General features: G+C 37.4%; 4 protein-coding genes across 7 annotated transcripts; 3 read left to right on the forward strand and 1 right to left on the reverse strand.

Annotated features, from left to right (window-relative positions):
• Positions 1 to 1,304: 1,304 nt before the first annotated feature.
• Positions 1,305 to 25,456, forward strand: LOC308114379 (uncharacterized protein). Of its 2 annotated transcripts, XM_080471226.1 has the most exons (60): positions 1,305 to 1,344; positions 1,464 to 1,542; positions 2,098 to 2,116; positions 2,433 to 2,471; positions 2,580 to 2,605; positions 2,714 to 2,792; positions 3,509 to 3,626; positions 4,050 to 4,228; positions 4,697 to 4,915; positions 5,440 to 5,601; positions 5,764 to 5,994; positions 6,121 to 6,573; positions 7,028 to 7,201; positions 7,290 to 7,392; positions 7,615 to 7,662; positions 7,994 to 8,041; positions 8,410 to 8,457; positions 8,788 to 8,835; positions 9,104 to 9,151; positions 9,500 to 9,547; positions 9,719 to 9,766; positions 10,019 to 10,066; positions 10,400 to 10,447; positions 10,619 to 10,666; positions 11,036 to 11,083; positions 11,414 to 11,461; positions 11,730 to 11,777; positions 12,126 to 12,173; positions 12,345 to 12,392; positions 12,645 to 12,692; positions 13,044 to 13,091; positions 13,422 to 13,469; positions 13,838 to 13,885; positions 14,138 to 14,185; positions 14,537 to 14,584; positions 14,953 to 15,000; positions 15,331 to 15,378; positions 15,647 to 15,694; positions 16,043 to 16,090; positions 16,400 to 16,447; positions 16,821 to 16,868; positions 17,237 to 17,284; positions 17,615 to 17,662; positions 17,931 to 17,978; positions 18,327 to 18,374; positions 18,684 to 18,731; positions 19,392 to 19,439; positions 19,791 to 19,838; positions 20,207 to 20,254; positions 20,588 to 20,635; positions 20,904 to 20,951; positions 21,300 to 21,347; positions 21,717 to 21,764; positions 22,095 to 22,142; positions 22,493 to 22,540; positions 22,873 to 22,920; positions 23,092 to 23,139; positions 23,488 to 23,535; positions 23,868 to 23,915; positions 24,511 to 25,456. In XM_080471226.1, the coding sequence occupies exons 2-60, from the start codon at positions 1,483 to 1,485 to the stop codon at positions 24,572 to 24,574; spliced, it is 4,086 nt and encodes a 1,361-aa protein (XP_080327352.1). In that variant the 5' UTR covers positions 1,305 to 1,344; positions 1,464 to 1,482; the 3' UTR covers positions 24,575 to 25,456. The 2 variants fall into 2 exon arrangements, with proteins under 2 accessions (XP_080327352.1, XP_080327353.1); XM_080471227.1 differs by lacking the exon at positions 9,719 to 9,766 and having other exon boundaries at positions 1,307 to 1,344.
• Positions 25,457 to 31,174: 5,718 nt separating this feature from the next.
• LOC308114382 (meprin A subunit beta-like) lies at positions 31,175 to 36,878 on the forward strand. The gene is made up of 14 exons (XM_080471231.1): positions 31,175 to 31,547; positions 31,640 to 31,661; positions 31,780 to 31,821; positions 32,118 to 32,149; positions 32,243 to 32,339; positions 32,463 to 32,580; positions 32,686 to 32,864; positions 33,879 to 34,097; positions 34,331 to 34,486; positions 34,735 to 34,953; positions 35,520 to 35,960; positions 36,089 to 36,256; positions 36,445 to 36,553; positions 36,674 to 36,878. Exons 1-14 carry the CDS (start codon positions 31,500 to 31,502, stop codon positions 36,684 to 36,686), a joined length of 1,863 nt encoding a protein of 620 aa, XP_080327357.1. The 5' UTR covers positions 31,175 to 31,499; the 3' UTR covers positions 36,687 to 36,878.
• Positions 36,879 to 39,738: 2,860 nt separating this feature from the next.
• Positions 39,739 to 50,623, forward strand: LOC308114380 (meprin A subunit beta-like). 2 transcript variants are annotated; one of them, XM_080471228.1, is made up of 21 exons: positions 39,739 to 39,833; positions 39,953 to 40,031; positions 40,451 to 40,469; positions 40,809 to 40,847; positions 40,967 to 40,992; positions 41,101 to 41,179; positions 41,708 to 41,825; positions 42,148 to 42,326; positions 43,422 to 43,640; positions 44,708 to 44,869; positions 45,032 to 45,262; positions 45,388 to 45,840; positions 46,567 to 46,740; positions 46,835 to 46,937; positions 47,666 to 47,713; positions 48,041 to 48,088; positions 48,346 to 48,393; positions 48,768 to 48,815; positions 48,987 to 49,034; positions 49,172 to 49,219; positions 49,883 to 50,623. In XM_080471228.1, the coding sequence occupies exons 2-21, from the start codon at positions 39,972 to 39,974 to the stop codon at positions 49,959 to 49,961; spliced, it is 2,229 nt and encodes a 742-aa protein (XP_080327354.1). In that variant the 5' UTR covers positions 39,739 to 39,833; positions 39,953 to 39,971; the 3' UTR covers positions 49,962 to 50,623. The 2 variants fall into 2 exon arrangements, with proteins under 2 accessions (XP_080327354.1, XP_080327355.1); XM_080471229.1 differs by having other exon boundaries at positions 39,750 to 39,833; positions 49,201 to 49,219; positions 49,883 to 50,556.
• Positions 50,624 to 51,258: 635 nt separating this feature from the next.
• tomm40 (translocase of outer mitochondrial membrane 40 homolog (yeast)) lies at positions 51,259 to 57,629 on the reverse strand. 2 transcript variants are annotated; one of them, XM_080471232.1, is made up of 9 exons: positions 57,547 to 57,629; positions 56,523 to 56,759; positions 56,253 to 56,413; positions 55,908 to 56,009; positions 55,697 to 55,802; positions 53,318 to 53,440; positions 53,101 to 53,177; positions 52,604 to 52,706; positions 51,259 to 51,768 (listed from the first exon to the last, which is right to left on the reverse strand). In XM_080471232.1, the coding sequence occupies exons 2-9, from the start codon at positions 56,737 to 56,739 to the stop codon at positions 51,629 to 51,631; spliced, it is 1,029 nt and encodes a 342-aa protein (XP_080327358.1). In that variant the 5' UTR covers positions 56,740 to 56,759; positions 57,547 to 57,629; the 3' UTR covers positions 51,259 to 51,628. The 2 variants fall into 2 exon arrangements, with proteins under 2 accessions (XP_080327358.1, XP_080327359.1); XM_080471233.1 differs by having other exon boundaries at positions 56,523 to 56,762; positions 57,547 to 57,610.
• Between the last annotated feature and the right edge of the window lie 3,308 nt (positions 57,630 to 60,937).

A 60,937-nucleotide genomic window follows, 5' to 3' on the forward strand; every position in this document is an offset into this window, starting at 1 on the left:
ATCTTTAATGGGGCTCCCACACTCTTTCCTGTCGTGTGTGTGATTCAGTGCAGAATAATCGACTCATTTTATAAAGCACCTGTTAGGATTTATAGAGTTACGGACGTCCAAATGAAACCCTGTTCCTGTGTTCCTCTCTAGACTCCTCTTCATCTTGCAGTGATAACCAAGCAGCCAAACGTGGTGGAGATTCTGCTGAGAGCAGGGGCTGAACCCTCGGCCTTGGACCGCAGGAAATACTTGAAAAATGCAGGTAAATTGGGTGAACGGAACTCGTCTACAAAACTGCAAACCCGGACAACTCGTCCAGGACTATTTTTTTCAGCAATATTGATTTGAAGGATTGGATTTCAAAGTCTATTTGACACATTTGGAATGATTAATAAGTGTATTTGACAGAAAAACATAAGATATTAAGTAGACGACTTGTCCGCTTAGGGTGCTGTCTGTGGACGAGTTGTCCTACTATCGGTAAATTGTCTGTCTGTCTGTCTGTCTGTCTGTCTGTCTGTCTGTCTGTCTGTCTGTCTGTCTGTCTGTCTGTCTGTCTGTCTCTCATTTCTATTTGTGTTTGAGAATTTTAATCTCATGCAGAGACTGCCCGAGGCTAGGGAGCCTGTTACTGTGCATGCACAGATCTCTCCACCCCCCCACCTTCCTTCTGCTCATGCACTTGTAAACAAACATGGCGGACCTGTAGTGGTATTGCTCTCGGTCCGTATTCTAGTTTTATCGTCCATATCAGTAGTTTTATTGTGGAGAGTCACCCCTGATAGCATCCGATGCGTCATCCAGTGCTCTCCATTTTCTTCACGTTCATAGCGTATTGTTCCCCGCGCATGTGTCTGTGTCGTTTCATTACAAAATCAGTTTCAGCCTTTGATTTGAGCTCCCAGTGTTTGTACAAAGTTCGGACAATCGGCTCAAGTTCTATTTACCATGACAGGCAAAATAAAACAAAGTTAGTGTAAACACATGAATGGATCAGGTAAATAGCTCATAAACATGTAGTTTGATGATCATTTATTTTGAAGGGGAATCGTCCTGACCTGATGATGGCCTGTTCAACCTGTGTAGGTTGATGTGAACATTTTTGTATTTATCTGTGCATCACGTCTTGTCTAATAAGACTTTCATTTTATTCTATTCATCTCTCTATTCTTAAAAACTCAAGGTCACAGAGCCTGGAGCCAATTACAGCGAACAATGGCTGAAGTTCATGGTACAACTTGATCAGCAAGTCCATCAAGGACTTGTTTTGATTTACCAGGAGCTTATAATGCTCCCTCCACGGCCGAGGCTTCTCATGTGCAGCTGAGGAACAGACCATAGAGGTGGCTGAAGGTAGGAACCTCTGATATTTTCATCAACACTCAATCTGAATTTTCTAAATTAGTCCCCATCAGCTGACTGCATTTCATGACAACGCTCTCTAATGTTTCTTCAATGTTTCTTATTTTCAGTCCTGAATACAGCGTCAGAATGAAAGGCTACATTTTTCTAATGTACCTGGCAGTTACGCCTGTCATCTCCTTACAGCCGGTAATAATATCATGGTTTTTCATTCCCTTCCTGTAAACTCTCCATTCTACTGTGTGTCATTATTGAAAATAAACCAAAAAAGACTAGAATTTTTTTAATCCAATCACATTTTTAAGAGCATTTTGTTATGATCCAAATTCTACTGAAAAAATGGACTCCATTACCAGAGGGGCATTGATTGATTGATTGATTGATTGATTGATTGATTGATTGATTGATTGATTGATTGATTGATTGATTGATTGATTGATTGATTGATTGATTGATTGATTGATTGATTGATTGATTGATTGATTGATTGATTGATTGATTGATTGATTGATTGATTGATTTTAGTTTGATTTTCGAATCAGAGTAACAAGAGAATGTGCAACTGCAAATCAGCTAAAAACAGTGACAGAGTTGATTCTAACTCTTCACTGAGGTCCAATATGAGCACGTTTGTTTTAATACACAAACAGATGGAAACCAAGTGAAAGTTTCTGTTTCACATTTTCCAATACATAGTTTTCAAATGTCTGTTTAAGCTGAAATGTCCTTTTTTTTTTCTTCCAGGCTGAACCAGAGATAGTGGGTAAGTTCCGTTAGGTTTTCTTAATCTTATCCAAGTCAAGCTCCGGTACTGTCCATTAATCTTAGGACCCATTTTTATTCACTGGCTTATAACCCAGCTTGAGACTCTGCACCTGTTGTATTTTGTTGTTTGTTTGTTTTTATATTGTATTTTACTGATCGCACCTCATGTTTTAAGATTTTTATGTCTATTTATGCACACCACTTTGGGTCAGCTGTGGTGGTTTTAAAGTGAGAAAGTAGAAATAAAGTTGAATTATCCAATATATTTGATCAGACAATTTTAATCATTATATGTGCATGGTTTTTTTTAATAGATATTGATGAAGACAAGGACATTGCTGACATTAACCAGGGTAAAGTTGCATATATTCTCTTTAATGGATCAGAGAGTTTTGTCAATGCTTTTAATTCACTAATGATATTTGAATTAATGAACACAATATTTTTATGCTTCACCTTAGAGTCACTGAAAGATGACATCATGGAGGTAAGTTTAGCTCAGTCTTCAGGGATGAATATCTTATGAAATCATACATGAACTAGACTGTGTGTGTTGCATGTGAAAATGTGCCACTAAATTTCATTTATATATCAGACAAACAAGGGAAGGAGTGCCACTACTAGGGATACACTGTGGACGCTTCCAGTGCCCTACGACTTGAACAACACCTTGGGTAAACATCATTCTTCTTTCTCAATAGTACAGATATTTTGTATTTGGTTGGACCCTGTCTTTGAGAGTTTTTGTTTTATACCTCCGTGGGAAAATTTGAGAAAATTAGAAAATAAACCAGAAACTCCAGTTCAAAAAATATCAATTACCTAAAGATAGGCGCTTCACTGGAGCCACATAATGAAAAGAGGAAGCAGAAGTAAGTCACTAAACTATCTTAGTATCAAAGAGCAGCATGTCATTCACATCAGGTTTAGTGACAATAGTGATTCATTTTATTGTGAAAAGAGATATTAAAACATGCACTAAAGTTCAAGTAACTACTATAATAGTGGTACTCTCATAGTAACACTATTGTTACATAAGCTTTTTTTCCCCCCCTAAAAATGACTCAGTATCAGTCACTTAAAACCATTTTTATTACCTTGCTTATATAAAAAGTCTACACTCTCATCTTTGACAATCAATGACTTTTATGATTTACATAAAAACTGGCTGTATGTTGTCAACAAATGTAGATATGATGCAGATATTTTCAGTTTCAAAGGAATTCACTTAGCTGCAAAAATCATAAATATACTGAAAAAGGCTCTGAAAATTGCAGTAACATTACTATTTGTGATTTGTAACTTTGGTACAATTTGCACGAGCAAGAACAACAGTTGCATTTACTTTTCTAATGTTTCTGTCTTTATGTCACGTTTTGATCCACTGAAGACATCAACGCTAAAGGAGTCATCCTGAAAGCCTTTGAACAGTTCAGGTTGAAGTCATGCATCGATTTCAAACCAAAGGACTCTGAGGAATATTACATCTCTGCTAAAAAGTTAGACGGGTATGTATTATAATGTATGTATGGTATGGTATGGTGTGGTGTGGTGTGGTGTGGTGTGGTGTGGTGTGGTGTGGTGTGGTGTGGTGTGGTGTGGTGTGGTGTGGTGTGGTGTGGTGTGGTGTGGTATGGTATGGTATTGTTCATTCTCAATTTTTTGGGGTTATTTGGATACTTCAGTATAAGTTTACAATTGGTATTATCAAATAAAGCTTTTAAAATGTATTCACAAGATAATAATCTGAGAATGAGCTCTGAGCTGTTTTAGTCATTTGATTGATTAATTTGATGAATTAATCTGTTTCTCTTGTGGGCTTGCATGGTTGTGTGAAACAAGATGATTAAATTAGGCTTTTGGTAAGATAAAGTGAATAATGAAAATAAGGGATAAATGTGATTTTCTGATGACTGTTATTTCCATTACAGATGTTTTTCATTCATTGGAAGAGTAATAAGAGACGGGCAGAACCTCTCCATTGGGCAAAACTGTGACGAGCTATCTATTGTTGAACACGAGTTTCTCCACGCGCTCGGATTCTTCCATGAACAGTCCAGATACGATCGAGATGATTATGTGAGAATCGTAACAGAAAACATCTTGGAAGGTTTGAAAAAATCCATCAGATATTTATGTTTTCCTTAAATTGAGATGTGTGAATGAAAAGTGTTGGAAATGACATAATATAATGAAATCAAGTGATTAATTATAAATGTACTATGCTTATCCATACAAAGGAAGCATTATTTTGTCATTTTTTCATTATAGAGAATCTGTAGTTCTTTTTCTATTCAGTCCATTATAAAGCCACACCTGGATATAATTATCGTACAACCGCACAACAAATGTGTATTACAAATAATGTGTCACAACAATGCAGCTATATGCACACTATTAAGACATTTTAAATAAGAGAGAAGGTTAAAGGTAATGATCAAGTGACTATTTCAAAGATGTAATAAGTAAGTGTATCTGTTTACTACATTTTAGTCAGTGTATTTGAAGTATACATGGAAGTTTCAAACTGTGTAGCAGTTGCTCATTTATACTGAAACAAATTGGATGCTTGTTTCAGGCAAAGAAAGAAACTTCAGAATAGTAAGCAGGGACAGCAGCACCACCAACGGAGTCGACTACGACTATATATCCGTGATGCACTACTCCAAAGATCTTTTCAGCAATGGCAACGGATCCACAATCGAGACGTTGGACCCAAAGTTCCAGGACGTGATTGGGCAGACGTTAGAAATGAGCCCAAGTGATGTTCTTGAGTTGAACCTCCTCTACGGATGCAGTAAGAATGAATTCACAATGTGTCTTTTTACAAGGAAGAGTCACAGCTTTTATCTTGCAATGATAATGATAACTGCCACCAAACCAGACAGAAAAGACATACACAACTCTGGCCCACACAGAGTCCTGATTATTTTGTGACATCCACACTATCACCACAAGCCCCCACAAGGATATTTAGTGAAATAATCGGCTGTTGTTGGATTTGCTGAAAATTCAGACCAGAAAATGTTGCAATCCAATGAAGCTGGTAAATACAGGATTAAGGTAACTGCATTGTAAAAAATAAATATATATAGGAATGGAGTGTATTAGCATGCCAAAAGATATTAGTGTCATACTACAGGTGTTAATATAATTGGACACCAATCAACTTTTAGCTACACTAAAAAAGGCAATATATCTTTACTTTGACGCTGTCAGTGCAACACAAGTTGTATGTTGCTGTTCATGCGTTGACATTTCAAGCTGAAATTCACAATCGGTTCTAAAGACAAACGGTGTTTTCATCTCTCACCTCTGCAGACTCCACCGTTGCCTTACACGTGTTCTGTGGCTTTTCTAATGAGACCATGTGTCAAATGAACCGCTGTTCACGTGGTGGGATCAGCTGGGAAGCGGTGACAAAGGCTGAAGGTGGTCCCAGCTCTGACCACACCAATCTACCTGCTGGAAGTGACGAGCGCAGTAAGATTCTATTTCCATTCTCTTTTCCCTCCATTCCTTGCCAGGTTTCAATCATGAAATATGATATGAGAAAACTAAAAACAACAAAAAGGACATCTATGTGTCCATTAAAAACCAATCTATGAATGTGCCACAACATTAGTTTGCTCTACAACCATTTAGGTGAGGGGGAGAGTCACTTCATGCATGTCAGCACAGCGTCAGGTGAGGAGGGCGACTCAGCCTGGCTCGAGACGGAAAGGATGAGTCCTAAAAGGGATTGCAACGTCCAGTGTCTCCAGTTTTACTATTACCACAGTGGGAACGAGTCAGACACACTCAACATCTGGATCAGAGAGTTTAAAGATGAAGAGGACTCCGTAGGAACCATTCGCCTGATGGGACAGATTACAGGTAATGTCAGACTGTGTTTTTACCAGGTGTCGTCTGCATCAGATACTATTTGATTCCTTTTAAGAATTCAATGTGCCGTTCACATAGAACGGCATAGTCATCTCAATAAAAAAATCCTTCTTTTAGGTTCAACAACGTCTCACTGGAAGCTCCACCATGTGTCTCTGACTGCAACCAAGCACTTCCAGGTGGAGTTCGAGATCCTTAAAGGAGCAGGAAGCTCTGCAGGCGGCTTCTCAATTGACGACATCAACCTGTCTGAGCTGCAGTGCCCACATGTAACCATTCAGATTGACGATTTTACAGAGGTACTGGAAACTAGTTCATTTGGAAGCATTATATACAGTCCACGGCAGTACTCTGCAGGAGGCTATGCTTACCGGGCAGCAGTGAGGCTCGCCCGGTCATTTGTCGGACTGTTTGTGCAACTGGTGTCTGGCGACAACGACGACAGGTTGGAGTGGCCGTGCCCGTACAGACAAGCCAATCTAGAAATGCTGGATCAGAACCCAAACCTCCAGATGCAGATGTCAAAACAGCGGAGTATCACCACTGATCCTGAAAGGATCAGCGCCAACGGTGAGTTTACTACAACATGATGTAATAAAAACAAATATGTGATGCCACTTTTGTGCAACAGGAGGCAGTAGCGTGGTCACTAAGCCTGGTTTCAGTCCAGCTTTGCTCCATAAATCTGGATTTACTGGGTCTGCTTCAACCTTTTTTTGTACCGAGGACAAATTTCACGCCACAACAAAGTATTTGCTTGTTTGATTTAAGAATACAGTCAGCCAAAATGGTAGTTCTCCATGTGCTGCGGTAGTTTAGTGGGTATTATATCGGAATTAGCTTGCCAGTCTTCGATTTACAGCACAGGACAGCGAGTACATGATAACTTTAGCGTGCGCACCTTGAGCACAACATGTAGACATCAATAAAATGGAATCGTTATTATTCTTTTTATTTGATCATTTTATAAAAGTTTGTTTTCAAAAGCTAAACTTCACTTCTTTCTCTTCTGTCCTGCAAACAGGCCTCTTTCTTTGGGACAATCCTCGTAACAACGGAACTAAATATACAGACGAGGACGGTGAGGAGGGCTACGCTGGAACTTTGGTTGGCCGAACCTTTTTTTCCTCTTTGGAACAAATGCAATTCAGAGAGTTCCTCAAAGGAGAAACGGCCGTTTTCACCTTCAGCTTCGAAGGCAAGCCAACTAGACCACTTCTTTTTGTTCACTGCAGGAATTACCTTTGTACAAACATTTCAACTTAAATTGTCTTTTTTGTGGACAGATATCAATCCTCTTTTTGAAGATAACGTACTGCCATGTGCCGCTGAGCGAACTGTGACGATTAAGAATCCTCCCAAACGTGAGAATGAAGGCCCATGCTCCAGGTAGGACTTTGTGCAAGTTTTCATTTATTACCATGAAAACCATGTTTCTATAGACATAGATATGATCACATGTTTACAGATGAGAGCTGGAATTTTCCTGTTGTGGCAATTTAATTGAGAAATATCTACCAAATTTTCTTGTTTGTTAGATTATAATTAGGAAATATCTAATCTCATTCTGATTCTTATATTTAAATTGAATAATGCCTTGACTTTCTGCAGCACCCTGCAACCTGCCACAATGACACCTTCAAAGACAACAGATAAGAGGTATTTTTACTTTCACTGGGGTAGTGGGTAGAGAAGTTTCTTTTCAAACTGATCACGTCCATGTCAGGAATCCAGTTTAAACATGGGGGATGACTGGAAACTTTTCAGATCTTATGCACTGTTTTTATTAGATTTTTACAAAATTCTGTGGTATCATGAAAAAGTGAGCTTGAAAAGTATCAGTTCTCACCATGTTTTTATAGACATAGACATGATCACATGTTTACAGGGGGGAGCTGGAATTTTCATGTTATGAGACAATAATTACAAAATATTTACAGTAATCTAATTCTGATTTCTATATATAATATAAGGCCTTGACTTTCTGCAGCACCCTGCAACCTGCCACAATGACACCTTCAAAGACAACAGATAGGAGGTATTTTTATTTTCACTGGGGTAGTGGGTAGAGCACTTTCTTTTCAAACTGATCACGTCCATGTCAGGAATCCAGTTTAAACATGGGCTGTTGTGATTTTGTGCACTATGGTTTCATTGGATTTTTCCTTAATTCTGTGGCATCATGCTGGGACTATTACACTAGTAGAAATATATTGTTGTCAGAGTGGTATAAAAAAAGTGAGCTTGAAAAGTGTCAGTTATCACCATGTTGTTATAGACATAGACATGATCACATGTTTACAGACAAGAGCTGGAATTGTCTTGTTATGAGAATATAATTAAGAAATATCTACAATAATCTAATTCTGATTTTTATATATAATATAATGCCTTGACTTTCTGCAGCACCCTGCAACCTACCACAATGACACCTTCAAAGACAACAGATAAGAGGTATTTTTATTTTCACTGGGGTAGAGGGTAGAGTACTTGCTTTTCAAACTGATCACGTCCATGTCAGGAATCCAGTTTAAACATGGGGGATGACTGGAAATTTTCAGATCTTATGCACTGTTTTTATTAGATTTTTACAAAATTCTGTGGTATCATGAAAAAGTGAGCTTGAAAAGTATCAGTTCTCACCATGTTTTTATAGACATAGACATGCTCACATGTTTACAGGGGAGAGCTGGAATTTTCATGTTTTGAGACAATAATTACAAAATATCTACAGTAATCTAATTCTGATTTCTATATATAATATATTGCCTTGACTTTCTGCAGCACCCTGCAACCTACCACAATGACACCTTCAAAGACAACAGATAAGAGGTATTTTTTTATTTGCACTGGGGTAGTGGGTGGAATCATGCTTGGACTATTACGCTTGTAGAAATATATTGTTGTCAGAGTGGTATAAAAAAAAAAGCGAGCTTGAAAAGTGTCAGTTATTACCATGTTGTTATAGACATAGATATGATCACATGTTTACAGATGAGAGCTGGAATTTTCATGTTATGACAATTTAATTAAGAAATATCTATATTAATTGAACTCTGATTCTTATATTTACATTGACTAATGCCTTGACTTTCTGCAGCACCCTGCAACCTACCACAATGACACCTTCAAAGAACACAGATAAGAGGTATTTTTATTTTCACAGGGGTAGTGGGTAGAGTACTTTCTTATCAAACTGATCACGTCCATGTCAGGAATCCAGTTTGAACATGGGGGATGACTATTGTGATTTTTCCTTAATTCTGTGGAATCATGCTGGGACTATTACACTAGTAGAAATATATTGTCACAAGTGGTAAAAAAAAATGTGAGCTTGAAAAGTATCAGTTCTCACCATGTTTTTATAGACATAGACATGCTCACATGTTTACATTTGAGTGCTGGAATTTTCATGTTATGAGAATATAATTAAGAAATATTTACAGTAATCTAATTCTGATTTCTATATATAATATAATGCCTTGACTTTCTGCAGCACCCTGCAACCTGCCACAATGACACCTTCAAAGACAACAGATAAGAGGTATTTTGAAAAGTGTCAGTTATTACCATGTTTTTATAGACATAGACATGATCACATGCTTACATTTGAGAGCTGGAATTTTCCTGTTGTGACAATTTAATTAAGAAATGTCTGTGGTAATCTAATTCTGATTTTGATTTTTACATTGAATAATGCCTTGACTTTCTGCAGCACCCTGCAACCTACCACAATGACACCTTCAAAGACAACAGATAAGAGGTATTTTTTATTTGCACTGGGGTAGTGGGTGGAATTCTGCTGGGACTATTACGCTTGTAGAATATATTGTTGTCAGAGTGGTATAAAAAAAAGTGAGCTTGAAAAGTGTCAGTTATTACCATGTTTTTATAGACATAGACATGATCACGTTTACAGACAAGAGCTGGAATTGGAATTGATTATAATTAAGAAATATCGACAGTAATCTATTTCTGATTTTTATATATAATATAATGCCTTGACTTTCTGCAGCACCCTGCAACCTACCACAATGACACCTTCAAAGACAACAGATAAGAGGTATTTTTATTTTCACTGGGGTAGTGGGTAGAGTACTTTCTTATCATACTGATCACGTCCATGTCAGGAATCCAGTTTAAACATGGGGGATGACTGGAAACTTTCAGATCTTATGCATTATGTTTTCATTAGATTTTTACAAAATTCTGTGGTATCATGAAAAACTGAGCTTTATAAAGTATCAGTTCTCACCATGTTTTTATAGACATAGACATGCTCACATGTTTACAGATGAGAGCTGGAATTTTCATGTTATGAGAATATAATTAAGAAATATCTACAGTAATCTAATTCTGATTTTTATATATAATATAATGCCTTGACTTTCTGCAGCACCCTGCAACCTACCACAATGACACCTTCAAAGACAACAGATAAGAGGTATTTTGAAAAGTGTCAGTTATTACCATGTTGTTATAGACATAGACATGATCACATGTTTACATTTGAGGGCTGGAATTTTCATGTTGTGACAATTTAATTAAGAAATGTCTGTGGTAATCTAATTCTGATTTTGATTTTTACATTGAATAATGCCTTGACTTTCTGCAGCACCCTGCAACCTGCCACAATGACACCTTCAAAGACAACAGATAAGAGGTATTTTTATTTTCACTGGGGTAGAGGGTAGAGCACTTGCTTTTCAAACTGATCACGTCCATGTCAGGAATCCAGTTTAAACATGGGCTGTTGTGATTTTGTGCACTATGGTTTCATTGGATTCTTCCTTAATTCTGTGGCATCATGTTGGGACTATTACACTAGTAGAAATATATTGTCACAAGTGTTAAAAAAAAAAAAGTGAGCCTGAAAAGTGTCAGTTATTACCATGTTGTTATAGACATAGACATGATCCCATGTTTACATTTGAGGGCTGGAATTTTCATGTTATGAGAATATAATTAAGAAATATCTACAATAATCTAATTCTGATTTTTATATATAATATAATGCCTTGACTTTCTGCAGCACCCTGCAACCTACCACGATGACACCTTCAAAGACAACAGATAAGAGGTATTTTTATTTTCACTGGGGTAGAGGGTAGAGTACTTGCTTTTCAAACTGATCACGTCCATGTCAGGAATCCAGTTTAAACATGGGGGATGACTGGAAACTTTCAGATCTTATGCACTGTTTTTATTAGATTTTTACAAAATTCTGTGGTATCATGAAAAAGTGAGCTTGAAAAGTATCAGTTCTCACCATGTTTTTATAGACATAGACATGATCACATGTTTACAGGGGAGAGCTGGAATTTTCATGTTTTGAGACAATAATTACAAAATATCTACAGTAATCTAATTCTGATTTCTATATATAATATAATGCCTTGACTTTCTGCAGCACCCTGCAACCTACCACAATGACACCTTCAAAGACAACAGATAAGAGGTATTTTTTTATTTGCACTGGGGTAGTGGGTGGAATCATGCTTGGACTATTACGCTTGTAGAAATATATTGTTGTCAGAGTGGTATAAAAAAAAAAGCGAGCTTGAAAAGTGTCAGTTATTACCATGTTGTTATAGACATAGATATGATCACATGTTTACAGATGAGAGCTGGAATTTTCATGTTATGACAATTTAATTAAGAAATATCTATATTAATTGAACTCTGATTCTTATATTTACATTGACTAATGCCTTGACTTTCTGCAGCACCCTGCAACCTACCACAATGACACCTTCAAAGAACACAGATAAGAGGTATTTTTATTTTCACAGGGGTAGTGGGTAGAGTACTTTCTTATCAAACTGATCACGTCCATGTCAGGAATCCAGTTTAAACATGGGGGATGACTATTGTGATTTTTCCTTAATTCTGTGGAATCATGCTGGGACTATTACACTAGTAGAAATATATTGTCACAAGTGGTAAAAAAAAATGTGAGCTTGAAAAGTATCAGTTCTCACCATGTTTTTATAGACATAGACATGCTCACATGTTTACATTTGAGTGCTGGAATTTTCATGTTATGAGAATATAATTAAGAAATATTTACAGTAATCTAATTCTGATTTCTATATATAATATAATGCCTTGACTTTCTGCAGCACCCTGCAACCTACCACAATGACACCTTCAAAGACAACAGATAAGAGGTATTTTGAAAAGTGTCAGTTATTACCATGTTTTTATAGACATAGACATGATCACATGCTTACATTTGAGAGCTGGAATTTTCCTGTTGTGACAATTTAATTAAGAAATGTCTGTGGTAATCTAATTCTGATTTTGATTTTTACATTGAATAATGCCTTGACTTTCTGCAGCACCCTGCAACCTACCACAATGACACCTTCAAAGACAACAGATAAGAGGTATTTTTTATTTGCACTGGGGTAGTGGGTGGAATTCTGCTGGGACTATTACGCTTGTAGAATATATTGTTGTCAGAGTGGTATAAAAAAAAGTGAGCTTGAAAAGTGTCAGTTATTACCATGTTTTTATAGACATAGACATGATCACGTTTACAGACAAGAGCTGGAATTGGAATTGATTATAATTAAGAAATATCGACAGTAATCTATTTCTGATTTTTATATATAATATAATGCCTTGACTTTCTGCAGCACCCTGCAACCTACCACAATGACACCTTCAAAGACAACAGATAAGAGGTATTTTTATTTTCACTGGGGTAGTGGGTAGAGTACTTTCATTTCAAACTGATCACGTCCATGTCAGGAATCCAGTTTGAACATGGGGGATGACTATTGTGATTTTTCCTTAATTCTGTGGCATCATGCTGGGACTATTACACTAGTAGAAATATATTGTCACAAGTGGTAAAAAAAATGTGAGCTTGAAAAGTGTCAGTTATTACCATGTTTTTATAAACATTGACATGATCACATGTTTACATTTGAGAGCTGGAATTTTCCTGTTGTGACAATGTAATTAAGAAATGTCTGTGGTAATCTAATTCTGATTTTGATTTTTACATTGAATAATGCCTTGACTTTCTGCAGCACCCTGCAACCTACCACAATGACACCTTCAAAGACAACAGATAAGAGGTTTTTTTATTTTCACTGGGGTAGAGGGTAGAGCACTTGCTTTTCAAACTGATCATGTCCATGTCAGGAATCCAGTTTAAACATGGGGGATGACTGGAAACTTTCAGATCTTATGCACTGTTTTTATTAGATTTTTACAAAATTGTGTGGTATCATGAAAATGTGAGCTTGAAAAGTATCAGTTCTCACCATGTTTTTATAGACATAGACATGCTCACATTTTTACAGGGGAGAGCTGGAATTTTCATGTTATGAGAATATAATTAAGAAATATTTACAGTAATCTAATTCTGATTTCTATATATAATATAATGCCTTGACTTTCTGCAGCACCCTGCAACCTGCCACAATGACACCTTCAAAGACAACAGATAAGAGGTATTTTTATTTTCACTGGGGTAGTGGGTAGAGTACTTTCTTTTCAAACTGATCACGTCCATGTCAGGAATCCAGTTTAAACATGGGCTGTTGTGATTTTGTGCACTATGGTTTCATTGGATTTTTCCTTAATTCTGTGGCATCATGCTGGGACTAGTACACTAGTAGAAATATATTGTTGTCAGAGTGGTATAAAAAAAGTGAGCTTGAAAAGTGTCAGTTATCACCATGTTGTTATAGACACAGACATGATCACATGTTTACAGACAAGAGCTGGAATTGTCTTGTTGTGAGATTATAATTACAAAATATCTACAGTAATCTATTTCTGATTTTTATATATAATATAATGCCTTGACTTTCTGCAGCACCCTGCAACCTACCACAATGACACCTTCAAAGACAACAGATAAGAGGTATTTTTTATTTGCACTGGGGTAGTGGGTGGAATTCTGCTGGGACTATTACACTTGTAGAATATATTGTTGTCAGAGTGGTATAAAAAAAAGTGAGCTTGAAAAGTGTCAGTTCTCACCATGTTGTTATAGACATAGACATGATCACGTTTACAGACAAGAGCTGGAATTGGAATTGATTATAATTAAGAAATATCGACAGTAATCTATTTCTGATTTCTATATATAATATAATGCCTTGACTTTCTGCAGCACCCTGCAACCTACCACAATGACACCTTCAAAGACAACAGATAAGAGGTATTTTTATTTTCACTGGGGTAGTGGGTAGAGTACTTTCATTTCAAACTGATCACGTCCATGTCAGGAATCCAGTTTGAACATGGGGGATGACTATTGTGATTTTTCCTTAATTCTGTGGCATCATGCTGGGACTATTACACTAGTAGAAATATATTGTCACAAGTGGTAAAAAAAATGTGAGCTTGAAAAGTGTCAGTTATTACCATGTTGTTATAGACATAGACATGATCACATGTTTACATTTGAGGGCTGGAATTTTCATGTTGTGACAATTTAATTAAGAAATGTCTGTGGTAATCTAATTCTGATTTTGATTTTTACATTGAATAATGCCTTGACTTTCTGCAGCACCCTGCAACCTGCCACAATGACACCTTCAAAGACAACAGATAAGAGGTATTTTTATTTTCACTGGGGTAGTGGGTAGAGCACTTGCTTTTCAAACTGATCACGTCCATGTCAGGAATCCAGTTTAAACATGGGCTGTTGTGATTTTGTGCACTATGGTTTCATTGGATTTTTCCTTAATTCTGTGGCATCATGCTGGGACTATTACACTAGTAGAAAAATATTGTTGTCAGAGTGGTATAAAAAAAGTGAGCTTGAAAAGTGTCAGTTATCACCATGTTGTTATAGACACAGACATGATCACATGTTTACAGACAAGAGCTGGAATTGTCTTGTTGTGAGATTATAATTACAAAATATCTACACTAATCTAATTCTGATTTTTATATATAATATAATGCCTTGACTTTCTGCAGCACCCTGCAACCTGCCACAATGACACCTTCAAAGACAACAGATAAGAGGTATTTTTATTTTCACTGGGGTAGTGGGTAGAGAACTTTCTTTTCAAACTGATCACGTCCATGTCAGGAATCCAGTTTAAACATGGGGGATGACTGGAAACTTTCAGATCTTATGCACTGTTTTCATTAGATTTTTACAAAATTCTCTGGTATCATGAAAAAGTGAGCTTGAAAAGTGTCAGTTCTCACCATGTTTTTATAGACATAGACATGCTCACATGTTTACAGGGGAGAGCTGGAATTTTCACGTTTTGAGACAATAATTACAAAATATCTACAGTAATCTAATTCTGATTTCTATATATAATATAATGCCTTGACTTTCTGCAGCACCCTGCAACCTACCACAATGACACCTTCAAAGACAACAGATAAGAGGTATTTTTTTATTTGCACTGGGGTAGTGGGTGGAATCATGCTTGGACTATTACGCTTGTAGAAATATATTGTTGTCAGAGTGGTATAAAAAAAAAAGTGAGCTTGAAAAGTGTCAGTTATTACCATGTTGTTATAGACATAGATATGATCACATGTTTACAGATGAGAGCTGGAATTTTCATGTTATGACAATTTAATTAAGAAATATCTATATTAATTGAACTCTGATTCTTATATTTACATTGACTAATGCCTTGACTTTCTGCAGCACCCTGCAACCTACCACAATGACACCTTCAAAGAACACAGATAAGAGGTATTTTTATTTTCACTGGGGTAGTGGGTAGAGTACTTTCTTATCAAACTGATCACGTCCATGTCAGGAATCCAGTTTGAACATGGGGGATGACTATTGTGATTTTTCCTTAATTCTGTGGAATCATGCTGGGACTATTACACTAGTAGAAATATATTGTCACAAGTGGTAAAAAAAAATGTGAGCTTGAAAAGTGTCAGTTCTCACCATGTTTTTATAGACATAGACATGCTCACATGTTTACATTTGAGGGCTGGAATTTTCATGTTATGAGAATATAATTAAGAAATATTTACAGTAATCTAATTCTGATTTCTATATATAATATAATTCCTTGACTTTCTGCAGCACCCTGCAACCTGCCACAATGACACCTTCAAAGACAACAGATAAGAGGTATTTTGAAAAGTGTCAGTTATTACCATGTTTTTATAGACATAGACATGATCACATGCTTACATTTGAGAGCTGGAATTTTCCTGTTGTGACAATTTAATTAAGAAATGTCTGTGGTAATCTAATGGTATCATGAAAAACTGAGCTTTATAAAGTGTCAGTTCTCACCATGTTTTTATAGACATAGACATGATCACATGTTTACAGATGAGAGCTGGAATTTTCATGTTATGAGAATATAATTAAGAAATATCTACAGTAATCTAATTCTGATTTTTATATATAATATAATGCCTTGACTTTCTGCAGCACCCTGCAACCTACCACAATGACACCTTCAAAGACAACAGATAAGAGGTATTTTTATTTTCACTGGGGTAGAGGGTAGAGTACTTTCTTTACAAACTGATTACGTCCATGTCAGGAATCCAGTTTAAACATGGGCTGTTGTGATTTTGTGCACTATGGTTTCATTGGATCCTTCCTTAATTCTGTGGAATCATGCTGGGACTATTACACTAGTAGAAATATATTGTCACAAGTGTTAAAAAAAAAAAAGTGAGCCTGAAAAGTGTCAGTTCTCACCATGTTGTTATAGACATAGACATGATCACATGTTTACATTTGAGGGCTGGAATTTTCATGTTGTGACAATTTAATTAAGAAATGTCTGTGGTAATCTAATTCTGATTTTGATTTTTACATTGAATAATGCCTTGACTTTCTGCAGCACCCTGCAACCTGCCACAATGACACCTTCAAAGACAACAGATAAGAGGTATTTTTATTTTCACTGGGGTAGTGGGTAGAGCACTTTCTTTTCAAACTGATCACGTCCATGTCAGGAATCCAGTTTAAACATGGGCTGTTGTGATTTTGTGCACTATGGTTTCATTGGATTTTTCCTTAATTCTGTGGCATCATGCTGGGACTATTACACTAGTAGAAAAATATTGTTGTCAGAGTGGTATAAAAAAAGTGAGCTTGAAAAGTGTCAGTTATCACCATGTTGTTATAGACATAGACATGATCACATGTTTACAGACAAGAGCTGGAATTGTCTTGTTGTGAGATTATAATTACAAAATATCTACACTAATCTAATTCTGATTTTTATATATAATATAATGCCTTGACTTTCTGCAGCACCCTGCAACCTGCCACAATGACACCTTCAAAGACAACAGATAAGAGGTATTTTTATTTTCACTGGGGTAGTGGGTAGAGAACTTTCTTTTCAAACTGATCACGTCCATGTCAGGAATCCAGTTTAAACATGGGGGATGACTGGAAACTTTCAGATCTTATGCACTGTTTTCATTAGATTTTTACAAAATTCTCTGGTATCATGAAAAAGTGAGCTTGAAAAGTGTCAGTTCTCACCATGTTTTTATAGACATAGACATGCTCACATGTTTACAGGGGAGAGCTGGAATTTTCACGTTTTGAGACAATAATTACAAAATATCTACAGTAATCTAATTCTGATTTCTATATATAATATAATGCCTTGACTTTCTGCAGCACCCTGCAACCTACCACAATGACACCTTCAAAGACAACAGATAAGAGGTATTTTTTTATTTGCACTGGGGTAGTGGGTGGAATCATGCTTGGACTATTACGCTTGTAGAAATATATTGTTGTCAGAGTGGTATAAAAAAAAAAGTGAGCTTGAAAAGTGTCAGTTATTACCATGTTGTTATAGACATAGATATGATCACATGTTTACAGATGAGAGCTGGAATTTTCATGTTATGACAATTTAATTAAGAAATATCTATATTAATTGAACTCTGATTCTTATATTTACATTGACTAATGCCTTGACTTTCTGCAGCACCCTGCAACCTACCACAATGACACCTTCAAAGAACACAGATAAGAGGTATTTTTATTTTCACTGGGGTAGTGGGTAGAGTACTTTCTTATCAAACTGATCACGTCCATGTCAGGAATCCAGTTTGAACATGGGGGATGACTATTGTGATTTTTCCTTAATTCTGTGGAATCATGCTGGGACTATTACACTAGTAGAAATATATTGTCACAAGTGGTAAAAAAAAATGTGAGCTTGAAAAGTGTCAGTTCTCACCATGTTTTTATAGACATAGACATGCTCACATGTTTACATTTGAGGGCTGGAATTTTCATGTTATGAGAATATAATTAAGAAATATTTACAGTAATCTAATTCTGATTTCTATATATAATATAATTCCTTGACTTTCTGCAGCACCCTGCAACCTGCCACAATGACACCTTCAAAGACAACAGATAAGAGGTATTTTGAAAAGTGTCAGTTATTACCATGTTTTTATAGACATAGACATGATCACATGCTTACATTTGAGAGCTGGAATTTTCCTGTTGTGACAATTTAATTAAGAAATGTCTGTGGTAATCTAATGGTATCATGAAAAACTGAGCTTTATAAAGTGTCAGTTCTCACCATGTTTTTATAGACATAGACATGATCACATGTTTACAGATGAGAGCTGGAATTTTCATGTTATGAGAATATAATTAAGAAATATCTACAGTAATCTAATTCTGATTTTTATATATAATATAATGCCTTGACTTTCTGCAGCACCCTGCAACCTACCACAATGACACCTTCAAAGACAACAGATAAGAGGTATTTTTATTTTCACTGGGGTAGAGGGTAGAGTACTTTCTTTACAAACTGATTACGTCCATGTCAGGAATCCAGTTTAAACATGGGCTGTTGTGATTTTGTGCACTATGGTTTCATTGGATGTTTCCTTAATTCTGTGGCATCATGCTGGGACTAGTAAACTAGTAGAAATATATTGTTGTCAGAGTGGTATAAAAAAAGTGAGCTTGAAAAGTGTCAGTTCTCACCATGTTGTTATAGACATAGACATGATCACGTTTACAGACAAGAGCTGGAATTGGAATTGATTATAATTAAGAAATATCGACAGTAATCTATTTCTGATTTTTATATATAATATAATGCCTTGACTTTCTGCAACACCCTGCAACCTACCACAATGACACCTTCAAAGACAACAGATAAGAGGTATTTTTTATTTGCACTGGGGTAGTGGGTGGAATTCTGCTGGGACTATTACACTTGTAGAATATATTGTTGTCAGAGTGGTATAAAAAAAAGTGAGCTTGAAAAGTGTCAGTTCTCACCATGTTGTTATAGACATAGACATGATCACGTTTACAGACAAGAGCTGGAATTGGAATTGATTATAATTAAGAAATATCGACAGTAATCTATTTCTGATTTCTATATATAATATAATGCCTTGACTTTCTGCAGCACCCTGCAACCTACCACAATGACACCTTCAAAGACAACAGATAAGAGGTATTTTTATTTTCACTGGGGTAGTGGGTAGAGTACTTTCATTTCAAACTGATCACGTCCATGTCAGGAATCCAGTTTGAACATGGGGGATGACTATTGTGATTTTTCCTTAATTCTGTGGCATCATGCTGGGACTATTACACTAGTAGAAATATATTGTCACAAGTGGTAAAAAAAATGTGAGCTTGAAAAGTGTCAGTTCTCACCATGTTGTTATAGACATAGACATGATCACATGTTTACATTTGAGGGCTGGAATTTTCATGTTGTGACAATTTAATTAAGAAATGTCTGTGGTAATCTAATTCTGATTTTGATTTTTACATTGAATAATGCCTTGACTTTCTGCAGCACCCTGCAACCTGCCACAATGACACCTTCAAAGACAACAGATAAGAGGTTTTTTTATTTTCACTGGGGTAGTGGGTAGAGCACTTGCTTTTCAAACTGATCACGTCCATGTCAGGAATCCAGTTTAAACATGGGCTGTTGTGATTTTGTGCACTATGGTTTCATTGGATTTTTCCTTAATTCTGTGGCATCATGCTGGGACTATTACACTAGTAGAAAAATATTGTTGTCAGAGTGGTATAAAAAAAGTGAGCTTGAAAAGTGTCAGTTATCACCATGTTGTTATAGACATAGACATGATCACATGTTTACAGACAAGAGCTGGAATTGTCTTGTTGTGAGATTATAATTACAAAATATCTACACTAATCTAATTCTGATTTTTATATATAATATAATGCCTTGACTTTCTGCAGCACCCTGCAACCTACCACAATGACACCTTCAAAGACAACAGATAAGAGGTATTTTTATTTTCACTGGGGTAGAGGGTAGAGTACTTTCTTATCATACTGATCACGTCCATGTCAGGAATCCAGTTTAAACATGGGGGATGACTGGAAACTTTCAGATCTTATGCATTATGTTTTCATTAGATTTTTACAAAATTCTCTGGTATCATGAAAAACTGAGCTTTATAAAGTGTCAGTTCTCACCATGTTTTTATAGACATAGACATGATCACATGTTTACAGATGAGAGCTGGAATTTTCATGTTATGAGAATATAATTAAGAAATATCTACAGTAATCTAATTCTGATTTCTATATATAATATAATGCCTTGACTTTCTGCAGCACCCTGCAACCTACCACAATGACACCTTCAAAGACAACAGATAAGAGGTATTTTTTTATTTGCACTGGGGAAGTGGGTGGAATCATGCTTGGACTATTACGCTTGTAGAAATATATTGTTGTCAGAGTGGTATAAAAAAAAAAGTGAGCTTGAAAAGTGTCAGTTATTACCATGTTGTTATAGACATAGATATGATCACATGTTTACAGATGAGAGCTGGAATTTTCATGTTATGACAATTTAATTAAGAAATATCTATATTAATTGAACTCTGATTCTTATATTTACATTGACTAATGCCTTGACTTTCTGCAGCACCCTGCAACCTACCACAATGACACCTTCAAAGAACACAGATAAGAGGTATTTTTATTTTCACTGGGGTAGTGGGTAGAGTACTTTCTTATCAAACTGATCACGTCCATGTCAGGAATCCAGTTTGAACATGGGGGATGACTATTGTGATTTTTCCTTAATTCTGTGGAATCATGCTGGGACTATTACACTAGTAGAAATATATTGTCACAAGTGGTAAAAAAAAATGTGAGCTTGAAAAGTGTCAGTTCTCACCATGTTTTTATAGACATAGACATGCTCACATGTTTACATTTGAGGGCTGGAATTTTCATGTTATGAGAATATAATTAAGAAATATTTACAGTAATCTAATTCTGATTTCTATATATAATATAATGCCTTGACTTTCTGCAGCACCCTGCAACCTACCACAATGACACCTTCAAAGACAACAGATAAGAGGTATTTTTATTTTCACTGGGGTAGAGGGTAGAGTACTTTCTTTACAAACTGATTACGTCCATGTCAGGAATCCAGTTTAAACATGGGCTGTTGTGATTTTGTGCACTATGGTTTCATTGGATCCTTCCTTAATTCTGTGGAATCATGTTGGGACTATTACACTAGTAGAAATATATTGTCACAAGTGTTAAAAAAAAAAAAGTGAGCCTGAAAAGTGTCAGTTATTACCATGTTGTTATAGACATAGACATGATCACATGTTTACATTTGAGGGCTGGAATTTTCATGTTATGAGAATATAATTAAGAAATATCTACAATAATCTAATTCTGATTTTTATATATAATATAATGCCTTGACTTTCTGCAGCACCCTGCAACCTACCACAATGACACCTTCAAAGACAACAGATAAGAGGTATTTTTATTTTCACTGGGGTAGAGGGTAGAGTACTTTCTTTTCAAACTGATCACGTCCATGTCAGGAATCCAGTTTAAACATGGGGGATGACTGGAAACTTTCAGATCTTATGCACTGTTTTTATTAGATTTTTACAAAATTCTGTGGTATCATGAAAAAGTGAGCTTGAAAAGTGTCAGTTCTCACCATGTTTTTATAGACATAGACATGCTCACATGTTTACAGGGGAGAGCTGGAATTTTCATGTTTTGAGACAATAATTACAAAATATTTACAGTAATCTAATTCTGATTTCTATATATAATATAATTCCTTGACTTTCTGCAGCACCCTGCAACCTACCACAATGACACCTTCAACGAACACAGATAAGAGGTATTTTTATTTTCACTGGGGTAGTGGGTAGAGTACTTTCTTATCAAACTGATCACGTCCATGTAAGGAATCCAGTTTGAACATGGGGGATGACTATTGTGATTTTTCCTTAATTCTGTGGAATCATGCTGGGACTATTACACTAGTAGAAATATATTGTCACAAGTGGTAAAAAAAAAAATGTGAGCCTGAAAAGTGTCAGTTCTCACCATGTTTTTATAGACATAGACATGCTCACATGTTTACATTTGAGGGCTGGAATTTTCATGTTATGAGAATATAATTAAGAAATATTTACAGTAATCTAATTCTGATTTCTATATATAATATAATGCCTTGACTTTCTGCAGCACCCTGCAACCTGCCACAATGACACCTTCAAAGACAACAGATAAGAGGTATTTTTATTTTCACTGGGGTAGTGGGTAGAGCACTTGCTTTTCAAACTGATCACGTCCATGTCAGGAATCCAGTTTAAACATGGGGGATGACTGGAAACTTTCAGATCTTATGCACTGTTTTCATTAGATTTTTTACAAAATTCTGTGGTATCATGAAAAACTGAGCTTTATAAAGTGTCAGTTCTCACCATGTTTTTATAGACATAGACATGATCACATGTTTACAGATGAGAGCTGGAATTTTCATGTTATGAGAATATAATTAAGAAATATCTACAGTAATCTAATTCTGATTTTTATATATAATATAATGCCTTGACTTTCTGCAGCACCCTGCAACCTACCACAATGACACCTTCAAAGACAACAGATAAGAGGTATTTTGAAAAGTGTCAGTTATTACCATGTTTTTATAGACATAGACATGATCACATGCTTACATTTGAGAGCTGGAATTTTCCTGTTGTGACAATTTAATTAAGAAATGTCTGTGGTAATCTAATTCTGATTTTGATTTTTACATTGAATAATGCCTTGACTTTCTGCAGCACCCTGCAACCTACCACAATGACACCTTCAAAGACAACAGATAAGAGGTATTTTTATTTTCACTGGGGTAGTGGGTAGAGTACTTTCTTTTCAAACTGATCATGTCCATGTCAGGAATCCAGTTTGAACATGGGGGATGACTATTGTGATTTTTCCTTAATTCTGTGGAATCATGCTGGGACTATTACACTAGTAGAAATATATTGTCACAAGTGGTAAAAAAAAATGTGAGCTTGAAAAGTGTCAGTTCTCACCATGTTTTTATAGACATAGACATGCTCACATGTTTACATTTGAGGGCTGGAATTTTCATGTTATGAGAATATAATTAAGAAATATCTACAGTAATCTAATTCTGATTTCTATATATAATATAATGCCTTGACTTTCTGCAGCACCCTGCAACCTACCACAATGACACCTTCAAAGACAACAGATAAGAGGTATTATTATTTTCACTGGGGTAGTGGGTAGAGTACTTTCTTTTCAAACTGATCACGTCCATGTCAGGAATCCAGTTTAAACATGGGGGATGACTGGAAACTTTCAGATCTTATGCACTGTTTTCATTAGATTTTTTACAAAATTCTGTGGTATCATGAAAAACTGAGCTTTATAAAGTGTCAGTTCTCACCATGTTTTTATAGACATAGACATGATCACATGTTTACAGATGAGAGCTGGGATTTTCATGTTATGAGAATATAATTAAGAAATATCGACAGTAATCTATTTCTGATTTTTATATATAATATAATGCCTTGACTTTCTGCAGCACCCTGCAACCTACCACAATGACACCTTCAAAGACAACAGATAAGAGGTATTTTTATTTTCACTGGGGTAGTGGGTAGAGTACTTTCTTTACAAACTGATTACGTCCATGTCAGGAATCCAGTTTAAACATGGGCTGTTGTGATTTTGTGCACTATGGTTTCATTGGATCCTTCCTTAATTCTGTGGAATCATGCTGGGACTATTACACTAGTAGAAATATATTGTCACAAGTGTTAAAAAAAAAAAAAGTGAGCCTGAAAAGTGTCAGTTATTACCATGTTGTTATAGACATAGACATGATCACATGTTTACATTTGAGGGCTGGAATTTTCATGTTAATAAAAGGCAGAAGTGCTAAATATCAACTCATGTTTCAAAAGGTTATAGATTGTTGTACTGAATAAATGATGGAAGAATCCATGTGAGCAACCAATCCTGGCTTTTTGACAATTATCTCTAGTGACACATGCATAAGCCCCAACCTGTCAGGTTACATGGAAGTCTACATAATGAGTGTTATTATCAATTGACAAAGTATTCAAACAAACTACATCCCCAGAAATCTTTTAGAACATCCCAGTTATGTCAGGATTGTGTTCTGATTATGTTCTTGTTTTTTTTGTTTGTATTTTGGGCTTCAGTCCTGTCCTGGTGGCCTCTCCTGTCCTCACCCTCCTGCTGGCGCTGGTGCTTCTGCTGCCTTGATGTGTGTTTCCCATCCTCATCTCGCCTGAATTCACATTCACTGGATAAAACTACAATCAAGAGACAATTAGAAACTAAAAAAAATAAGATAATATATATATATACACGTATATACAAAAAACAGACTGAGGAGCTGATTGTCCTTTGCTCATTTCTCACACTTTCTAATATACAGAAGCTCAGTCGAGATGAGTTTGAGACACAGGTATAATCAACTATTTTACGAAAAGTAATTGAACTGTTCCCACATTTTGAATTACCGGCTTGTAATAGCACTTTAGAGACGAATTTAGCTTTTGGTGTTTGGGCTATATTCTATCGTTTATAGTCAAGTACAGTTGGACGTCACTCGTTAGGGTCCGAGCACTGAAAGTGTAGGACGACCCCACTGGATTTCCTCAGATTATTCATGAAGATACTTCGCCCAGATAAATCGCGTTTTTGGGGGACTTAACGTACATAACTGCTTGTGAAACTTTGCCGAGTTGTCAGGTCCGGCAAAAAATGTAATAATTTGGAGGAGTTACATATGTGACTTGCGAAATGGCTCAACGTTTCACTGAGAGCTATGAAAATCACCACACATATGTAACAGGCCAAGACGAACAGAAAAACCATGCTGTCGATGCCGATAACTCAACAGGAAGTTGAATATTTGGAGGAATATGGTGGATATTGGCAAATTTTTGCCCTAATTTACAAATTTTGTAGTAGCGAACTCGACCCAGGAGGAAATTCTAATCTACTTCAACTTGGGCTCCTCTGACACGCATCGCCACTCCCAACATGCCATATGTTGAAATCCATATTAATACTCACAATCACTGGTGCTATGATTGTCCTGTTATTTAAAAATATGTCATAAAATATTGTGCAACTCTGATTATTTGCTCCATCGCTCATTTCATCCAGTCTTTTGATGAATTGATGAAAAGTTCTTCAATAGAATAGAATAGATAAGAAACCTTATTGGGGTCCGAGCATTGCACTTGTTTCTACGCATCAATCAGGTGCACGTGACATGTTTATCAAAGCCAAATACGATGGCGTTTACACTGTTGTGAAAAATTGTAGGAATATAAAATCTAGTTCAATAATTAACAGCTTTTGTTTAATTATTATCTTGGTATGTTTGTGCCAAACATGGAGTCCCCAAGTGGGATGACAAAAAATAATGAGTAAAAAAAAATAGAACGTAAAAAATGAATCGCTATTTTTCAGTCAAAGTAAATGCTGTGCTCGCTTCGTCCACTGGGAGGCGGTTTTGTTTTAGTGGGAGCAGAGGCCATAATGCAGCAAGCAGCTCGTTCATGAGGCGCAATACTGATGAGCTCCTATTTAAGCCAATGTACTTAATACAAAAGCCTCATGAGTGATGGTAACCCTGAGTTTATGTAGTAGGAGGAAGGAGTTGAATGTGTTGTCTTTCAAAAAGGAAACCAAGGAACACTGTTTTATTTCTTTTTTGTTGGGGGGGGGGTCAATCAACAATTTTGTTCTTTGAACTCTGAACATTTAGAAAAAATATAAAGACACATCCAAACTCCCAAGCAAAATGTCATGAAAAATCCGGGCTACATTTGAAAATGTATAAATACACTATGTGAATTGAACAGAGTTCTGGGATAAGACACATTTATCACCATTCAAAGCTTTAATATTAATAGAAGTTCTAGAAATATATTTCATTCCAATTATGTGATCACGCTGTATTTCTCAGCTCTAACTCAATCCCCTTGAGTTCTACATAGCGCCCTTTAAATTTTTGGTGAATAGATGATTGTGGCAGTTGCGCTCGTCTCCGTCGGGTTCACCCACAGAGTTACGGAGTCAAATATTCCATAAGGCATGATTTCATTCAATGAAAACAAAACACAGGAGATCACGTTTACCGGAAAATTGCCCTTGTTTTAAAATGATTTCTTGCTATTATTAAGTCATAATGTTATAATTTCACTGGTCTGAAGAAGTCCAGCTGCATGTGGCCCCTGATGTAAACTGCTGTTTTGTATCATGCAAGTTTTTTAGGACGACATTGTTTCACTTTCAAATTATATGAGAGTAAACAATGTCCTGAGAGGTTCTCTCCATCGTGATATTAGTGTGGCCTGAAGGAAATAAAGAAGCTTCTTCAAACAGGGAAAGAATGAACTCTATCCAATATATGCAAGATGACTAATCAAAAGGAGAAAAATAAAAAAATACATATTAAGTGAGAATAAATGTTTCCGTGTCCCCCCCCCCCCCCCCCCCCCATGCTGTTTCTACCCTGGACCCGCCCTGGCTGAACAGATCCAGTGATGAAGCATTCTTGACTTGTTGATCCTTCAGTAAACATCAATGACCTCTGATCTAAAAGAAAGTTCTTCTCTAAAGCTGAATCTCAACCCTGAATTGTTTTCAGGCAGATGCCGCATGAAAGGGTTGCAGACATTTTTATCAGTTTGTGGCGTGACTGGCAGCTTCCCATGATGTTATCTGAGTGCAAATTACAAGAAATGGCCGAATGAGCCAGAACGTCCTCCGGCTGACGTTGGGCAGAGCGGGTTGCACTCCTCAGTTTTAACTTTCAGAGGCACCGAGACATGAATAGACAGGTTCTCCGTTCAACACATATGATGCTTCATTCATGCCTTCATTTCTGCATAAAACAGTACAAACAAAGTCGAGACAGAGCGCAACACACGGTTGAAAAACCAGCTGGATCAGAGACGCCTGTCAACAAAAGACATACGTAAGCTGTCAAGTGTGTGACCACCATCACATCCGAGACGGCAGAACAAAACAAAGTGGGTTTCCGTGTTGTAGTCAGCCAGGCCCCGTGACATGGAGATGGTAACAGACGTCGGTAGGGAAAAGGGCACCTTTTCTTTGCCTGCTCACTTCTGTCAAGCAGCAGACTCATCAAAGTCGACGTGAGAGACGAGAGATCAGTAGACCTTATCATGAAAAAGAAAAAAAACTGGTTTCATAAGAGGATCTGACTGTGACTTAGCAGAAGTTACATAAGTTTGAAAAATCTACAACGCATTTCAGTAGAAGTTGTCCGTAGAACAGAATTAAGACTTTATAACGTTTTTAAAATGAATAGATCTGTTGAATATTGATTAGAAAACATAGTCGATATATAGTTTTATCCAGGTTGTTTCACTTCATAAATTACTTTCTGTTCTAATGTCCTATTAGACAGTCGAGGGGTAAAAACAGGAGTTTAGTTTGACGAAGTACTAAACACTGGAAAAACAGACACCACATTGCCCTCCAGCTAACAAAGTCCAATCTGCAGTTTGTCATTAATGATAGTCTGCTGAGTCCATACTACAGCGTGAAAAAGGTTGATTCCATTTTATTAAAATCTCCTGAAAGTGAGATACTCAAACAGCTTGTGATCAGCATTGGTGTCATTTCTTCAGTGCAAAAGAACCAGGACACGCAGAGCATAAACAGTGAGTGCTTATATAAGACCTTAAACATTTAAATCTTTATATTTTTGTTGTGGCCAGTCCCAGTCCCAAACATTTCTGTCGTACTTTGAGGTTTCATTTGCATCGGGGACTATCTTTCTAAATTACTCTTCTCTCACCTTTCAACCTGACTTTTGAGTAAAGCGATAGTTTGTCAATGACAATATGTGTCACATTTGACTGTGTCTCCTGGACGCCGGCGCTCGCTCCAGAACGTCGAGTTTGTAAATGAACACGCTAAGCTGGCCACGATGAAATCCGCATTAAGTAGAGTCTCGAAAGAAAATGGAGAGTTTCATTCAACTCATTTGCTTTGGATGCTTGTTTATCTGTATGTTGCAGATGTGAAGACAAACCACACAAATGTTTTGTGGAAAACCTTTGAAATAAGTAAAACCGCTGGAAACTGCCAGAGAAACTTGATGTCTAAAAACCAATAAAAATGCAAAAACAACCCCCCCCCCCCCCCCCAAAAAAAAATAAGCACTCAAACTACTACAATGACCAATACTGTTAATAACGGAACAAAGTATAAGTGGTCCAGCAGAAAACAAGTAACCGAAACGGGCATCAGCAATGCGAAGTGAAAAAACATATTCTTTACGTGAGCCTTTATTGGACAGTAAAAATAAACTCATTCTGCAAGTTTTTTTTTAAAGTTAAAACTACTTCAGTGTCTATATAGCGGCTCCATGTTGTCTTGAAGGTGCCCTGTCCAGGAGTCAGTGGAGGTTTTCATACTTTACAGCAGCACTAATGTTTGATGGATATTTTTACTACCTGTGTGGAAATGTTCAGCGTACACATGTCTTCCTTGTGAAAACAATTCATTTTTCCACCGCCTCTGACACTTTGACGCACTGTAACTGACAGCAATGGCAACATGATCCAGGCTTTGTTTTTGTAGACTCATCTCGTGTATCTTTTACAAGTTTCCAGTGAAGCAAAGTGAGCCCTTCATAACAAAAGCTTCCTCATCAGGCGCCTGTTGTCATTTACATGCACCGTCCCAAACAACACAAAACTTTCCACATGATCTTTTGTCGGAAAACACACAATCATGACGACTGATTTCACCACAGGTATCAGCTCACTACTGTACTTAGACGTTGTTTTAATTTGGTTCTACTATTTTGGTACACAGGACAATCAGAAATGCTTATTCTGCAAACTTAGTTGTGCCGTGTTTTTCCTGTGTGACACAAGAGTGAATAGTGGGAGATCTACTTCAAATTTTGAGACAAAATGCATTAAGAGTGTGACATAATCATACTACAGGGGGATACGGATGTCAGACCGTTTGTAAAGTAGGTGCTTGCCAGAATCATCTGCTTTGACAAGTGTACTAATTCAAATCCCATCACTTTTTATCGTGATACCTAATTTAAAAAAATAAAGAAAGAAAATAAAATGTTTCCAAGTGATTCCATTTTGCTTAATAACATTTTTATAAATAAATATAATAAATAATAGATACTAGAATGAAGAATTCTTTATTGACCCTCGTAACAAAATTACTTGATGACATTGGACATAAATTATTGGTATTGTTTTTTTCATAGAGACTGAAAGTACAGTCCTGACGGTGCAATTATCTACAAGTGAATTCAAAAGTACTTGAGTAAATTGCTGCAGGCCAAACCAAAACTGTAATCCAATAATTCTATCATCAAATGTTCACTTTTGATGTGTTGTTTTACTCCATAAAAGTCACCGAATCACTCAGAGTTGCCCTCGCATGATCAACTTGACTCCGATACAGACGGAGGAGAAGGCGACCTTTGACACAGCAGGCGTGAGACAGAGAAATGTTGATGGATGCTGATATTTAAGCAAAAGAGTTAATGGACACACTGAAAGGGTTTCTGAACTTGGTATCGGGAGAATGTGAAAAGCCCTGCATTGTACCAAACCCCGTCTCTTTTCTCATGGTGGAAGACAATACAACACTTCATCACTCTTTGCAGTCACGTAAGTAAAGCTCTTTGTCACCATTAGACGGGATGACAGCGACTATTTAAACGGAATATTTTCAGTGCGACCTTTTGTTCAGCTCTTTAGATTTAAAGAATAGTTTAGCGATTGTACTGTGTATGTATATGCAGTCATTTAGTTCAGTATATTGTGTTTTTTAGTATACTGTATATAGTTCAGTGATTGCATCATGGATGGATGGATGGATGGATGGATGGATGGATGGATGGATGGATGGATGGATGGTCGTTCCATGGAACTTTCAGCTAATAGTCTATAAATAATAATTGAATCAACATTTCAACACCGACACTTTCTTTTTTTTTGGTTTCGGGCAAGATAAAAATCCTTTTAAAACAAGCATTTTAAATATAATTAATAGTTGTTGTTTATTTGTTTTTTTAAATATAAAATCCAGATTTATTATTACCTGTGTTAATTATATTTTCAATGGAGGAAAATAATTTTGTTTCTGACTCAAAACAACAGGAGTTCAATCATGATCTGATACTGATGTCTGAAGTTGTGCATCCACACGAATAAGAGTTTAATTATTTGTTTTCATTGCGCTATAACAATACAATGTGCAAAAAGAACATGAAACAGAGATTGTCTTTTCGTTTCTACCCCCGATACAACCCCTGGCAGGGATCCCAGACCCTGAGAATAGCTTGTCTCTAAGTAACAAACAAAACACAGAAAAAAAAATAATAATAATAAGTAAATGAGTAAACAAATGAACAAAACAAATAAGCACATAAATAAATGAAAGTAAATCAACAGAACTAAATGAATAATTTGAAATAAATAAATACGTACAAACCTATTATTAGAACGCTCTCCCGAGTGACAGTATTGCATGTCAATTGAGTTTTAAAAATGTACTTGAGTACATTTCAGAGTTAAGTCTGTACTTTTATGTCCATTTTTTTTTTCTTTCTCAAGTAGGACTGTTCTTTGGAAGCTTCCATGTTTTGCACGACTGTCAAGTATCGCTGGAAAAACTGAGTTTAGTCATCTTACTTCTAACAATACCTCAAACTTGCTCCATTGTCAGACTCTTTTTTTTTTATACATTTTTAAACACTGTGGGGCATTCAAGTTCCTGGTTGTGTAATAAATGTTCTGTCTTTCACACGCTGCTGTGTGCTTTGCTTGGGGCAGTGACGGAGCTATTATTAGTCAGACTTACATGACAACTGCTCCTGCAGGATTATAGGGAAAAAAAAAAAAAAAAACTGTTGTTCCCTCAAAGGTAAATTGTAATTATGTTTAACTAGTGATATTTGTTTGAGGACTTTTGTTTGTTGAAAGGTTTTTCCACGCTCTTCAGATGACTCACGTTCAGTAGTTTTAGAAAATTTCCAGGAGGTCTCACTTTTTCACTCTGGAAATATATTTTTCATTCAGGATTTCGAGGGATTCTTGCTAGGGATTTTTAATCAAATGCAGTTTCTTGGACCATTTATTTAAAATCAGTAACAGTCATGTATACAGCGATCATTATTTTGCTCTGTGTACTTCCTTTCACCATGGTAGGTGCCGTTCTGTGTTTTAGTAATTTTTTGAAAACTGTACATAGCTGTCTTTGGATTTGCTATTCTAACCACTTATGTTTTCTTTTTAGTCTCGTGAGCCATGGTTTATCGGTAAGTCTCGTTCATTTATTGCAATTCAGTAAAACAGTAAAGGTGACAGAATTTAGATAACGGTGATGACTTTTATTAATGAAAGAATATGTGTGCATGTATTCTTTTAATTTTTAAGAGATTGACCAGGAGGAGTTGGACATATCTGAGATAAATAAAGGTAAACAATGAGGTGGATTTAGTTAATCAGATTAAGAAAATATGCAATAATTCTTGCTTTTACTGTCACAGTGGTTTGTTAAAGAGAACAAGGAAAGCACATTTTCACTTTGAATGAGGGCATATATAGATGCTTTGTAAAGATAAGAATCTTGCACGGCCAGTTAGAAGTACATACTAATAATAATTATATTAACTCTAATCTAATACACAACAATAATCTTTAAGGTGGATATTTTACTCTCATATCTCGAATATCCAGCATTAACAATCATTCTATTTCTGTTTACCACCCAGATCTCGATTTATTTGAGGGTGACATTATGAACGTAAGCAAAGAGTTTCACTTGCCATTCTGTGACGCTTTAACCAGATGATTCGTTGTTTGTCCTTATTAATTTAAAACCTTTGCTTCACTGAAGGACATTCAATCAAAAACAAGAATAACCAGGAATGCCGTTTTGCCTTTCACCAAGTTGTGGGATATTCCTGTTAGTTACGTGCTTGAGGAAAGTCTTGGTGAGTGTTTCATCATCATCATCATCATCAATCATCTCACATTAAGGTTTGAACATATGTGAAATACAATGCGGTTTCCGTGCTAATTTTGTTTATATATGTATATATGATATTTGACAACAGATATCAATTCAAAGGGAATCATTCTGCAAGCCTTTGAACATTTCCGTCTGAAGTCTTGCGTTGATTTCAGGCCCAGACAGTCAGAGGAAGATTTCCTTTCAATCAGAAATAATCCAGGGTAATTCCGATTGTTTTGTTTTTGTTTAAAGAACATAATGAAATTGCCACAGTGGGACATGGACGTTTCAGTACTACCATGTTCTTAATCTGTTTCTTTCTGCAGGTGTTACTCATTTATTGCAAGGCTCATTACCAACGGCCAGGTTGTTTCCATTGGGAGTGGCTGTGGTTACCTTGCTGTGGTGGAACACGAGATCCTCCATGCTTTGGGCTTACATCACGAGCAATCAAGATATGACAGAGATGACTACGTCAAAATAATCTGGAAAAACGTCAAAACCGGTACAAGAATGTTCCAATCTAGTTAAACCTTTCTCAAATATTGTCCAAATAAAATCTTATTCCGTTCATATTCAATTTCTATAAACAGCATTAGGCGACAAGACTTTATAAATGTGTCACCCTTTAGGTTAATTATCACATTTACATACAGAGAGGATACCTACAAGTAACTAGTTATTCTATTAAAAGATATATATTGTTATATTGTGTATAGCGATAACATGATTGGTCTGTAGCACCACAGGAGCTTGTGCGACTAAAGTCAGAGTCCATAATCACAGTAAGATTTCTCACTTTGTCACTGCTTTTTAACCTCAAACACTGAAAGAGAATCCTCACTTTGTATCTCTCCTCTCTGGCTCCAAAAACAACGACATATATGTATATGTTTTAATTTTTGTTAAGCCAAAGAGTGTGTGTGTATCTTATGATAGGACACTGTTGTTATCTTAAGCCTGAGCCAGTGGCAAACATGTCTCAGTTAAACAGAAGTGGGCCCAGGATGGAATCTTGAGGAACTCCACATGTAATTCTGTTCTACTGACTAAATAACTCCTTAGCACAGAGAAAACCCTGTCCTTTAAATAAAATTCTGCCCTTTTAGGATGTAAATGTATTAAATGCAGCACTAAAACCAGGATAGTGTTGTTACAGAACTGTAATTGTTGAAAAAGAAAAAAGATTTAAGAAATGAATATTAGATATGGATTGGTAATTATTGATTATGGAATAATCTAGGCTTTTACTTTAAAACTATATTTATTCACAGGCTACAAACTTCTACAGTTCTACTTCTACACTCATATTGTCTTCTATACTTTGTAAAACCCTGCTTTAGAACACTATCCTGCAGTTCCTCACACCATAGGGGGTGTAAGAATGTTTATTTCAAACAGTCATTCTGAATGATTAAAGTTTATATTTAGATCATTTAGGTTATGATAATTATTTAAACAATATATACGCTTGTAAAGTGTACTGCTGTATTTACAATAACTTCTCTCTGCTCCACAGTGGCAAAGATGAATTTTGGGAAATTGTCCAGGGAATCAAGTACAACTTTTGACACACCATATGACTATTCATCAGTGATGCACTATGGTAGTAAAATTTTCTCTAAAAACAGAGAAAATACCCTTGTCCCCAAGTTACTGGAATACCAAGACATAATTGGCCAGCGGATGGAAATGAGCCCAACTGATGTGTATAAGTTGAATCGCCTCTACAATTGCAGTGAGTTGAGAGAATTCTCCATTAAAGTCATTATTAATCACTTATAGAATATGCTTGAATCGTGGAGTATACTGGTGAACTGTGTGTGTGTGTGTGTGTGTGTGTGTGTGTGTGTGTGTGTGTGTGTGTGTGTGTGTGTGTGTGTGTGTGTGTGTGTGTGTGTGTGTGTGTGTGTGTGTGTGTGTGTGTGTGTGTGTGTGTGTGTGTGTGTGTGTGTGTGTGTGTGTCTTCAGGCACATCGATTTCTTTTTTGGACTTCTGTGACTTTTCCAGCACTGATATTTGTGGGATGAGTTCTTGTAACAAAGGTCCAGCTGCAGGTTGGAAGAGAGTGACCTCAGCCCCCGGAGGCCCCGATACTGACAGCACCAGTCTCAAAGGCAAAAAGGGTAACACCTGACTATCCCAATTTTAGAAATAACTTTCTTCGCAGTATTCTAATACCTTTATTTCTACAGGTATAGTAGATATAACCTGAAGGAAAGCAACAATAATATCTTATAAAGTGATCAACATGATAAATGTTGACATTTGGTGGACTGGGAGAGGAGCAAATCTAAAAGGCTGGGGGAAAAAAACATCTCCATTCAATCAGCTCATTGTTAGAATTGACTCACAAATGTTTGAAACTCCAAAGGTTACTTCATGCACGCGAGTACAGCTTCAAGGAAGAGGAGCGACTCAGCCTGGCTGGAAACCAAGAAAATGTCCCCAACTCGGGAGTGTCACATTCAATGTCTCCAGTTCTACTATTGCCATAGCGGAAGCAACACAAGTCAACTGAACATCTGGATTCGAGAGTTTCGGCACAGCAATGACTCAACAGGAGACCTTCGCCTCATGGATCAGATTACAGGTGAGCCACACTTGACGGAAATAAGCTGCAATGAGCAAACAATGTGCTGGCACCGTCACAGTTTTCCATGAGCATTTGAATGAGGATTTTCACCTGCTTTACATCTTGAAAGTATTACTTCCATATTTGTTTGAGTTCCCCGTGGAGTGATTGGATGGAGCGCTGAGCTCCTATCCACTTAAAATGTGATGACTTGGCTGTGTTGATAGAGGGCGTTATCAAAAAATATTGGATACATGCTCTGCCAGTAAGTCTTGATTTGGCAAAAAAAAAAACTAAAGTAAAAGCTGTGGCGAGCCCGGTGAGGAAATGTCTCTCGCCACAATAACAGCAGCAACTCTGCTAAAGCCATCTCACACCTAATATTTCAATTGCTTTAAAAACAGGTGCAATAATAACAAATGCAAGACAATGTGTGAAAAGGGGACAAATGCATGAAAATCCCTCATTTGAATAATCCCGTTTGATGTCTGATTTCACTCGAGGCATTATTCATAGTCACAACTGCAAAATGCATATCTTAGCACAGGTCACCAATAAGTGGTAAAGTATGTTTTCCTCCCTAGGCAAACCAACATTTGAATGGACGTTTCACAAAGTTGCTCTGAGTGCTGCACGGCCTTTCCAGGTTGTGTTCGAGGTGCGCGGTGGAGATCCAAAGTCTTTGGGAGGCTTCTCTATAGACGACGTCAACCTGTCGCAGTCCGAGTGTCCGCATCACGTCTGGCAAATAAAGAACTTTGAGAGGGTTTTAACCGCCAGCGACTATGACACCTACTGGTTCAGCCCTCGGGTGTATTCTCCAGAAGGTTACGCGTACCAGATCTATATCACGCTGCGGGAAAGTTTTTTTGGAATCGGTTATCGTTTGGTGTCAGGTACTAATGATTCACAGCTGCAGTGGCCTTGCATTTGGAGGCAGGTGACCATCGTCATGCTGGACCAGAATCCACATGTTCAACGACAAATGTCAAAACAGATCAGTCTGACCGCTGACCCATTCAATGGTGAGTGGAGATCTCAGGAGCCTACCGTGACTGGTACTGATTTAATCCTGATATCTATATCTATATAGATATAAATAGTAATAGATATACTGTATGTGTTTGTGCATGTTTTATTTTGTGTTTTTCAGAGTCTGCTGTAAAAGAGCCCAGTGTTATGGGACATAAAATTAGAAGGAACGGAGAGTCTTTTTATGTCAACCGTGGCTTAAGCACGAAAAAATTCTTGTTACTGGAAGAAATCCAGAAACAAAATTTCCTAAAGAGGGATACTGCCGTCTTCCTCTTTTCAATGACCGGTGAGCAATGGTTTTCATTTTATCATTTATTAGTTGCTGAGTAAATCTTAGATGCTGTGCAAAAAATATATAGTTTATCTGAAGTTATTGTAGTTCTTCCATACAAAAGTCATGTTTTATATGTATTCATTACATTTCTTTGCAGTTCCACTAACAGATTCCTTTAAATCATGACACATTACATCTAGATGTTTCAAGTCTGCGGCACCAGAACTCTTTACCTTGTCCAAAACATCCGCCGGGCAAATTTACAACCACGTACCAAAACACTTCCATGGCAGCTCTGTGTGACACGGGGTGAGTAATAGATGTTTCGTTTCATTTCCAGTGGAATGTATGAGATAAGATGATTATTTACATTGGTTAAATTATGAGTTTCTATTTGATTTCACTGTGCACACTTTGCTTATTTTGTAGGTTCAATCCATGAGGGATGACTCGTGCTGGAAGACACATCAAAATGCTTCTTTCTACAGTTTTCTTCCCGTGACATCAGTTATTATACGTAGTTAATAACATGTTAATAAAGACTGTTCTGGTCTGTGATATTTTTGTCTGTGTAATGCTTGTCATGAATGTGGAACTGTAGAATATTGGTTGTGAAATAAACCGTAAAACATTTAAAATTTGATGTTTAGAATTGTTGAACTCAATTTAGTCCGTTAATGGAGTTTTGTTTACTCCATGTTCTTTTCTTTTTTTTTTACTCTCTTACCTGTGCGGCTGCTGCAGCCACACCTAGTCACTCTGGCTGCAGAGCAGCAGAATACAGCTCAATGATGGGAGACAGAAACTTTCACTGTATAAAGTGGCCTGATGGCTGTTGGAGAAGGGGGAAGTGAAGGTCATTTGCACTTAGTAAAGCCTAATTTAACGACCACAGAAGTATTTCTGCACAGCAAAACAGCAGGTTGCCATGTTGGCTGACCAGGAGCTCATCAAACTGCAAAACCTGGAGGAAATACTTGAAACTTGCAGGTAAATCTCTCTCTCTCTCTCTCTCTCTCTCTCTCTCTCTCTCTCTCTCTCTCTCTCTCTCTCTCTCTCTCTCTCTCTCTCTCTCTCTCTCTCTCTCTCTCTCTCTCTCTCTCTCTCATATAATAAGTTTAGAACTTTGTTTCTAGAAATGTTTACATTCTCATAGTGGTGGACTTGCACTTTAACATATTACTCCGGGTTTTGTTGTAGTTTGCTATAGTAGAAAGATTCATTTTTCGTCTTTTTGCTAAACTTGGAGAGAAAGTGTTCACTTGAAACTGAAAGTTATAAAAAAAAAAAAAGGTCTTTGAATTCAAATATACTTTCTGTGTGTTCAGTCTACATTGATTCCCTGATTTTTGACAAATAAATATGCATTACAAGCTTCAGGCTTAACTAGAAAAAATGTGAGCAATTATTCAATTTTCGGGGAATCTTTGACAGCACTAATATATTCATCATCATCATCATCATCATCTTCATAGCAGACATAGGAGTCTATAAAAAAACATTCAGAAATACATAAAACAAATACATAAAACTGGGAATAAAACAGTATAAAAATATCAGAAATAGAACAATCACAGACAAGTAAAATATCACCCTATATATAAAAGACACCCATACCAATGTCTCCACAAGGACGACTGGTGTTTTACAGTATTATGACTGAGATTAGTCAACAGCATTATAATGATGTTCTGAGAGTCCTCCAGCCTGTGTATAAATGTATACAGCACGAGAGCCTGAAAAGTAGAAACTCCTGCTTGACAGAACATCTCACTTGCACTTTCCCAGCGAGGTTTTTTCAGCAGGATCCTCATAGCATCATTGTAAGCAACATTGAGCCATCGTAGGCTTGATTTTCTATATTTAATCCACAAAGGCGCGGTGTACAAGGGAGTACAATAAGCTCTAAATAGAGTCATTTTCACATTTTCAGAGCACATACAAAATGTCCTTGCTAGTATGTTGGCTTGAGCATGTGGCATTGTCTATTCAGATCATCATCATCACACATTTTATCAGTGATGCGATGTCCCAGATATGACAGTGACTTCCTGTTCTGACAGGTAAAAATGAGGAAAATTGAAATCCGTATCCTCCTTAGTTCTACATATCAGAACTGTGCTCTTTTTGGCATTATATTTAACATCAAATTTTAACCCATAGAACAGATATTTAAAAGCTGCTGAAACCCTGGGACTGCTGGGAGAAAGAAGGACCAAATCATCAGCATTATGCATACGTTTAAAGTACAATGTTCTTAAAGGCTGCTTTCATCAAACGGAAATATCAAAAAGAAGATATATTTTTTTGTCATCACTGACTAAACATTGACTATCTTCCATTGGCGTCACCTATGCTCTGTTAGAGTGCTTCACTTTCTACCTTTCTGGCCGCACCGACTTCACTCACTGAAATGTTCTAATTCCATCCCTTTCTCTCTCAACACAGGTGTGCCCCAGGGCTTTGTCCCGGGGCCCCTCCTCTTCATCATTTACCTCCTTCTCTTAGCGAATATCTTTTGCAAATTTAACATAAAATTCGACTGCTACACACATAACACCCAGATCTACCTCACCAGTGAACCCTCATTCACTCTCCTGCCCACCTCCCTCAGTGATAGCATTGCTGAAAAAAAAACCTGGTTCACCTTAAAGTTCCTTAAATTAAACAGCAATAAAACTGAGGTTTTGGCACCAAGTTCACTTCATCCAAAACCAACAGCTTTTCTGTCAACACTGATTATTCCTCCGCTTCACCGTCCCCCCAGTTTAAGAGTCTGGGTGTCATCCTCGACAGCACCCTATCTTTTCAATTTCATATCAAAATCGGGTCTGCCTACTTCCACCTTTGAAATATCAATTGTCTCTGCTCCTTCCTCTCCCCCCACCACGGCCGTCATCCTTGTCCACTGGCTGGTCACTTCCCGTCTGGATTATTGTAATCGAACATTTTCAGCCTCCATCACAAATCCCTCTATAAACTTCAACTGGTCCAGAATTCAGCTGCCCACATCATCACTCCTGTCCTCCAACGGCTCCACTGACTCCAGGTTCAGTTCTGCATCCAATTAAAGATCCTCCTGTTAACGTTCAAGGCTACCACCTGCATTGGATTAAACTATTCTTAAAACCAAGTATACAATTACAACTACTGCAGGTGTCTTTGGTATGTCATTCATTATTGCACTAACTCGTCTTGTGTCGACAGAACAAACAGTAATAATAATAGAAATAAAAAAAGTTAATTTTGTAATTCAACTTGAGAAATGGAATTTGTACATTGAAAAAAAAAAAAAAAAACTGAGCCAGCAGTCAAGATCCTTCACGTTGAGGTCAGAGGACTCAGAAAAACAAGTCACTGACAGCTTGTGACACCGACACATCTTTGAACATGCCATTACCCAATCCGACCTTTTCCTATTGTAATCATACTTGTTGACATATTTGGCATAACTCCGAAGTTTGACGCCGCTGTAAACAGAAATGCTCAAAACCAGTTTTGTTGTGATTTACCAGGAGCTTATAATGCTCCCTCCACGGCCGAGGCTTCTCATGTGCAGCTGAGGAACAGACGGTAGAGGTGGCTGAAGGTAGGAACCTCCGATATTTTCATCAACACTCAATCTGAATTTTCTAAATTAGTCCCCATCAGCTGACTGCATTTCATGACAACGCTCTCTAATGTTTCTTCAATGTTTCTTATTTTCAGTCCTGAATACAGCGTCAGAATGAAAGGCTACATTTTTCTAATGTACTTGGCAGTTTCGCCTGTCATCTCCTTACAGCCGGTAATAATATCATGGTTTTTTATTCCCTTCCTGTAAACTCTCCATTCTACTGTGTTTCATTATTGATAATAAACTATTTAAAAAAAAATTAAAAAATTTAATAAATGTAATCCAATCACATCTTTAAGATGATTTTGTTTTATTACACATTATAATGAAAATATGGACATTCATTTATTTATTTATTTATTGAATCAGAGTAACAAGAGAATGTGCAACTGCAAATCAGCTAAAAACAGTGACAGAGTTGATTCCAACTCTTCACTGAGGTCCAATATGAGCATGTTTGTTTTAATACACAAACAGATGAAAACCAAGTGAAAGGTTCTGTTTCACATTTTCCAATAAATAGTTTTCAGACGTCTGTTTAAGATGAAATGTCCTGTACTTATATGAGAATCTGTTTTTCTTTCTTCCAGACTGAACCAGAGATAGTGGGTACGTTTTGTTAGGTTTTCTTAATCTTATCCAAGTCAAGCTCCGGTACTGTCCATTAATCTTAGGACCAGTTTTTATTCACTGGCTTATAACCCAGCTTGAGACTCTGCACCTGTTGTATTTTATTGTTTTGTTTTTTTATTGGGGTTTTTTTACTGATCGCATCGTATCTTGTGAGATTATTATGTCTTTATGCACAGCACTTTGGGTCAGCTGTGGTTCTTTTTAAAGTGCTCTGGAAATAAAGTTGACTTCAGTTATCCAATATATTTGATCAGACCATTATAATCCCACTAAAAAGATATTATATGTATTTTGTTTTTGATTGTATTTTTATAGATATTGGTGAAGACAAGGACATTGCTGACATTAACAAGGGTAAAGTTGCATATATTCTCTTTCATGAATGAGAGTTGTGTCAATATTTTTGCATGACACTTTTAATTCACTAATGATATTTGAATTAATGAACACAATATTTTTATGCTTCACCTTAGACTCAATGAAAGATGACATCATGGAGGTAGGTTTAGCTCAGTCTTCAGGGATGAATATCTTATGAAATCATACATGAAGTAGACTGTGTGTGTTGCATGTGAAAATGTGCCACTAAATTTCATTTATATATCAGACAAGCAAGGGAAGGAGTGCCACTACTAGGGATACACTGTGGACGCTTCCAGTGCCCTACGACTTGGACAACACCTTGGGTAAACATCATTCTTCTTTCTCAATAGTACAGATATTTTGGATTTGGTTGGACCCTGTCTTTGAGAGTTTTTTCTTCCCGCATGGAAAAAATTTGAGAAAATTACAAGATCAACCAGAAACGCCAGTTCAAAAAATATCAATTACCTAAAGATAGGCGCTTCACTGGAGCCACATAATGAAAAGAGGAAGCAGAAGTAAGTCAACAAAACTATCTTAGTATCAAAGAGCAGCATGTCATCCACATCAGCTTATATAAAAAGTCTACACTCTCATCTTAGACAATCAATGACTTTTATAGTTAAAACATAAAAACTGGCTTTATGTTGTCAACAAATGTAGATTTGAAGCAGATATTTTCAGTTTTCTGTTGTTTTAATGCTAAAAATACTGAAAAGAGGCTTCTGAAAATTGCAGTAAGATTACTTTTTGTGATTTGTAACTTTGGTACAATTTGCACGAGCAAGAACAACAGTTGTATTTACTTTTCTAATGTTTCTGTCTTTATGTCACGTTTTGATCCACTGAAGACATCAACGCTAAAGGAGTCATCCTGAAAGCCTTTGAACAGTTCAGGTTGAAGTCATGCATCGATTTCAAACCAAAGGACTCTGAGGAATATTACATCTCTGCTAAAAAGTTAGACGGGTATGTATTGTATTGTTTTGTATTGTATTGTATTGTATTGTATTATTTATTTTTTGGGGTTATCTGGATACTTCAGTATAAGTTTACAATTGGTATTATCAAATAAAGCTTTTAAAATGTATTCACAAGATAATAATCTGAGAATGCGCTCTGAGCTGTTTTAGTCATTTGATTGATTAATTTGATGAATTAATCTGTTTCTCTTGTGGGCTTGCATGGTTGTGTGAAACAAGATGATTAAATGAGGCTTTTGGTAAGATAAAGTGAATAATGAAAATAAGGGATAAATGTGATTTTCTGATGACTGTTATTTCCATTACAGATGTTTTTCATTCATTGGAAGAGTAATAAGAGACGGGCAGAACCTCTCCATTGGGCAAAACTGTGACGAGCTATCTATTGTTGAACACGAGTTTCTCCACGCGCTCGGATTCTTCCATGAACAGTCCAGATACGATCGAGATGATTATGTGAGAATCGTAACAGAAAACATCTTGGAAGGTTTGAAAAAATCCATCTAATATTTATGTTTTCCTTAAATTGAGATGTGTGAATGAAAAGTGTTGGAAATGACATAATATAATGAAATGTAACTGAATATCCCCTTTTACTCAGATCTCTCCTCTTTTCATTGTTTGTTATTGTGTTTTAGATTAACTGGCCTTTGCACAGAATAGACGACACCTTAACCCCATAAGTAGAGGGTGCTCTACAGCATTTGTGTTAAATCTTGTGTTATCCCACTGTAAACAAAAAGGAAGCTATAGTTCTTTTAAACTGGATATTGTAAAATAGAAATAGTTATACATAACAATATTTTTATATAAATATTTGTTTGAATTAATTAACTTTATTTTTGTGAAATAAAATGAAGATCCAAAATCATTATGAAAATATACAAAGAATAAAAGGAAGTACAATTAGATTTATCTCCATCAGTTGTGAAAAATATGCTTTGCTTCCATGTTATACAAAAAGAAATGAAATATCTTTTACACAATATATATGGATATACTACATGCCCGCTACATGCAACAGCTTTTTCACATTAGTATTCCTTGTTTGTCTTGTCTTTTTTTGTGGGGTTCAGTAATTAGAAATGTATGTTTCTTATCTATACAAAGGAAGCATTATTTTGTCAATATTTCATTATAGAGAATCTGTAGTTCTTTTTCTGTTCAGTCCATTATAAAGCCACACCATCTACTTCTTTTCACAATAAGACTCTGGATGAAACTATGAAATCAACTCGATGAACTCATTGTTGGAAACAGTTCCAGTGCTGCTTCCTCTCTCTGTGTTGTGCTCTTGGCTTAAGAACTGGATATAGTTACCGTACAACCGCACAACAAATGTGTATTACAAATAATGTGTCACAACAATGCAGCTATATGCACACTATTAAGACATTTTAAATAAGAGAGAAGGTTAAAGGTAATGATCAAGTGACTATTTCAAAGATGTAATAAGTAAGTGTATCTGTTTACTACATTTTAGTCAGTGTATTTGAAGTACCGGTATATATGGAAGTTTCAAACAGTGTAGCAGTTGCTCATTTATACACATGAAGTGCAATTAATTGATTACTTGTTTCAGGCTTTGAAAGAAACTTCAGAATAGTAAGCAGGGACAGCAGCACCACCAACGGCGTCGACTACGACTATATATCTGTGATGCACTACGGCAAAAATGCATTCACTAATGGCAACGGATCTACAATCGAGACGTTGGACCCAAAGTTCCAGGACGTGATTGGGCAGAGGTTAGAAATGAGCCCAAGTGATGTTCTTGAGTTGAACCTCCTCTACGGATGCAGTAAGAATGAATTCACAATGTGTCTTTTTACAAGGAAGAGTCACAGCTTTTATCTTGCAATGATAATGATAACTGCCACCAAACCGGACAGAAAAGACATACACATAATGGACAAAAGTTACTTGGACACACAACAAGTGTTCAACCACATACCCCTTTGTGGCAACAGTTTGGGGAAGGCACTTTTCAATTCTGGCCGACAGTCCTGACTTCCACCTCACTCAGCACCCTTGACATGAATAGGAACTGAGATTACGAGCCAGGTCATATTGACCAACATCAGCACCTGCTCTTATAAATGCTCCACAGAACAAATGGGACAAATTCCTACATAATCATTCATATATCTTGGGCAGAGCTTCCAATAAAGGTGTAAGGAGTCTGAAAAATAGGGTCTAGTTCTATAATAATGTGAATGTAATTAACTACAATCTGATTATAGTCCCTGTTGGTATAATGGGGAAGCATTTTAATAATCTTGTCCATATTGCGTATGTGACTGTTTGTATTTTGGGACATCCACACTATCACCACAAGCCCCTACAAGGATATTTGGTGAAATAATCGGTTGTTGTTGGATTTGCTGAAAATTCAGAACAGAGAATGTTGCAATCCATTGAAGCTGGTAAATACAGGATTAAGGTAAATGCATTGTGAAATAACTATATAAAGAAAAGCAATCAGTGTCCTACTACAGGTATTAATATAATTGGACACCATTGACCTTTCAGCTACACAAAGAAAAAAGCCATTAATTGTTGCATAAGTATGAAATAGCTGATGTCAATCAACTAATGAAAGCCTTATTTAGCAATATTTAGTACTTTAAGAAAGGTAATGCTTAAGGTTCACTTAAGGTATTTACATGCCAATGAACATTAATCAATGTAATATCCTTAAGATAATATGAGATATTCTTGTAGGCAATATATTCCAAAAATTTATCTTTACTTTGACGCTGTCAGTGCAACACAAGTTGTATGTTGCTGTTCATGCGTTGACATTTCAAGCTGAAATTCACAATCGGTTCTAAAGACAAACGGTGTTTTCATCTCTCACCTCTGCAGACTCCAGCGTTGCCTTACACGTGTTCTGTGGCTTTTCTAATGAGACCATGTGTCAAATGAACCGCTGTTCACGTGGTGGGATCAGCTGGGAAACGGTGACAAAGGCTGAAGGTGGTCCCAGCTCTGACCACACCAATCTACCTGCTGGAAGTGACGAGCGCAGTAAGATTCTATTTCCATTCTCTTTTCCCTCCATTCCTTGCCAGGTTTCAATCATGAAATATGATATGAGAAAACTAAAAACAACAAAAAGGACATCTATGTGTCCATTAAAAACCAATCTATGAATGTGCCACAACATTAGTTTGCTCTACAACCATTTAGGTGAGGGGGAGAGTCACTTCATGCATGTCAGCACAGCGTCAGGTGAGGAGGGCGACTCAGCCTGGCTCGAGACGGAAAGGATGAGTCCTAAAAGGGATTGCAACGTCCAGTGTCTCCAGTTTTACTATTACCACAGTGGGAACGAGTCAGACACACTCAACATCTGGATCAGAGAGTTTAAAGATGAAGAGGACTCCGTAGGAACCATTCGCCTGATGGGACAGATTACAGGTAATGTCAGACTGTGTTTTTACCAGGTGTCGTCTGCATCAGATACTATTTGATTCCTTTTAAGAATTCAATGTGCCGTTCACATAGAACGGCATAGTCATCTCAATAAAAAATCCTTCTTTTAGGTTCAACAACGTCTCACTGGAAGCTCCACCATGTGTCTCTGACTGCAACAAAGCACTTCCAGGTGGAGTTCGAGATCCTTAAAGGAGCAGGAAGCTCTGCAGGCGGCTTCTCAATTGACGACATCAACCTGTCTGAGCTGCAGTGCCCACATGTAACCATTCAGATTGACGATTTTACAGAGGTACTGGAAACTAGTTCATTTGGAAGCATTATATACAGTCCACGGCAGTACTCTGCAGGAGGCTATGCTTACCGGGCAGCAGTGAGGCTCGCCCGGTCCTTTGTCGGACTGTTTGTGCAACTGGTGTCTGGCGACAACGACGACAGGTTGGAGTGGCCGTGCCCGTACAGACAAGCCAATCTAGAAATGCTGGATCAGAACCCAAACCTCCAGATGCAGATGTCAAAACAGCGGAGTATCACCACTGATCCTAAAAAGATCAGCGCCAACGGTGAGTTTACTACAACATGATGTAATAAAAAGAAAGATGTGATGACACTTTTGTGCAACAGGAGGCAGTAGCGTGGTCACTAAGCCTGGTTTCAGTCCAGCTTTGCTCCATAAATCTGGATTTACAGGTTCTACTTCAACCTTTTTTTTGTCCCGAGGACAAATTTCACACCACAACAAAGTATTTGCTTGTTTGATTTAAGAATACAGTCAGCCAAAATGGTAGTTCTCCATGTGCTGCGGTAGTTTTGTGGGTATTATATCTGTATTAGCTCGCCACATATTGTACGAGGTGGGTGTGAAGGATTTAAATTACCTGTTGTAATGAACCAATGATATAAACAGGGATTTAGATAATCTCTTTTCAATGCAGCTCCCCCGCTGGTGTCTCATCAGCAGGATTTGTTTAAAATATGTTTTTGCTCTGGTTAGCTTGCAAGCTTCCTGAATGCATTGAAATTTCACAAGCGCAAAAGTGAGTTCAGTCTTACTTTGTGACGCAGAATGAAGTGATCCTGCAGCCCAGTAACAGTCCAGCGGTTGTGGATCTTCGATTTACAGCACAGGACAGCGACGACATGATAACTTTAGCGTGCGCACCTTGAGCACAACATGTAGACATCAATAAAATGGAATCGTTATTATTCTTTTTATTTGATCATTTTTATTAAAGTTTGTTTTCAAAAGCTAAACTTCACTTCTTTCTCTTCTGTCCTTCTGCAAACAGGCCTCTTTCTTTGGGACAATCCTCGTAACAACGGAACTAAATATACAGACGAGGACGGTGAGGAGGGCTACGCTGGAACTTTGGTTGGCCGAACCTTTTTTTCCTCTTTGGAACAAATGCAATTCAGAGAGTTCCTCAAAGGAGAAACGGCCGTTTTCACCTTCAGCTTCGAAGGCAAGCCAACTAGACCACTTCTTTTTGTTCACTGCAGGAATTACCTTTGTACAAACATTTCAACTTAAATTGTCTTTGTCTTTTTTGTGGACAGATATCAATCCTCTTTTTGAAGATAACGTACTGCCATGTGCCGCTGAGCGAACTGTGACGATTAAGAATCCTTCCAAACGTGAGAATGAAGGCCCATGCTCCAGGTAGGACTTTGTGCAAGTTTTCATCGGATTTTCCCGTAATTCTGTGAAATCATGCTGAGACTCTAACACTTGTAGAAATTATGGAGGAGAATAAGACGGAGCAGAGTGAAGACGGCTGAAGTGAGTTACAGCCTGTAGTACAGGGCTGAGAGTTCAGCCAGGGGAGGGGGAAAGTCACAGGGTGGTATAGGCGGCCAATGATACGGACAAGTAGTACAAGGACGCGCGAACATGGCGTACTTGAGCACTCTGACTGGGGTAAGAAAGTGGTGTGATCTCTGAGAAGGGGAGGTTAAAGGCAGACAGGACAGAAACATATACAAGGCCCATATTACGTGTGCTTAGTAGTCGTCGGTGGGATCCGCGGCTCAGAGTGTTTGTTCTTTTGCATCCAAGTCCAACTTCTCATCTGCTTTTTTGCTTTAAGAGTCAAGTTTTTTACCATGAGAATTCGAGAAAAAATGCTCGTGGTGATCATCCAGCCTGGCCCAGATCGACGTGCTATGATTATTCCAAGACAAAATATATTGTTATGAGTGGTAAAAAAATAAAATAAAACATGAGCTTCAAAAGTGTAACATTAAAACCATGTTTTTATAGACATAGACATGCTCACATGTTTATGGATGACAGCTGGAAGTTTCCTGTTGTGAAACTTCAAGAATGAAATATGTATGGTAATCTAATTCAGATTTTTATATATAATATAATGCCTTGACTTTCTGCAGCACCCTGCAAACTACCACAATGACACCTTCAAAGACAACAGATAAGAGGTATTTTTATTTTCACTGGGGTAGTGGGTAGAGCACTTGCTTTTCAAACTGATCACGTCCATGTCAGGAATTCATGTTTTCATTTGATTTTCCTTACTTCTGTGGGATCATGCTGGGACTATTACACTATTGTCACAAGTGGTAAAAAAAATAAAGTGAGCTTGAAAAGTGTCAGTTATCACCATGTTTCTATAGACATAGAAATGCTTACATGTTTACTGATGAGAGCTGGAATTTTCCTACTATGAGAATATAATTAAGAAATATCTATGGTAATCTTATTCTAATTTTGATATTTACATTGAATAATGCCTTGACTTTCTGCAGCACCCTGCAACCTACCACAATGACACCTTCAAAGACAACAGATAAGAGGTATTTTTTTATTTGCACTGGGGTAGTGGGTGGAATTCTGCTGGGACTATTACACTTGTAGAAATATATTGTTGTCAGGGTGGTATAAAAAAAGTGAGCTTGAAAAGTGTCAGTTATTACCATGTTTTTATAGACATATGATCACATGTTTACAGATGAGAGCTGGAATTTTCATGTTATGAGAATATAATTAAGAAATATTTACAGTAATCTATTTCTGATTTCTATATATAATATAATGCCTTGACTTTCTGCAGCACCCTGCAAACTACCACAATGACACCTTCAAAGACAACAGATAAGAGGTATTTTTATTTTCACTGGGGTAGTGGGTAGAGCACTTTCTTATCAAACTGATCACGTCCATGTCAGGAATCCAGTTTAAACATGGGGGATGACTATTGTGATTTTGTGCACTATGGTTTCATTGGATTCTTCCTTAATTCTGTGGAATCATGCTGGGACTATTACACTAGTAGAAATATATTGTCACAAGTGGTAAAAAAAAAATGTGAGCTTGAAAACTGTCAGTTCTCACCATGTTTTTATAAACATAGACATGCTCACATGTTTACATTTGAGGGCTGGAATTTTCATGTTATGAGAATATAATTAAGAAATATCTACAGTAATCTAATTCTGATTTTTATATATAATATAATGCCTTGACTTTCTGCAGCACCCTGCAACCTACCACAATGACACCTTCAAAGACAACAGATAAGAGGTATTTTGAAAAGTGTCAGTTATTACCATGTTTTTATAGACATTGACATGATCACATGTTTACATTTGAGAGCTGGAATTTTCCTGTTGTGACAATTTAATTAAGAAATGTCTGTTGTAATCTAATTCTGATTTAGATTTTTACATTGAATAATGCCTTGACTTTCTGCAGCACCCTGCAACCTACCACAATGACACCTTTAAAGACAACAGATAAGAGGTATTTTTATTTGTAGTGGGTAGAGTACTTTCTTTTCAAACTGATCACGTCCATGTCACGAATCCAGTTTAAACATGGGGGATGACTGGAAATTATTTTGATTTTATTCACTTTGAATAATTCTTTGACTTTTACAGAATCATAACTACCACCCTTCCGCCTCCAGAAACCACAGAAGATGACAGGTATTTTGGTTTTTTTTATAAAATAGGAAAAATTGTGCTTGAAAAGGCCTGTTTGATGATCTTCGACTAACAAACATCAAGGTCATTGTGAACGACAATATGAAATTAATTTGCATTGTAAAGCTTTAAAAAGACAGAAGACTGTTTAAAAAGCCTCAAATATGACAACATAGTGAAGCTCCACATGAAATAAAACTGTAACCTGGGCTACACAAATAGATTAGCCATTTTACACGTTCCAAATTAAACTACAACACCCACCAAATAAAGTTTCATCTTCCCACTGAGCTCCCCCAGGACTTCATGCTATACAGGTTTTTATCAAACCGTACAAAAAGTGGAAGCACAGACTCACAGCTTATAGTAATAAAAGGCAGAAGTGCTAAATATCAACTCATGTTTCAAAAGGTTATAGATTGTTGTACTGAATAAATGATGGAAGAATCCATGTGAGCAACCAATCCTGGCTTTTTGACAATTATCTCTAGTGACTCATGCATAAGCCCCAACCTGTCAGGTTACATGGAAGTCTACATAATGAGTGTTATTATCAATTGACAAAGTATTCAAACAAACTACTTCCCCAGAAATCTTTTAGAACATCCCAGTTATGTCAGGATTGTGTTCTGATTATGTTCTTGTTTTCTTTATTTGTTGCTGCAGTATTTTTGGCTTCAGTCCTGTCCTGGTGGCCTCTCCTGTCCTCACCCTCCTGCTGGCACTGGTGCTTCTGCTGCCTTGATGTGTGTTTCCCATCCTCATCTCGCCTGAATTCATGGCCTTTTCTATTTATTTACAAATATTCAAATATGTATGCAAACCGCTTTCTCAGCTGGCTGCAACAACTAATGAATCGTTCACTCCCAAGTCCAACTGAATCAGGACTTTGCGTCGCATAAATCAGGCAAGAATGTCTCAAGATTCACATTTACTGGCTAAAGTAGTCAAGAGAGACAAGAACTCTGAGGATCTGACTGTCCTTTGCTCATTTCTCACACTTTCTAATATACAGAAGCTCAGTCGAGATCAGCATTGAGACACAAGTTTAGTTAAAAAAAAATTCTTTAAGTCATTGAACTGTTCCTGTATTTTGAATCACCAGCTTGTAATAGCACTTTAGAGACGGGTGTTGCTTTTGGTGTTTGGGCTATATTCTATCGTTTATAATCAAGTACAGTTGGCCATCGCTTATTTGTAATGTTGTATTTGTTCTATTTTTTAAACAACCAATAAAAGCAATTTGCGCTGTTTTTAGTTGGACTGCAGAGAAAATTGGAATTTTATTCATTTTGTATGCCAGGTCATAAATAAATTGAAATTAAAGCTTTAGGTACGACAGCTTCAGCCTGTTCATGCATTAATCTTTTTTTCCTAATATACATGTACAGCCATGTCTTGAAAGCCTGTCAAGTCCTGGATTATTTTGTTCTCCGAATATTGAATTCTGCCTATTGGGAGCGTGCAGAAGTAGAATAGGAGGCAGCGCTTTAGGTCATCAGGCTCAAAAGAAAAAATAAGGCGGCAGCAAATATCATGATCAAGCCTGAAGCAGTTCAACTTGATAGTTTAGTCGTCTCAACAACTTGGGGCATTTTCTAGCTACACTGCTTCAGGTTTAGACTGCTGTGAGTTCCAACTCACTGCACTGGGCTTCTATTTTCTCTCCTGAAGTGTTTGTTTCACCTTTGGATGACAGGAACTCACCTGCGGCACTCCTGCAGTCTGTGCTCTTTTTACACCTTCCTGCAGAATCTCTGGCTGTGCGGAAGAAATATGTGACCTGGACCGCTCATTCCCCCACAAACAGCCCGCAGCATGTGGATTAGCTTTCTGTCTGATGTCAACCTGTTTGTCTTCAGTTCTCTCCGTCTCCTAAGCCCAGAAGCAAGCCTTTATAGACAGACTTGTGTCTCCAATCTGCTTCTTAATGTGGATTTTGTTAGCAATGATTGGATAACTGGCGTCACAGAAATGGCGCCTAGTTGAATAAATTTACCGTCACATGAGGAGATAAAAATCAACCACTACACCCACGTGTTAAAAAAAAAAAAGTAATCACATTTATTTATATCCATACATGATCACCATATATTATGTCTTACCACTGACTTTGATTTTCACATCACATGTTCTCATGCATCGCCTGATGCCCTCTGATATACATCTCTCTAGTCGTTGGGTACATCCAACACACCATAAAGGAAAGACATTTGTGCTACAGTATGTAGGCATGGCTTGGCCAGTCCTGGCTCCTTGGTAGTTGTCTCCGTCTCTCTGTCGGCCCCAGAAATCACAGTTGAGAGAGAGTCTTTGAATTCAATTTCTAAAACTTAGTCCAGGTTCCTGCGTGTCTCAGTGCCAGTCCAAGCTGTGGCCTGCGAGCCGCTTCCAGGCAGCCCTCCCCCACCTCTAGCCAATGGTGACGCCGAAGCCACACTGGAACTTGTTCTTGCGGTGGTTGAGAAAAGCCCCGAGGGCGAGTGTGAGGGGCAGCGGGAGCAGTTTCTTCTCGAGCGTCGCCCCAACCACCCAATTACTGTCAACTGTACCTGCAGGTGGGAGAGGTGGAACAATGGAGGACCATACTGATATACTGAGCATATCACACCATACTCATGGTACGCCTACGGGCGTATTTATAGCAGGCCTGGCGGATTACTTTGGGTCATACCAACATGGAACTCTGATGTAGAAGGATGAGCCACAAGTTAAGACTCAAATCTGCTTGACATGAATGTTTCTGAATGAAAATCAGTGCAGTTCCTGCTCTGCTTCAGTCTGGATCCTGGGGATTTTATTTGTGTTCTTTAAACATCTCAAAGCATTTGTTCTCCACAAGATAAGCACACACCTTCATTTTTCATTTCAGCTCTTTAGAGGCGTACATATGTATATTTCTACGACGACGCTTCGTGGGGTAACGATTGTTTGCCTCTGAAGGTTAAAACAAACCTAAAACTGAATGTCATTGAACAGTTTGGCTAGTTTCTATATTCACAACTTAAACTCAAACTTTACAAGCCTTTTTAAAAATTGCGATAATTAAGCATCATGTTTATAAAAAATTATCTAATAATTAATATTATCAATATTGAGATTCTGTATTTAGAATAAAACAAATATGCGTTAATTACTTTAATTATTTAGAAGTCTAAAGTATTAAGAATTAGAGAATTTTGACCATTTCATATCAAATATGAAAACAAAAACTTTTGTTTTCAATTATTTTTTTTATTTTTCTTTTAAGTGAAAAAAAAATTAAAAACAAGGTCAAAATAAAAGGAAAGCAATTGAATTGCATGCAACATATTTCCTCATTGACCTCCTATTGGACAGTTGCATGTTTCCATTGTCTGATTTATAAAGAATAAAGAGTAAATGTACCTTTAAAAAGCAGGTTGGCTTTCGGGACGTCCAGCTGGTAACCAAAGGATGTTGAAGTGTCCTGCATCCTCGTGCTGGCTTCAAATTCAACCCCTATCTGCAACTGTGAGAGACGTTCAAGGATGAGCCAAACAAGTTTATTCCAGTTCTGAAGTTTTGCAATAAACATCAGCAGGACTTCAAGAAGCTCCAGCAACTCTGCAATTTTCATAAAGTTAGTAATAACGCCTCCATGTTCAGGCAGACGGATATAAAGACCCACATAACTTTTGGTATCTTAACAAAAACACGATGTTCTAGTAAATTACGTTATTAAAAAGTTGTATTAAGCAGGGCCTGTGTGCCATCTTCCAATTATTTTTTCACACATATTACATTTTGCAATCTCCAGAGTATAGAAACAATAAGAGACTATTTGTCTGAGTATATGTGGGCCTCAGAGTTCTGATGGAAAATAAACTTGATAAAGTGGGAAAAAAAAAAGAAGGCAGTTTTACCTGATCATTAGCTTTGTGATAATACGTAGCATGACCTCCTGCTTCTCCCAAAGTCAGTGTCGCGACAAAGTTGTCACCTGAGGGGGAAAGAAGATCTATCATACAGATCCCATGCGAGACATTTTGGATACTTCACAACCAAATATTAAAATATAGACCCACCAAAGCAAGGCTTTTAAAATGTATGGAGGAAGAAAGTAGCCTGGGAGGATTTTACCTGTGTACCGGCCTAAGAGGGAGGTGACGGTTCCTTCCTCTCCTGGTCTCCTGTGGTACACCATCTCTCCACCCAGAGCCAGTGCTGGTGTGATGGACTGCAGATAGTGGGCCACCACAATGCCTGAAGAAAACACACAAGATGCATGTTTGTTTGATCCATATTGTCAGTGAGAATATTATTACCACTGTGTTTAGCAATCCTGGTTGATCTTTTCCTCAAAGAAGCTGTATTTGAATCTACAAGAACTGAACCTTAAAACTTCTGACAGAAATGTGTCGTTTAGGCCACACACATGGTTCACAAAGCCAACTTTCATTAGACAAATAACATTAAATAGAAATTGAGTAAAAGACGTGACAGATGAATGAAAAGGTTGATTTTCCCCCATACCTAACTTCTTTTGAATTATTAAATACTTACTCTCATTATGCCCTACTCTTTTATATTTTAGCTTATAACTTATGAAAATGTTAAACTTATGTTAAATAATTTGAATATTTTGTAAAATCTCATGTCTGAGGTATAATTAGCACATTTAAAGTTTTGTTTGGTGGTAAGGACTGCATTAACAAGTGAAAAAGCAACCAACTCTTTAATAATCAACATCACTTAGTTGCACCTTTATGCACGAACAAGGTTTAACATTACATAACATATAAAGTTTTCCTTTCAGTAAATATCAAACTAGGTTACAAATTTGCAAAAAACAAAAAAAAATACTTTAAAGTGCGTTTTCAATTTGTCATTATGTGTAAACAAAAGTAGAGACAATATTTTAATGATTGAAGCATCAGAAAGAAACTTCACAAAAAAATTTAAGTTTTCTGAAAGCAGATAAAACCTGTACTTTATCTCTATAAATACAGATAGTTTGATATTTTCTGATGGATATAGGGGATGGAGGCTGTACTCATGTGGGTGATGCTCGTCTTTGTGCTGCAGGCGTCCACGGGCTGACGCTTGTGGTAAAGTTTGGATTCAGGATTTAAGTCTATTACATCAAACGTTTCTTTAGTTAATCTACAGACCTCACTACATGAACAGACAGAAGCTTTGACACAGGGGGTGAATATTTTGTTACGCTTTCACCCATTTATTTTCGCTCCTGAAGCCTCTTGTGAATAGGATTATATTGAGGACTCTTGGATTTATTTTGATTTTATTATTGTGGATTTGTGAAAACAAATGCGCAATGATGTTCCACTCCATTTTTCAAACACAACTTTCAAACTGTGACAGTCATTTAATATCACTGTGTGAATGTGTGTCACACTGGAGGTCGTCACCACTAGCGTAGCCGCATTTTAGCTGTATTTCTCTGCTTTCTGATACATTTTGATCACAAATAGTCTTGGTTAGAAGGAGTACGCATTCCAAATCCTGGCAGAACACACAAAATAGCCATTATCTCAGTTTTACCGTGGTTATTTTTCCCAAAAGAAAATACATATAATACTAGAAAAAAGTGATATTTTTCTTATGCTGAGATCACTGTCATTTCTAATCTGCAAATAAATGCATCAGTTTCTTGACCTATGGACACCATGTGCCATTAAAAGAAAAAGTCTCAGACTATCCCATCTATAAGATGTGTAGACCTGGTTTCAGTCTGCACCCTTCAATCTGAAAACACTTTCTACAATGTAAATGTCCAATGTGAACCCAAATTGCTCTCATTTTTCTCCAAAAGGAAAAAGATCCTCCTGGCGTAATGATACTGAAGTTGTGTGGCTCTACATGAATCTTTTGTTGATAATAATTTGTATATTTACTTCACTACCGGGAATGACTTTCATGTGAAATATGTGTGGAACACAATTTTGCATTTATGCAGTTTAACACCTCCCACACAGGATGTACAGGAGATACTTCCACTACACTGCTGTGACTCTATCCGTGGACATTTGATTTAACTAAAAATACATGATAAAAGTGACTACAGCATTTGTTTTCTAAGTTATAGCACAACAACCAATTCCAGCTAAATTTTCACTCCACATTGCAGACTTTCAGTAACATCTCAAGACCAAAGAGATTTGCTGAATAAAATTCTAACGAACAATTAAAACTGTGAAGCTGCGACTAGATTTATTCTCTATATTTTCTTGTCACGACTCAACTATCAAATCCTACAAAGGATTGACTGTTTAGTCAAAACACTTGAACGACTAAAAAAAGGAAAAAGTTTCTCAAAACCATTGGCAATCATTGAAAATGCATCATTTGTCAACCGTCTCTACGAGCGAATGAAAATCTTTTGAAAACAGTGACAATTACGGATTTTGGTTGACATGATTCAGGAAAATCTCTGCTCCTATAGCACAATGAAAACTCCATGAAAGCTTGAAATAATGAGCGAAATAATAATAATCATACCAGATCCAACGAGTACGTCTGGATTACCCAGCGTCACGGCAGAGGTGAAGTCTTTACCACGGTACTCCATGTCGCACTGCCAATTCACAAACTTGTGCTGCTGAGTCTACAACCGACATAAAAAAACAACATAGAAAAGCAATTAACACTGCAATGACATGATTAAACTGTAGACTATCTAAATGGAGCTTCTTTTAACATGGCTTGATACCTGGATGGCGATTTTGGATCGCATAGCAGATGTGAGCTGGTGAATGATCTGGGCGTTCAGACTGCCCGTGTTGTCCATATCTCCAACCATGACAGGGAAGGACTAGACGGAACAGAGCAGACGGTTTTTACATGATGGGGATGATTGACTAATGAAAAAAACAGCTTTTGCGCACTCACAAAATGCATCGTTATGAGTATTGTAAAACATGCAGAATGAATTTACAAATCTATCAAAATGAGAGCATCTTACAATTTATGCAGAAATACAACATGCGGTACATTATGAGGGGAAAGAGTTTGGTCCAAACTTGTATTTTTATTGAAGCTGGGAGAAACTGATTACCTCTGCTGGTCCAGTTTGTTTGCTGCCTACATAGGTGGAACCGAATCGGTACCCAGAATCACCCAGAGTGCTGAGGGTTAGAGTATGGCTGACTTGGAAGTGATTACTTAGACCCTTGTTGACCACTAACCGCACCCCTTCCATCTGCATTGGGAACACCTCTGAAACAGAAGAGGGACAACTGATGTTAACATAACCTGACTGCTATATTACACGACGATTCCGACTTCTAGAAAGAACAACAAAAGGTGACGTGACAGATTTACTGACCTTTACATTTGCGATGACACTCCTCATATGTTCCTGGGTTTTGAAGCGAGGAATCCGTTTCTGCCGTCTCTTGGTCAGACCCAGACGTTGAAGGGATGGAAGACACTGGAGGCATTGAGAACCCTGGAGGGACAGACATCATCCCTGGGACCCCTTGGGCCCCTCCAGCTGCAGCCGGGGCGGGACTGGGGGAGGCGGCAGCCAACACACTGCCCATACTCTACCGACGGTATTGGGCTGCTTGAGAGAATGAATCAATGAGTAAGTGATACAGTTAATTTAAGATAATTACATCAGCTGTATATATCAACACGGTAGCGTGAGATTCTCTACATTATTCCAACTTTAAACTGGATGAAGAGCCCAGTCAAGGGCATAATCTGTTCTTTCTGACTTGTGGTTGACAGGGATATCCCAAATAGGGATCACTAAATGTATAATTATTTATAACTACACCAGTGTTACAATGTCACAGGGATGTGGACAGTAAATTAACATTGAAAGCAATAAAGTTGAGAAATCATAATTCAACACACACACTGGTGAAATCAGGGCACTCTGATTGCCATGTACTTGTAAATTCCTCACACATCCACAGTCCCAGAGTACAGATAGTTCAGCTCGAGCCAGGCGGTGCTCTATCATACTCTGCTGGTAGCAACAGAACTGCAGGTACATTCAGCCAGGGCCCAGTCCCGCCAGGCTCTGGACATTTAACAATACATCTGCACAACATAGTAACTGCGAGATCAATTGACTGCGAGGAGTAACCTTCAATGTGTACATGAGACTTGGAGAAAAGCCATGAACGCTCCGCGATAGCAGCATTTAACCCTGGAAGGCTAACGCACGCTAGCAGGCTGGTTAGCTAACTGGCTAGGTAGCCATGTGCAGTGGACCACGAGATCTCTTCTCTGGATTATAACAAACGCGGTGTTATCACACACGGCAGGCGGTAAAACTGGGCTAACAGCCACCCCGTCCCTAAAAAGTCTGCATGCGTTTGTGCGGTTTGAGTACTCACGTTGACGGTTTGGGTCTGTCGGTAGTTCAACACCGGCAAAGTTCGCGACAGCGTCCGTGACTGTAGTGGACAAGCTCCCGCCCATTTCTCATTACTCATTCGTGGATTGGCTAACACGCACACCATTTGAAAGCTGATTGGCTGGAATTACTAAGGGAACCAACTCTTCTTGATGACGTTCCTGGCGCTCATTGGCTTCTCATTCATATAATTCGGGGTCTTACTGAATGACATTCCAAGGGTACGCCTGAGGGGCTGTAGAGAACACGCTTACAAAAACACCAATACAATTAAAAAGTTAAAAACAGTAAACATTAAAAGTGTTAAAAAGTACCCAGAAAGTTGTATTTTTTTTACTAAGATTCTTCACAGTGTATTATCAGGTGGCCGACAGGTGGCGCGGGTTGCCACTAACACGGTGAATCCCTAAACACATGGCTACTACTATATAACTAAATATAACTTTGATCACAAAATTATGTTTTAAATGTTATTTGCAAATCTGGCTTATTTTCAAAATTACTCTCAGTTAAAAAGGTTGAAAAGGCTAAAACTGCTAAAAGTGCTGGGAAAGAAAATGACCAGATTATTTGAAATGGTCAAGAGTCTAGCAAAAAGAGGTCAAATGGTTAATATGGCTAAAATGTCTGGGGAAAAAAACTGAAAAGTAATAATGGCTAAAACAACCAAACAAGCTGAATCATAAGGTCGGCTAAAAAACATATAAATAAATGAGTCAACCTAACTTGAAAATGTGTTTAAACATATTTGCATTGCAATTGACCATTGGCTCAGCTCCTGTCTTTTTTATCTGGACGTGGATGAGAAAAAGTGGAAGTTAGAGGTGTGGATCTTCTATGCTTCAAATCCCAAAGGAAGAAGGGAAAAGGATCCATGTAAAGAAGTGTCATCTAACAGCCATCATCACTGATGACAACATCAATGATGTGCATTGCTCGTGTACAGCAGGGTAATCTATGAAAATAATTTGCCTTCATTTAACAACTGTGTCCTACTGGAGAAGCTCTGACATGTAGCCTCGTGTATGTTTGTGAACTGACAGCATTTCCTGACATATGTTAGCACAGCTAAAGTTAGTGGAATCTAGCTCAAACACCGAGTGCTTTAAAATTTGTCAATATTAATAAAGCTTTGCTGTAGCAGAATATTCTATCTGAACAAGAATTTGGCAGACAACTAATGAACTTTTTCTCATTCTTCTTTAGCGAAGCTGGTTACTGTGTCCACATCAACGGTTTGATTGCAATATGTGAACTGGCTGCAGAACAAAGACAATGACCAGCCCTCCTGCACAAGTCTTCCCCAGCAGTGGGACAGACTAAGAGAGAAGCAGATAAGAGAGCCAACCAACCAAAGCCAACTTTTAAATCTGTGAAAACATTTCTCATGTACATTCACAAAATATAGGTAATGGCAGTTAAAAATAAAATGTTATTTACATTTGGGAAACATTTTCCACCAGAGGTGGGTTCCCTACAGTATATGTTCAGCTGGATATTGGTCAGCATGTTTCCAATAAACCAGGTTTGTTAACCTGACAGTGGGCATTTTCCCAGAGACCATTTAGAATTTTTTTCATTGTGGCGATTGCCCTCTCCACGCAATCTCGGTGAGCAGCACCTTTACTGTTGTGGGGGAAGCTGCGGCTCTCATTTCTCCAGTTGGACTGGTCAAAAGAGGGGGATATTTACTCTGAGGCCAATCTCCTCCACCTCCTTTACAATAGGCAACCCTTTGTCAACCATGAGATCGGAGGGAGACATTGTCTAGCTGCGTCTTCATCAAACAAAGAAAGTTGCTTTTTTTCGGACAAGGATCCAGTGAACAGAGCTTGGCTTTTCAATCGTCTGTGCTGCCATAGTAGTAGGCAAGTCACATTTGTATTTATCTGGTATCATTCAAAAGACTTTGACATCTCTATGTGTCCATACAGCAAGTTCCCCAAGTACATCAAACATAGAGTCAATCCATGAGTTGAATTTAGTGCTTCCAGTGTATTCAGGTATCTGAACTTCGAAGGCCAGATCTTGCAGGTCAAAGTTTTGACGCAACTGTAGTTGGTGACACAGTGGCACTTCACTGATCTTTCTGTCCCGAGTTCCAGGTGCAGTCAGAAGTTGAATGCTATTGGTTGGTTTGCATTCAGGGGCAGGGCTTAACCAAAGAGACAGGTTCGGTATCTTCATAAAATGGGCTCGTAAAAAAATAACTGCCAGAATAGCCTATAAAACAAACTGAAAAATACACAATGTACTTTTTTCCAATTGTTTGCATACAGTACTTAATGAAAATACTAATTTAAAACTTTCTGTTGATTCATTTACAACTTACCAAAGAGTAATGCGATCCTTGAGACTTGAGAATGAGAGACAGAGGTTGACAACTGGACTTATTTATTCAAGCCACTGGCATTGACAGAATTATTGCTTCCTCATAGATGTGCTCGACAAGCCATAGAGGTATTCTTCTGAATGAACGAGGAACGCTGGTTTCAGACTTACAGAAATATGAATTCACACGACATAAAGTTGGCACAGTTCACTACACAGAGGTCAAGTAATAGGAGGTTCATCACAAAGGGTCATTTCACTATTTTAGATTTAAAGAGTTCACACACACATACGTCTTCTGGAACTTGGTAGCTGAAGATACAAAGGTTGAAGGTTTCACAGTATAGGTGCAGTGAATTTCAGGCAGGATTTGTTCTGGAAATTAAGTCTGTAACATTTAATATAAAGGGGAATTCTGTTTAGTCATATCTTTCAACACATAACCGATCACCATCGCCCCAAAATATGTATATTTCAGGTTCTACCAGAGTGCAACCGCACATTTAACACTGAAACCTTGAATTGAGTACAGAGAAGCTGAGGTCTGAAATGAGACCAAGGCACTTTATAGAGAAAAAGGCACAGACTGCATCAAGCTGACATACAAAGTGGCCCAGTTTCAACAAGTTCATGAAAATACTGTCCAGTCGTGTTCTTTACTTGGGACCTGCCAGATCTGAGAATCAGCGCCTATGGCTTTAAAAGAAATCCCATTCTCTGACAAGTTGGACCGCTGACGACCTGCAGAGCCACGCAGCCATCGTTTACTGCACAAGAAACTTGAGAATAAATTCTGACATTTCATTCACACTGCGTTACAGAAACACAGCAGCTCTCTTGTTCAGCCTTCACAGGATTCCTTTTTGGTTTATGAAGCTCTTTACTTTGGTTAAATGTCATTGCCCCAAAACGCAAATGCTGAACTTCCCATAGTCTCTGCCATCGAGATGATTAAGATGATGTCTTAATACTTGGTTGGAATGACTGAAGCCACAGAACTCCCATTGTTTGGAAAACAAATGGCCTGTAGGGGGCAGTGG

The sequence above is a fragment of the Lipophrys pholis genome (genome assembly GCF_963383615.2).
Source record: "Lipophrys pholis genome assembly, chromosome: 9".
Lineage (NCBI taxonomy): Eukaryota > Metazoa > Chordata > Actinopteri > Blenniiformes > Blenniidae > Lipophrys > Lipophrys pholis.

Bases quoted from the DNA above. Each gene is read 5' to 3' on its own strand.
- LOC308114379 (XM_080471226.1), top strand. From the start codon at position 1,483: ATGAAAGGCTACATTTTTCTAATGTACCTGGCAGTTACGCCTGTCATC. The intron at 4,916-5,439 runs GTAAGAATGAAT...TCACCTCTGCAG, and splicing joins GAACCTCCTCTACGGATGCA to ACTCCACCGTTGCCTTACAC. The intron at 7,393-7,614 runs GTAGGACTTTGT...GACTTTCTGCAG, and splicing joins AATGAAGGCCCATGCTCCAG to CACCCTGCAACCTGCCACAA.
- tomm40 (XM_080471232.1), bottom strand. From the start codon at position 56,739: ATGGGCAGTGTGTTGGCTGCCGCCTCCCCCAGTCCCGCCCCGGCTGCA. The intron at 56,414-56,522 runs GTCAGTAAATCT...CTTCTGTTTCAG, and splicing joins GTGTCATCGCAAATGTAAAG to AGGTGTTCCCAATGCAGATG. The intron at 55,803-55,907 runs GTATCAAGCCAT...TGTCGGTTGTAG, and splicing joins GATCCAAAATCGCCATCCAG to ACTCAGCAGCACAAGTTTGT.
- LOC308114382 (XM_080471231.1), top strand. From the start codon at position 31,500: ATGTATACAGCGATCATTATTTTGCTCTGTGTACTTCCTTTCACCATG. The intron at 32,150-32,242 runs GTAAGCAAAGAG...GCTTCACTGAAG, and splicing joins TTGAGGGTGACATTATGAAC to GACATTCAATCAAAAACAAG. The intron at 34,487-34,734 runs GTAACACCTGAC...GAAACTCCAAAG, and splicing joins CAGTCTCAAAGGCAAAAAGG to GTTACTTCATGCACGCGAGT.
- LOC308114380 (XM_080471228.1), top strand. From the start codon at position 39,972: ATGAAAGGCTACATTTTTCTAATGTACTTGGCAGTTTCGCCTGTCATC. The intron at 45,263-45,387 runs GTAATGTCAGAC...TCCTTCTTTTAG, and splicing joins CCTGATGGGACAGATTACAG to GTTCAACAACGTCTCACTGG. The intron at 48,089-48,345 runs GTATTTTTTTAT...GACTTTCTGCAG, and splicing joins TCAAAGACAACAGATAAGAG to CACCCTGCAAACTACCACAA.